Source organism: Oreochromis aureus, linkage group 13 (genome assembly GCF_013358895.1).
Source record: "Oreochromis aureus strain Israel breed Guangdong linkage group 13, ZZ_aureus, whole genome shotgun sequence".
Taxonomy (NCBI): domain Eukaryota; kingdom Metazoa; phylum Chordata; class Actinopteri; order Cichliformes; family Cichlidae; genus Oreochromis; species Oreochromis aureus.
In genome coordinates this window covers 1,795,548-1,858,961 of record NC_052954.1, presented here as the reverse complement: position 1 = coordinate 1,858,961, position 63,414 = coordinate 1,795,548, and the positions used below count along the sequence as shown (strand labels likewise).

The following is a 63,414-nucleotide window of genomic DNA, read 5'->3' as shown; positions in this document are numbered from 1 at the left end:
CGATACAAATTTGCCATTTCACTCTATTTTTGGATTTCTAACACCGACCTTACTTTTACACCTATGCATGCGTCTTCGTTGTGCCAGTCTTGTAGTGAGGTGATGACAATAGCGTCTCCTGAGCACCTATTTTTCTGTAGTTCTAAAATTAAACTAAGCACGTTCCCAACAATGTTGTAAACAAGTGTTTTTTATGGGTAATAAAAAAGGAATAACCAAATCCAAGCCTTTTTTTTTTCAGTGAATATGCACACTGGGAACTTTTTCTTTTTTAGCTTTTTACTTTTTTATTTCCTGGTGTTCTGATATAATATTGTTTATATGTGTTACTGACTGTATTACAGCTTTCGTGCAATTCTCACAGCATTACTCTTAATGCAGTTCTCAAATCACACTTCTATTGTTTTTACACATAGTTTTACTTTACACTTCTCACTTGAATCTGACAACTCATCAGACCAGTTTGCACTTTTGTGAGTCATAACTCTGGGTCACTGAGGTTCCTGAATACTTTACAGCATTGCATTCACGTTTTCAATCATTACTTCAAACTTTTTTCAAATATGTCTGAAAGACCAAACACAGTAACACATTTTCAGCGGTTTATTGCAACAAATAGAAATACATACATTTTTTCATTTTTGTGTCAAAGCTGTTCATCCAAATTTCCCTTTCTTTAAGTACATCTTAAGAATGCTGTACTGCACTGAGCTCTGGAAGCCACTGGAGTGTTTTTCAGATTTTTGTTGTCTACTTTTGGTGAGTCTGTGCAAAATGTAGCCTCAGTTTCATGTTCTTAGCTGACAGGTGTGGCCCCCACTGTGGTCTTGTGCTGCTGTAACTCACAAGCAACACAAGACAACAGGGGTGCTCTTCTGCATAGCTTGTTTGTAATGAGTGTTCATATCAGATCAAAGTAGCCTGATCATTCTGTTTTCACTCAGAGAACTGCTGATCACTGGATAGTTTCCCATTTCAGACCAATCCCTGTAAACCCTGTGATGGTTGTGTGAGAAACTCCCAGAACATCAGCAACGTCTGAAATGCTCGAACCAGCCCGTCTGACATCAACAACCACGCTCAGTCATCTTCCTTATTCCAATGCTCGGTCTGGCTGTCACGACTATGTCCACATGCGTAAATGCAATGATGTGAAAGGCTGATTACATATTTTGATTACTGCGATGAGCAGTGGATCAGTCGTACTTAATGACGATCGTGGCTCAAGAGTTGGGAGTTCGCCTTGTAATCGGAAGGTTGCCGGTTCGAGCCCCGGCTTGGACAGTCTCGGTCGTTGTGTCCTTGGGCAAGACACTTCACCCGTTGCCTACTGGTAGTGGTCAGAGGGCCCGGTGGCGCCAGTGTCCGGCAGCCTCGCCTCTGTCAGTGCGCCCCAGGGTGGCTGTGGCTACAATGTAGCTGCCATCACCAGTGTGTGAATGTGTGTGTGAATGGGTGGATGACTGGGTGTGTAAAGCGCTTTGGGGTCCTTAGGGACCGCTATATAAATACAGGCCAGTTACCATTTAAGTGATTACATGTATGTAGCGCGACTCTACTGTCCTCAGACTGTTTTTTTCTTTGTCTGTTTTATGAAGGATTAGTTTGCTTTTCTACATTCCACCAGTTTTGTGAAGTTTCAGAAACATCCTTCACATTTCATTTTTTTCTGAAAAACTTTACATTAATCCCACATTTATGCAGAACTCTTTCCAAAGTAGGGGTCTGAGAAAAGAAATAAACATTTTGATGACTTAGTCTTTAAAGGGTGCTGAAAGCTTTTTATTCACTCATCACAGAGTTGAAGTGACTGACTATTCATGTTCTGACGTATGTGAACAAGCTTTGGATTGTTGGAGCGCCTTTTATAAAAAACGTCTGTGGGAAATAAAAGCCTAAATGGCAATATATGAAGTATCATTAACTCCAATAAAGTGTTATGTTTCAGTAGTATCATACCAAATGAAGTACTAATCTTACTAAGAAGTGTTTTGCTCGTCTTTTCTGCGGTGAGAATTGAGCCATTGAGCAAAACTGTAATTCAGCCTACAAACTTTACAGATGTCAATACAGTCAAATATGTGGGGGATGACCAATCTACTAAGATTGCAAACCACAGCCAATAGGATCCAAAGGATTCAATGTCAACATCTCTGTTTCAGGCACCAGAGGACATGTGTCCATGATTGATCATGTGACTGCAGCGAATGCCAGCCTTCACAGAACAATTGGTAGGAGTGGCTCAGGAAGCAGAGATGGTCATCTACTATTTGGAAGGCTGGTGGTTTGATCCCTGGCTGCTTTGGTCTGCTGAACTGTGAACGTTAGCTAAAGAGGGCTTCGATGAATGTGTCCATTTACACCCTGGTCCAATTAAAAAGTGATTAGACTCCCATATTAAAATTAGTGTTTACAGCCTACTACAAAAATAATTAGGGCCTCTGCAATTTTTAAAAATAATTCATCCATTATAATAAAGTTGTCCATAGAGTTAAGAACACTTAGTCACTGATTGGACCTCTCAACCTTTTGGAATGATTTTCATGGAACTATGTGACCAAAAATATCACTTCCTGTGTGGTACAGACCATCCAGGCACTTTGTGCTTCTGGTGAGTGAAACTCGTATTTTATCAGTGCTAAAAACAGACGTTTGTCCGTGCATTGCAGCAGCACAGTTCATGATTAACCAATCATCACGATAGGAGTCAAGGGCTCATGTTTTAATTTGTCCTGTTTTATGTTCCTGCCCTGGAGTAATTGAAGCATTATCTTTTGGAGTAAAAAGCTTCTGTGTTCATTGTGGGCCATGATATATGTGCTGCACAGTATCTGTCTCCATTTGCCTCACAATGTTTTATCTAGTCGCTGAACTAATTTAGTGTTTGATTTGGTAGGTTTGGTGTCTGGCAGTCAGATTACAGAGATCCTTTTTAAAAATAAATGGTTAACAGACTTTTAATTTGACTTCTGTGATAAAAACATGTCTTTGAAAACACAAATGTGATATTAAGTATAGGTAGAAAAAGTAGTGCAATATTAAGACTAACAAAAGAACATTTTTTTGCAAAATGTTTTGGTAGCTCTGTGCTGGTCCTGAAGGCTTATGTGAAAAAGGAACTGGTGGTTTCTGTGAATAGTAAATGAGAGCCTTGTATCAAAAGCAGAGTTCTTAGACAGAAACAACACCAAATATTTATATTTGTGATGCAGACGTGCCATGAGGTCTGCTCAACTGTCGTTGAGGTCTGTTAAGTTGACTCCTGGACCACTAAGGAACGCTCCTTTGTGCTCTGTTGGACAGGACTGGCCTGATTGCTATAGACAGCCTGGGTCAGCCCAGACAGGATGGAGGAGAAGAAGTGTTCATTGTGGGCCTGCAGCATTTCTGACTGACTCTCAATCAGGAGCAAGGTGTCTCTTAAAACTGTAAAAGAGCAGAGAGGAAGAACGGTCAGACTCAGTGAGAAAACAAGCATCTAGTTTCCGTATTTCTTAGTGACGATGCTGTAATAGACTGACATGGAGAGGTGCTGTTGATGCAGCTGAGGAGTAGCTGTCCTGTATGCAGAACGCAGGAGGCCAGCGGCTGATGGCTGCTAAGTTCTCTCTGAAAGCTCTGACAACAAAAGAGCCGAGTGAGTGGAACAGAAGATGCATGAAGTGAGGAATGATGCAGTTTTTACAGTTCAAAGTTCACATTAGACTTAACTTTAGATATAAACTATGACTTACAGATACCTGGATGGTCCTGACAGGATTTATTTATTCAACTAAATCTAAGCGTGAACTACCTCATTTCTTATCCAACAGATTTCTCTGTTTTAAAATGGATCCATCAAGCTGGCGTGAGCGCCCACAGCTGGACCTCGAACAAGCATTCTGTGGAAAATTATAAATCTCTCATCTGCCTTCCATAAGCTCCATTATTAATCATCATAACTGCTTTAAAAGCCCTAACATAAACATCTTTCTGACAGACTGGTGGGAATTTAAAAAAACAAAAACAAAATCTTCACCTGTCGAGTGTAAACTAACATCCATTTGGAACAGTTCAGATATCTGAGAAAAGAGCAGCTGAATTTTGAGCTAACTGCAGTTTATGGAGAGATTTATGAGGCAGACCATGGAGAAGAATTACAGTAATCTAAATGAGATTTGACAAGAGCATTGGCAAGTATGGCAGTGCTGTTTGGAGTAAGTGAAGGATGAAGGCGGTTAGTATTATGAAAATGAAAATAAGAAGACTGAGTGATGTTATTTATATGTGCTGTGAAGGATGACACCCAGACTCTTAACCTGAGGGGAGGGTGTGGGGACAGAGTTATCAATGGATGGTGAAAAACTGTCAGAACTTTAGTAACTTTAAATTTGGTGCCTTTTAGAATAAATTCTTTTTTATTACCATTACATATAAGAGAGGTATGAGTAAACCAAACCGTGATTTCACTTAATCAGAAATGGATGTGGTTGGAGAGCAGCAGTGGGTTTGGAAGAGAAGTAGAGCTGGGCATCATCTGTGCAGCAGTGAAACTGGATGTTATATTTCTTGAAAATATTACCTAGAGGTAAGAGAAATAATAAAAAGCAAAGGCCCCAGGAGAGAGCCTTGGGGTACACCAGAGTTAACTGGTGTAGATAGTGATCTGTGAGTAACTGGGTGATGAGTCCAGAATCAACTGAAAGCAAAAGATCATTTGAGGTGTTTCTGTACTATGAAATGAATGAAGCCAGATTCAAACTGTTCATACAAATTATTTCCAGAGGGGTGTCTATGAACCTGTGTAGCCACTACTTTTTTTTTTTTTTTTTTTTAACCTAAAACCTTCGATTACTTCAGAAAGCTCTCAATGACCATACTCAGGTCATCAGGTGCAGATCTTTTAAGTCTTCCCATAATGATCCAAGTATGCTGCAGGTGCTTTCAGTTACTGTTCTTTGAGATGAGGTGTGCATTTCAACAACAGACACAAACCTTTGTGTTCTCACAGTAGCTGTCTGTATGTGTGCACATATGTAAACGTACACTTTTTTTTTTTGTCTTCATTGTAAACATATACAGGTTTTTATATTTGCTGTTAGGAACGTGGATTTTGAATGTGATGAAATGTGCTATTTAAATAAAATTGCTATTGCCATTGAACTGCTTAATTCATCAAACAATTGATTTCTCTGTGTTAAAAATGAATTAACAATTAACATGCGTAGTAGTCCTGCTCTTGGCCTATGTGAAACAGACACAGTAAAGTTTTTCAGGGCAGGACTGTGTGTTTGCTGCCAGTGTAACGACTCAAGAGGCTCAGCCCTCACCTGGTACTCAGCCAGAGATGACTTCCCACGATCCACGTCCGCAGTGGGTGCAGTCAGCAGCTCCATCTTTTCTGACACGACATTCAGCTGCTGGATGAGCAGCTCCAGGTGAGAACAGAAGACCTGGAACATACAGTACATATTATTCATGGTGTTTTTATCATATAATGGTTGAAATGTTGGAATACACAGATACATGAGAAATTCAAACAAAGTCACACAGTACAGAACAAGCCTGGCACAGGAAGGAAGTGAAAGATTGAAAAGATTCTGGAAAGAAAACCAGTGAGAGATGTCCAAAGGCCCAGAACAGCTGCAAAGAGAAGTGAAGGACTTAAAGAGTGGAGGAGAGCTAGGAGAAATAACTTACACATAAAAACAGACTGAATTACTAGAACTTTAAGTCAAAGTTATAAAAAACTTGAAACAAAACAGCAAACGTTATAACTTAATACTGTTGAGTACTAAGGATATCAGCAGTTCAGCTGATATTTGGTCACTTATGTTCACCTATTATAAAGCTAAGTTATAATAACTGCCTGACGATGTATACAAGAGACACAGGAGAACAAACCAGCTGCTCTCCACTGAACGATTCATGATGTACTCTGAGTAAAATATGTCGCAAATGTAAGAAAAAAATCTGAACTTGTATTTTAAAATTTTCAGTTGTATTTTTTGTGTGTGTTTTAAACACAGTGGGTGTGACGGCTTCAGCCTTGTTATTGTTTGGTGGCCCTGGTGCTTTTGTTCAGGTCCTCATTACCTGCTCCTCCCATCAGTTAGGATGGATGTATACAGGGCTTGTGTTGAGTATGTCTCATGATGGCATGCAGGTCACTTAGTGGTGAAGAAAACACATGACAGACTTTGCCGCCATTCTTTTGGCTTCATTTGAAGAAATATGTTGCAAAGTATCGTCAAACTTGCATATAACCTGCTCAGCACACTGTACTGTTCTGTGGTGGGGAGGCCATTTGAACATCTGATACTACAGGGAGTGCAGAATTATTAGGCAAGTTGTATTTTTGAGGAATAATTTCATTATTGAACAACAACCATGTTCTCAATGAACCCAAAAAACTCATTAATATCAAAGCTGAATGTTTTTGGAAGTAGTTTTTAGTTTGTTTTAGTTTTAGCTATTTTAGGGGATATCTGTGTGTGCAGGTGACTATTACTGTGCATAATTATTAGGCAACTTAACAAAAACAAATATATACCCATTTCAATGATTTATTTTACCAGTGAAACCAATATAACCTCTCCACATTCACAAATATACATTTCTGACATTCAAAAACAAAACAAAAACAAATCAGCGACCAATATAGCCACCTTTCTTTGCAAGGACACTCAAAAGCCTGCCATCCATGGATCCTGTCAGTGTTTTGATCTGTTCACCATCAACATTGCGTGCAGCAGCAACCACAGCCTCCCAGACACTGTTCAGAGAGGTGTACTGTTTTCCTCCTTGTAAATCTCACATTTGATGATGGACCACAGGTTCTCAATGGGGTTCAGATCAGGTGAACAAGGAGGCCATGTCATTAGTTTTTCTTCTTTTATACCCTTTCTTGCCAGCCACGCTGTGGAGTACTTGGACGCGTGTGATGGAGCATTGTCCTGCATGAAAATCATGTTTTTCTTGAAGGATGCAGACTTCTTCCTGTACCACTGCTTGAAGAAGGTGTCTTCCAGAAACTGGCAGTAGGACTGGGAGTTGAGCTTGACTCCATCCTCAACCCGAAAAGGCCCCACAAGCTCATCTTTGATGATACCAGCCCAAACCAGTACTCCACCTCCACCTTGCTGGCGTCTGAGTGGGACTGGAGCTCTCTGCCCTTTACCAATCCAGCCACGGGCCCATCCATCTGGCCCATCAAGACTCACTCTCATTTCATCAGTCCATAAAACCTTAGAAAAATCAGTCTTGAGATATTTCTTGGCCCAGTCTTGACGTTTCAGCTTGTGTGTCTTGTTCAGTGGTGGTCGTCTTTCAGCCTTTCTTACCTTGGCCATGTCTCTGAGTATTGCACACCTTGTGCTTTTGGGCACTCCAGTGATGTTGCAGCTCTGAAATATGGCCAAACTGGTGGCAAGTGGCATCTTGGCAGCTGCACGCTTGACTTTTCTCAGTTCATGGGCAGTTATTTTGCGCCTTGGTTTTTCCACACACTTCTTGCGACCCTGTTGACTATTTTGAATGAAGCGCTTGATTGTTCGATGATCACGCTTCAGAAGCTTTGCAATTTTAAGACTGCTGCATCCCTCTGCAAGATATCTCACTATTTTTGACTTTTCTGAGCCTGTCAAGTCCTTCTTTTGACCCATTTTGCCAAAGGAAAGGAAGTTGCCTAATAATTATGCACACCTGATATAGGGTGTTGATGTCATTAGACCACACCCCTTCTCATTACAGAGATGCACATCACCTAATATGCTTAATTAGTAGTAGGCTTTCGAGCCTATACAGCTTGGAGTAAGACAACATGCATGAAGAGGATGATGTGGACAAAATACTCATTTGCCTAATAATTCTGCACTCCCTGTAGACTGTGTGGGTCCATTGATAAGGAGCAAAGCATGGAATGACTACATGCTGACTGTAATGTTTAAAAGTACTCGCTATCCTGCAGCGTTTCTCTTGGCCTTTCCCCTAAAAGCTCTCACGACCTCCATATCAACGTTCGGTGTTCCAAAGGTCATACAAACTGACTGAGGAAGTCATTTCATGTCTCACTTTTGCAAAGGTAGTGGCTGCTTGGGGCTAAATATCAGGTGTCAAGTGCGTGCCATCCTGAGTCTCGAGGAGCCCTGGAGCGTTTCCATTAGACACTGAAGTCTATGTTGTTCTCTTGCTGCACTGAGCTTTCTCAGTATTGGGAAGACAGCCTGCCCTGGTTGTTGCTTGCAATAAGAGAAGCACAGGCTTCAGTCCTAATGAGTTGGTGTTTGGGCACACAGTACGGGAACCCTGAGCTTGTTGGGTGATGAGTTAAAGAGCGTCGAGCCACTATAATGTGTTGAAGCATATGGATGACTTTGGCTTTGCTTGTGCTACAGCTAAAGTGAAGCTTAGAGGAGCTCAGGACAAAATGACACAGCTTTTTATTAAGAAGGCTGAAGACCAGACTGTTGACCCTGGGGGTTAGGGTTTTGGCACTGCTGCTCTTGATAGGTTCACCTTTCCAGTCAAGGTTTAGTGGACCTTTCACTATTAAAAGCTCTTTATTAGACAGGGACTACTTGATGCATACACCAGAGAGGAGGAATATTCAGTGGTGTCATGTAAATTTATTAAAGCGCCATAATACTGCTACTTCTCTTTCTGAACTAAGCAGTGACAGCCACTCCACACAAAATCCACACTGGATTCATGAGTGACATCTGTCACAGCAGGAGTTTAATCCTCTGATGACTTTTCAGTCTGAATCAGTTCTGCAGGCAAACTGAAAAATTATTTTTTGCTGGCTGCGAGTCTTGTATCACAGATCCAACTGCGTCCTTACCTTGATGTGTTGCATCAGAGAGTCACTCTGCTCCTGGCCCTCCAAGCTCTCCTTTGGATTATCAATCAGGCTGAGCCCACACAGTCGGTCCACCAAAGTCTCAGCCTTCTTGAGACTAGGGCGACCCAGGCCACCCCCAGCATGCCCTACGTGAATCGCTGCTGATGGAGAGAGAATGGTTTTTGTTTGTATTTTTCTTAAGGTCAGAAATCTCAAATTCACACACCTCTAAAACTTGACAATTAATCCAAACTCTTTTGGATAAAGAGATGGAAATATATCCATTGCAGTGAAGATGATTTGATTCTTTAACTGTGTACAGGGCTACAATCTAAACATCCTTACAAATATTTATTATAAATACCTGTCTGAGGAGTACTTTTGTGCTCTGTGCTCCACTTTTTAAAGTCTTTTTTGTCTTGTTTGTCCTCCTGGAGCTCCTTGACTTTAGTCCTTTCCTCCTCAACCCTGGGCCCCTGTTTTCCTGGCAAGGTAACAGAAGAGGGGACGGAGGTGGTGCATGGTTCCAAGGAGTCCCAGTTAGCTGTGACAGGGCAGCTCAGCTGGGCTGTCATCTCCCTCACCTGCACACAGGGACCACAGTGATGATGTGATGATTTTTGCTACTTTAGCAAGAATTAATAAAGGAATGCACAGTAAAAATATAAGTTTTTAAAATGATTAGCAATGATGTATGGATAATTGGCAAATGGTTCTGCTTGCACAATCACCAGAGTGGTAAAGTCAGTGTACATATACTACTGACCTGTCTGGACAGGAGCTGCAGCTCCTCCACCTGGTCTGGAAGAGGTCGGAATTCCTCATCCAGGTCCCCATACACACACCTGGACTGTCGAAGTACACTTTCAGAGCGTATGAAAGCAGAAAAGGTAGATGTGGATCGCATATGGTGCTGATAATTGAGACCATCACTAATGATAGGATTTATTTCCCCTCCATCCTCACTGCAGTCCAGACAGTCCGAGGACAAAGAAAGCAGGGAGAGTGGTTCACCTGAAGATCTAGTGATGAACTGCCGGTCAGGTGACATTACATTCGAGCTAAGAATGACTCTTTCACTGCTCTGTCCTCTTGCACTTGTTGAAATGTCCAACCCTGGCAGGCTGGTGGAACTACATGGGTGGCCCATTGCAATTCCTGAGTCCTCCAGGTTGAGGTCTGTCTGAAGGCTGTCATCCTGAAGGCTCTTGGAGCTGTCCCATTTACGGTCTACCTGTCTTGGTCTTAGTGGGTAGGTGTAATCCAGCAGTTCCTGGTACTCCTTGTTTGGATCCCATACTCTAGAGTGCCTGTCTGGAGATGGGGGCAAAGTTTCAGGGATGGCACAGGCCCAGTAGTCTGCCTGATAGGGAGACTTGGGAATCTCTTTATAGTTGAAAGAACACAGTTTTCTCTCCCTCCAGCTCTCTATCATACGCTGAGCTTGGGCTCGTTTGTTTGAACAGGGGGTGTACGTAGGATACAGGACTGTGGAGGTCAGTCTGGGCTTCAGAGGAAGGTCAAGTCCACAGACTTTAAAGTTAGAGCTTGCGAGGCTCTGCTGAGCCAATCTGTTGACAGGGAAAGATGTTCCAAATGTAGTGGAGTCCTCATGGTGCAGCTCTGAAACACCCAAGGGTGAGCCGAGGTCTTCTTCAGAGGTAGAGGGAAGTGATATTTCAATGGGAGACAGGCTAAGTCTCTGTGGGATGAGCTCCACTCTTGGTTTGGTCAACAATGTAATATTATGATGTTCACTTCTGTCCTGCTGTTTCTCCTACAAGAAAAAAATATACTGTAGCATTATAAACTTTATTGTTGCATCAGAGTAAAAGCTTCTGGCATTTAGTCATTTACATTTATCAGCTTAGACATTTAAGCTACAAAGTGATGAAGAGAATAATAGAAAGAGACAATGATAGCATACATGAGTGAGCAGTCATTTATGGATAAATGGGGAGGTTAAAGCTCTGAAATATTTTAAAGGTCCCATATTTGACAGTTTTACCATGGATAAGATAAGATAACCTTTATTAGTCCCACACGTGGGAAATTTGTTTTGTCACAGCAGGAAGTGGACAGTGCAAAAGTTATGAAGCAAAAATTAGAATAAAATAAAATAAGAATAAATACAGTACACAACTGTACAGAATAGAATAAAATAAAATACTATATACAGTAGAATAAAATAGAATAAAATATACAATGAGATAAAAATAGAATACAAATGCTATATACAACTGAGTAAAAATACAACGATGCCAGAAAAGATTATTGCACATGTGTGGATGTGTGTGTTTGATCAGTTGAAGTCTTTGTTGTGGAGTCTGACAGCAGTGGGGAGGAAAGACCTGCGAAATCTCTCCGTCCCACACCGTGGGTGCCGCAGCCAGCCACTGAAGGAGCTGCTCAGTGCTGTCAGTCTCATGCATGGGGTGGGAGATGTTGTCCAACAGGGATGACAGCTTAGCCACCATTCTCCTGTCACTCACCACCTCCACTGGGTCCAGAGGGCATCCTAGAACAGAGCTGGCCCTGCGGATCAGCCTGTTCAGTCTCTTCCTGTCCCCGGCGGAGATGTTGCCGCCCCAGCAGACCACACCATAAAAGATGGCAGAGGCCACCACAGAGTCATAGAAGGTCTTCAGGAGTGGGCCCTCCACTCCAAACGACCTGAGTCTCCGCAGCAGGTACAGCCTGCTCTGCCCTTTCCTGTAGAGGGCGTCTGAGTTATGAGTCCAGTCCAGTTTGCTGTTCAGATGAACACCAAGGTACCTGTAGCTGTCCACAGCCTTGATGTCCATACCTTGGATGTTCAGTGGTTGCAGTGGAGGATGTTTGTGCCTGCGGAAGTCTACCACCAGCTCCTTGGTTTTACTGGCATTGATCTGGAGGTAGTTCAGCTGGCACCAGTCCACAAAGTCCTGAGTCAGTCCTCTGTACTCCTTGTCGTCCCCATCAGTGATGAGGCCAACTATTGCAGAGTCATCAGAGAACTTCTGCAGGAAGCACTGGGTGGAGTTGTGGGAGAAGTCTGCAGTGTAGATGGTGAAGAGGAACGGAGCCAGAACCGTTCCCTGTGGGGCCCCGTGACTGCAGGCGACCCTGTCCGACACACAGCCCTGAGTCCTCACATACTGTGGTCGGTCGGTGAGGTAGTCCAGTATCCATGCTGTGAGGTGATGGTCCACTCCCGAGTTCTCCAGCTTGTCCTTCAGAACCGAGGGAAGAATGGTGTTGAAGGCACTGGAGAAATCAAAGAACATGATTCTCACAGTGCTCCCAGCGGTCTCCAGGTGAGCGAGGGAACGATGTAGGAGGTGAATGACGGCATCATCCGCTCCAATGCCAGGCTGGTAGGCAAACTGAAGTGGGTCCAGTGATGAGCTCACAAGGCGCCGAAGCTGAGCCAGGACCAACCGCTCCAGGGTCTTCATCAGGTGGGATGTCAGAGCTACCGGCCTGTAGCTGTTGAGGTCCTTGGGGCGTGAAGTCTTTGGCACTGGAACAACACAGGAGGTTTTCCAGAGCTGTGGGACTCTTCCCAGCCTCAGGCTCAGGTTGAAGAGGTGCTCCATCACACCACACAGTTGGTCCGCGCAGGACCTGACGACCCTCGAGCTGATGCCATCTGGACCCGCTGCCTTCTTGGCGTTAATCCTCCTCAGTTCCCTCCTAACCTGGGTGGTTGAGAGAGACAGGCTGGAGCCTTGTGTTGAGTGTGTATTGGATGCTGTTGTTGGGGGTGGGGAGGGGTGAGCAGGGTGAATAGAGGAGGTGTGAAGTGTCTGAGGTGGAACAGCAGCAGTGGGGGTGGGTGAGTCTGCAGCCGATGTTGGAGACTGCCTCATGGCTGAATCAAATCTGTTGAAGAAATGATTCAGTTCATTTGCCCACCTCACATCCCTCCCAGGCAGAGAGTTCTGATGTTTGTGGCCTGAGATGGTTCTGAGGCCTCTCCAGACTTCACCAACGTTGTTTTGCTGAAGCTGGTTCTCCATCTTCTGCCTGTAGCTATCCTTCCCATTCCTTATCAGTCCCCTCAACTCTCTCTGCACCCTTTTCAACTCCTCTTTGTCTTTGGATTTGAAGGCCCTCCTCTTCTGCTTGAGGACGGCTTTAATTTCTGGGGTAATCCAAGGTTTGTTGTTGGAGAAACACCGTACAGTCCTGGTAGGTACGGTGTTATCCACACAGAAATTAATATAGTCAGTAATGCATGTAGTAAGGCTGTCGATGTCCTCTCCGTGGTCGTCACAGATCACCTCCCACACAGTCGACTCAAAACAATCCTTAAGAGCCTCCTCGCTCTCCTCCGACCATCTCTGCACGTGGAATCCCGGTAGTGTCACGCTCGTGTCCGGAGTTAGCGGTGTTAGCCACGACTCCGTTAGCATCATGATGCTACATTGCCGGTACTCCCTCTGTGACCAGGTTAGCGACGTGAGCTCATCCATCTTATTGGGCAAAGATCTTACATTTCCAATAATTACAGAAGGAAGAGATGGTCGATAACGTCTCCTTCTCGGGCGACGGCGCTCCTTCCCAGCACGACACCCCCGTCTTTTCCTCCTCAGCTTGCTGGGAATGTCGGGTCTGTCCGCCGGCAGTACAGCTGCGGGACGCAGCGCTAACAGCTGATCCTTACCGTAAACAAAGGATCCCTGCTCTGGGTCCCCAGACACGGGTGAAAAAAGTAGAAAAAAAACTAAGAAAAACGACCAGAACTAGCACAAAACGGTAGAACATGGTTGCAGAGTCTAATTACTAATATGTTAGTTATAAAAAATTACGAGAAGAAAAAGATAAGAAAGAAAGAAACTCAGAATGAGCAGAGCTGCTGTAACAGGCTGCCGCACACGGGGGGCGCCGGAAGTATATATTTTCAAGTTAAACAACAAAATACCACAAAGATCATGTTTGTACTATACATTTATACAACTGCCTGGAGCTTAATTTCTAACCCAATGATTTACTGTCTATAGCTTTAAAGGAAACTGGAATAGCTGCTGGCGTTGCCACTTTAAAGGTGAAGTCTGTGCATGACAGAAGCAGCCAAAAGGAGCAGAGGAGCTCATCCACTCGTTTTGCTGCAGTTACAAATTCCATATATGAGTGGTGAAAAAAGCGGCTTGAGTATGTTTGGGGTTTGTTTTCCTGCCAACAGGAACAGAAAATATGTCCTTGAAAACAGATGTATTAGTAATCCAACAGTATTAAAATACAGAGAGTAGCACAGAAGCAAACAGTCCTAAATGACTAACAGAAAGTAAGATTAGTTTAACTGCACCGAACAGCATAAAATGACATGATCACAGACACCCAGGATCAGCTTCTCTACTGGTTATAAATCTCTTCTTGAAGTTTCCACACATCATGCTTGTCCCCAGAGCTCTGCCCTGTGGGTATATAGAGCTAACATTAACTCAAAGCTGACTAGCTAATTAGCCCTGCTAGGGAACTACAGAGTTCAGAGAGTAATTCACTGGGCTTGCAGTTCTGTAAGGGTGGGAGACAATTATACTGTAAGTACACCTAAGTTATACTTTTGTTGTGCTGGACCTATGTAGAGCCTATGGCCTAGCCTTCATGCTTTGGGATTTTGCCACCAAAACACGAGCTGACGGTTGGTCTCTTTGAGATAAGACATTCCAGCTGATTTGAAAAAAAAAAAAAAAGGCAGCTGTATAATAGGAAGCGACGATACTGAACAAACCAATCGCAGTCATTGCAGGTTGCACTGATGCAATATGCAGAGTCATTTTTTTCAGCAGAGCATGTTGGGTATACCAAGTATAGGTGCTTCGGTTCTTTGCCACTGTGTGGCAGCAGCTTCAGCTTAGCTATTTATTTCACAGAAAGGCTGGGAACATTTTTTACTGACTTCTAAGTGTGGGAGGCGGAGTCGTTACAAGGTCTAGAAGCAAGTGACTTCTGATTTTCACACCGCATATTTTACACCTCACAGTTTAGAAAATTCTTATAACACTATAACAATGCGTTTTCATGATAATGGGACCTTTAGCAAAAGCCAAGTCATTCTGTGTCTGCTGTATCGTTTCATCTATAAGGACAAAGAGATTTTACTTGGAGTTCTTCCTTCTCCATGTTCCTTACCTTTTCCATGAGCCTCTGTGGACGTGTCTTCTTTAAGATAGACACATGCTCTTCTACAGAAAACAGAGGCTTCCTAGTGAGATATTGCCTGCCTGTCAGATACTTGGAGGTTGCTGCCATGGTAACACCTTTGTATGGCTCTTCTTTGTCCCCCTTTTTTATCTTGACTCTTTCAGTGACTTCTGTAGTTGAGCATCTCTTGCTCTGTAGCTCTCTGTGATTTAATTTCCAGCGCTGGCGGCATACCTGTGCTTCCATTGCAGAAAAGGAGACTTGTCAACTAAAAGAATAGAATACTCTTTAGTACATGAGAAACAGAGTAATTTACATTATAATACTGTTAAGATTATTTCAATTTGCACCTTGAAAGATTGAGGAAGCGTTTTCTGTACAGGGTTTTCTTAGCAGCAAACATCATGCTGCTCAGTTGTGGCACACAGGAGCCCTGCAATGACACAAGAAAGAAGCAAAGTACATGAGAAAATATAGAAAGGATTATCCAACTTCTGGTAAAACTGGAATTATTGCCTCATGGTCCTTTCTTATCCAACAGATGTGTTGGCTAAGAAGAGTTTTCTCTTCTAGGATACAGGATGTCGTTTGTTCTACAGATTATGAAGCAAATAATTTGTTGCTGAAAATTTGCAGAACATAGAGATATAAAAAAAAACAAAAGTTCCAATAGTGCAAGGGTCAACTTTTCTTCTGAAATCACGTACAAAAAGTCCTTTGATAACTTTAGTCCAAACAATTGATATTTTGTTAATATGTCTTGCTGTTGTCCATTTTTGAATGTACAACATGAAGTCACCATAGACAGCCTATCCCAGCCTCCATGGGGCGAGAGGCAGGGTACACCCTGGACAGGTCACCAACCTGACACAAACAGACAGACAACCATTCACACTCACATTCTCCAGTTAACCTAACCCCACTGACTGCAGGTCTTGGGACTTGTGTGAGGAAGCCGGAGCACAAACACAGGGAGTTCAATCCCCTCAGTTCTGACTACCTTCCCTCTCTTTGTTACCATCCGACTACACTTCTCCAGTCCGAACGACATTCCAATGTCATTGCTGTATAATCCTGGTAGTGTGGATCAGTGAATCGATGTCTCGTTCACTCTTGGCATACAGCTTGATGTCATCCATGTACAGGAGGTGGCTGACAACCGCTCCGTTTCGTAGTCGGTATCCGTAGCCAGTCTTGTTAATGATCTCACTGAGGGGGTTCAGGCCTATGCAGAACAGCAGTGGGGACAGAGCATCTCCTTGGTAGATCCCGCACTTGATGGTGACTTGTGCTATGGGCTTGGAGTTGGCCTCTAGTGTTGTGCGCCACATCCCCATTGAGTTCCTGATGAAGGCTCTTAGGGTCCTGTTGATCTTGTACAATTCTAGGCATTCCAGTATCCAGCTGTGGGGCATTGAGTCATAGGCCTTCTTGTAATCAATCCAGGCAGTGCACAGGTTGGTCAGTCTGGTCTTGCAGTCTCGGCTGACTGTTCTGTCTACCAGTAGCTGGTGTTTTGCGCCTCTGGTATTCTTGCCAATCCCTTTCTGTGCCCCGCTCATGTATTGACCCATGCGCCTGTTCATCTTAGCCGATATGATGCCTGACAGGAGCTTCCATGTAGTACTGAGGCAGGTGATTGGTCGGTAGTTGGATGGGGTCCTTGGGGATCAGGACCGTCCGACCTTCGGTTAGCCATTCCGGGTGTCTCTCGTTAACTAGCAGCTGGTTCATTTGTGCTGCCAGACGCTCGTTGAGTGCAGTCAGCTTCTTCAGCCAGTAGGCGTGAACCATGTCGGGCCCTGGTGCTGTCCAACTCTTCATACTGGAGACCCTTTCTTGGATATCTGCCACTGTGATGGTTACTGGACCCTGTTCAGGGAGGTCGCTATGGTTTGCCCTCAGATCCACTAGCCACTGAGCATTGCCGTTATGGGTTGCGTCCTTCTCCCATATGCTCTTCCAGTATTGCTCCGTCTCCAGCCTTGGTGGTGCTGTTCTCTTATTGTTCCCTTGCCACTGAGAGTACACCCTTGCTGGTTCTGTGGAGAACAGCTGGTTTATTCTCCTGCCTTCTATCTCTCTGGTGTACCTCCTCAAGCGGCTGGCCAAGGCTGTGAGTCTTTGCTTGGCAGTATTTATATATTGCTGTATTTCTATTTCACCTTCTTTGTCGCGCCTTTAGTTGGCTAACCTCCCTCGGTGCCACTTTGATCTTGCCCTCTAGCCTCCTTCTCCATGGAGGGTACTGCCTTGTGGCTGTTCAACTTGTAGCCAAGCATCTCACTGATCACTGCTGCCGTAGTGTAGATCAGCTTGTTAGTGTCAGTAATCGTGGTTGTAGGTATATATATATACATATACACACACATACACACTAGGGCTGGGCGATATGGCCTAAAATTCATATCGCGATATAATTTGAAGCATGTGCGATAACGATATATATCACGATATATTCTTTTCTTCTGTATAACGTATTTTCCAAACTATAAGGCACACTTAAAATCCTTTAATTTTCTCAAAAATCGAGAGTGTGCCTTATGTATGAATTCTGGTTGTGCTCACTGACCTTGAACCGATTTTGGCGTGTAGAAATCTGTTAAAAAATGTTTTAGTACAACTTTGGTAAGCCTGCTGATGGACTGCTTGATGGATTGTCAGCGCATTACGGCTGCCATAGTGAGGAGCTTCGCGGAGTAATCTGGGTCCAAAACTTCGTCCCCTTCGGGTCCCAAAGTCAAACGAACACTGAGAGTTAAAAACGGTCTAAATTCTTTCATCTTTAATTAAATCATCAGCGTTGCTGCTTTATCGGGTGTAACAATTAAGTTTAACATCCAGGCATCCATGAAAACAGAATTTATTAAATTTAACGGAGTTAGAAGTTAACAGGAAGTTAGCTCGCTAGTTTACACCTAAACATTTCATACCATGTTCTGACAGAGATTTTTGAAACAAATTCAAACGTACAGCTCTGCTACCACTTCCAACATAAGTGAAGACAGAAACACTAAACAGCAGTGGCGTTTGCAGGGTTACCGAAGTTGGACTACCTGGTATATAATGTTGTGCTACGTGATTGCTAGCGACACAGCTATGTTAGCATAACACTAGCACAGTGAAGCTGGAGGATGAACGTCAACTTTTTTTCCACTCGATAAAAGTTAACGTGAGGGATTCTGGTGGTCAGGGACAAATGCAATTGCATAGCAGGATGCTATACACGGGCCAAACTTCAGTCAGGAGAACATAATTTACTGATGATAATGGTTGTAGCCGCTGTGATACTTTCTACCAAAACAGGCGCAGCTTGATGACATCATCAACATGCGCTATCGCGATATCGCGATATAGTCAAAATCTCTATCGTTGGCCAAATCTATATCGTTTCTATCGCCCACCCCTAATACACACACATATCTTGATGCATTCTCAATCATCCAGGAAAGTAAATCTCCAAAAGTTGAATCTGTTCATCTGGACGTAGCGTTTTGTGGGAGAAACGTTTCGTCACTCATCCAAGTGACTTCTTCAGTCTCAGCTGACTGCAGGTTTCCCCAAACCTTATAAACAGTACATTTGCATAATGACTGAAACCAGCCCAATGAGGGAACAATGGGCTGTGAGGTCAGTTCCTTAATCATAATTATGCAAATTCCCATGACCATTGATCAACAATCACTGACCAAAAACCTGAGTGACGAAACGTTTCTCCCACAAAACGCTACGTCCAGATGAACAGATTCAACTTTTGGAGACACACACACATACACACACACATACATAGATACATCTTTCAACTATTATGAGATTTGTTCTCTCAAACAAATCTCAGTATGTCATCATACAACTCTGCGCTAAAAAGGTTCAAACTAAAGGCAGCGGGTGTTTTGAATTCTTTTTTAAAAAATTTTAAAATTGAACTTTTTATTGCAGAGCAGTAAAACAGCAGTCATGAACATATACATACACATGACAGAGATGTACTTAGATGTATGGAGGTCAACGGAGTAAAAAAAAACCAAAACCAAAACAACAGCAACAATAATAAACAATGAAAAAGACTAGCAATCATCCCTTTGCTGCCAGGCCAAATCCCATAAACCCAATTCAACCTCTGAGCGGAAGGAGTGTCCAAATAGGCCAAAAAGGGGTCCCATGTGTGGTAAAAAAGGAAAGGTTTGTCCTTAACCACTGTAGAGAAGGCTTCCATTGGCACAATACTTATCACAGTCTATAGCCACTGGTTGATAGATGGAGCCTTGTCAGAAATCCACAGTACAATGATGCACTTTCGAGCGTAGTGCAACAATATGTGAAGAAGATCTTTGCTGTGGAAGTCGGCAGATAGCTCATCATTTAGCCCTAACAAGTAGGGCTGGGTATCGTCACTGATTTCTAGAATCGATTCGTTTCCGATTCACAAGGTCCCGAATCGATTCAATCTACGATTCAATTCAATTCGATTCAATTCAGTTAAATTCGATTTGAATCTGGGAAATTTTGACAGTCAGAAATATTATAATTCAGATCAGTACATTGACATATTTTTGTATCTATAAAAAGGAAGCTGACACACCCAAGACTTTATCAAAGGTGTGAGCGTCACAGCAGATGCCTTTGTGTCAAAGTAGCTGAAGATAAAACACAGAAAAACATGAAGGTGGTTTTCCTGGCCTGGGATTTTATAAAAATATTCTGCAGTACATCAAAAACGAAAGAAAACCATTAATCAACATATGAACGTTACCTCTGACGTTACAGCGATTTTATTAGAGACATGGCTAAGCATTTTACATTTTGCATAATTTTAAAAAGTTTACATTTGTTCAGTATTGAACGGCAGAAATTAGGTTTTCTTTTCGGAAGTATTTAAAACAAACAAACAAAAAAAAACAGCGGCCGACAGCGCTGTAAACCAGCGGTCTCCAACCCCCGGGCCTCGGACCGGTACCGGTCCGTGAGTCGTTTGGTACCGGGCCGCGAGAGTTGAGGCTCAGGTGTGAAATGTATGGTTTTCAGGGTTTTTATCGGTTTTCAGCGTTATTTTGTTATCGTTTTTATCGTTAACTCGGTTTTCCTGGGTCTTTTCACGTGTGTTATGAATAAATCTTCTTTTTTTCGGTACCGGCACTAGTTTTATTTTGTTGTATTTATCCGCGACACCTTATTGCCGGTCCGTGAAAATATTGTCGGGCATAAACCGGTCCGTGGCGCAAAAAAGGTTGGGGACCTCTGCTGTAAACAACAGTAGAGTTGTGCGCAACAAGCAAGCGAATAATGCAGAAAACAGTACAGAGAGGGAGAGAGAGAGAGAGAGAGAGCTGTGCATGAAGTGTGATTTTATCGTGGGTGAAGCAAAACAGTAAAAGTCAGAGGGAATTCATGACGATGTTTATGTGAAGCGTAGTTTGGATCGTCTTTTGCTGCTGGTTCGGTCAATATTGTTTGGAGAGAGATAAAACTAACAGCTTTAGAATCAGCACAAAAAGGGCGTGAACACTAGTGATGTTCGATTCGTGAACGAATCGTTCAATACTCGAGAATCACTTTACTGACTCGTGAATCATGATTCACAAGCGCAACTGACTCACTGACTCATCCCTGTTGCTGTTAGCAAGCTAATTCCATTAGTAGAAATATATCTAGTTTATAATTAAAATTGTGGGGAAAAAAACAACAGCCAGTTTCTTAACAAAAACATTTCTGCTCTGAACTGGAAGAAAAAACCCTGAGTAGAAGCTCACATCAAGACAATAGCTCCTCGGTTCACAGTAGCATCGCTCAGCTAGCATGCTAACAGCACATTTGAGTTACTCACCCCCTCCCTTGCTGTGCTGAATCATAGCATAAGCGAATCACTCAGGACTCACTCACCCCCTCCCTTCCTGTTACGAATCACTCACTCACTCACTCACTCACTCACCCCCTCCCTCCTGGCTCACAGCTTCTTCTTCTTCTTGGTTGGCAACCAATGTTAAGGCGCTTTACCGCCCCCTGGCTCACAACTCAGTGGACATTTAGATGAGAAAATATATATTTGACACATTTAAGGAAAATACCAATAAAATAAAATAAAAATAAATAAATGTTCCCTTTAGAATTTTTTTTGCTCTTTTTTGCTCTAAAAAATAGTTGTTTTCTTTTACAATCATTCATCTTGGCAGTAGGATTTACATTAAAAGAGAAACAAATTAAGTTTGAGTGAAAATATACATTTTTGCACTCTCTGGTCAACTGACTCAGTGACTCAAATGACTCAAGAAACCCGTTTCACTTTGGTGAGTGACTCATTAAAACTCGATTCAGTAAAAAGAATCGAATTTACTATCACTAGTGAACACAAAGCGCAGACCCGCCGAAACATCAGAATCAGCGAGCTGTCGGGTTTCAGCCCCGACCGTGTCCGTGCAGTTGCTGTGCCAGAAAGTGATTGCCGTCCGCGGGAGCGCGTGCAGCCGCTTAAAGCTGCAGCGCCCGTTGGGTGAGAAAGGCGACATCTCACTGATTCTGATCCGCGGGTCCGCGCTGTGTGTTTACGTCCTTGTGCAGAATCCTTGTACCTGCTCTCATTTACTGTCTTAGCTGTTTGGTGGTTGTTGAAATTTTGTGAGGTTTCACCTGAGATTCTGGCGTTTCGGGCAAAATAAATTTATATTAAAAAAATCGATTCAGGATTTTAATGAATCGATTTCACGTTATCCAAGCCAGAATCGATTTTAATCGATAAATCGATTATTATAACCCACCCCTACTAACAAGCAAACCCTTGGACCCAGATGCAGTCGGCAACTAAATATGATGCAGAGCTTGTCTATGAGTGATGGGTGTTTTGGATTCTTAAATTATATCATTGCTTAATGTTGTTTCTGATCCAAAGTTGTTTATGCCGTTATTTTTATATGTCAATTTAATTTTGCTGCTGTAAACTGCTGAAGTAAATGACACAGTTTCGAGTTTACGCCACTGCACCACATTCTGTAAACAGATCAGTAAATGTAATGCAACACAGCAATAAAACGATTTCCTTTTTAACTCCAGCAGCGACAGGATATCCGCATGTTCGCGATGCATAGAACAAATGGGTTCTCTGGGTACGGACTAGATACAGTCAGAGACAGCGTGGACGTGGAGGAAACGACGACAACAACAAGCACAGAGCAAAGGACTGGAGTAATGTTCTGTCCCCTCATGACCTCTGTCATGGTTCATCTTAACCAGTCTGTAGTGCTGAGCATCACAGTCCACGAACGACAGGCTGGATAAAAACAACAACCCAAACAAAACCCACAAGTAACAAAATACGTGATGACTCTTAGCTTACTGACGAGCCTTATTCTGTAATGGAAGTCCAGTTACACGGTAAACTCAAACATTCTCAGCCTCATAAAGTTTCCTGTTTAAACTGTATGACACTTCCCATTATTCAGCAGTGTATGTGTAAGTCAGACCAACAGCCAGTTATAGATAATATATTAAAACAATCTATCTGGTTTAGGAAAAGAAAAGAAACGACAGATATTTACCGCATTTCTCAGCGTAGCTCAGCTCGAAGCGTCCATCCGCTGTAGCTTTGTCCTCAGCCTCCCTCCTTGTAGGCTGCAGTCGTTATATCCGTAATTTAGTACAAGCCTGTTCAAAAAAGTGTTATTAGCACCCAGGTTGTGCCTTATAAAGTAAATGTCGATTTATATATTATAAATCGATATATTTGGTATAAGACACATTTCAACGATACAAAAGTAAGTAGTAATTACAGAAACACATAAAATTAAGGTTAAAAAAAATGCGAATCGATCTTTCTTGCGGTACGTGACTGTAACTGAACTCTTCTTCTCCCGATTTTTGTGGTCGTTGGCAAACTAACTTACAGGTGCATTACTGCCACCTACTGGAATTTGGACGAGAGTGTAACAGGAGAAAACAAAAGAAAATAACGAGATTCATCTTCATTGGCCAGTTATGTGTACACACACAAGGAACTGAGCCCCGGATTTGATCTCAATGTACCTACAGAATAGACGAGTAGGCAAACAGACAGTGTAGACAACATCAACATGACACAGAAAATAACAACATGGACAGCATATTTTTATGGTGCAGTTGTGTAGAGTTCAAAGATGCACAAAGTGCCCGTCTCTGTGTGGATATAATAGATTTGGTTGTTCTTACCACAGTGTTGGCATTGGTTGCCCCTCTGGTGTTACTTGATATAATTTCTAACTGTGGAATCCCATAGCTGATGATGACTTCTGCTCACTACTAGAACTAGAGGACGTAACAATGCTGGACACTCCTGTGCGCTTTCTTTTACACTCTGCCAAGTGCTGATTTGTATCTCTCCCTCTTTCTTCCTGTCTGGACGTACAATCTCCCAGTGTCAATTAGATTTAATTACATTTATCATTAGCTCGTTTCTCTTCAAAACCCTGTGCCAATCACAATATACTCAATACAATTAATTTTATTAAATCATACATTTTAAAAGTCATTCATTCTTTTACATTAGTGGTTTCTTAGTGTCAGAGTCACTCCCCCTCCCATCATTCTCACATACACACACATGCAGCAGCCTCCAAGGCCTATGAGACCTGTCATTAGAATCATTATATTTTCTTATTCATTCTATTGGTTTAAAGACTCCTATGAGTGCAACATTGAGGGAACAGTTCACCCTGACCAACGTAGGGTTAAAGGGGGCCCCGCCCTGGAGCCAGGCCTGCAGAGGGTGCCCGAGGGTGAGCACCTGGTGAGCGCCTTAGCTCATGGGGCCTGGCCTGAAGAAGGGACATGGCACCACCCTCCTGTAACCTCACCACCTGCAGGAGGAACTCTAGGGGTGGGGTGCAGTGTGTGCTGGGTGGTAGCCAAGGCCAGAGACCCTGGCGGTCTGATCCTCGGCTACTGAGGCTGGCAACGGGGACATTGACCCTCTCTGGAGGAGAAGGAACCTGAGGTAGTGCTTGAGGTTGAGAGATACCGACTAGATAAAGTTGGGCTCACCTCAATGCACAGCCAGGGCTCTGGAACCAGTCTCCTGGAGAGGGGCTGGACTCTGTCCCAGTCTGGAATTGCCCTTGGTGAGAGGCAACGTGCTGGGGTGGGCACCCTAGTATCCCTTGGCTTGCTGCCTGTATGTTGGGGTTTTTCCTGGTGGATGAGAAGGCTTGTTCCCTTTGCCTTCGGGTCGGGGAACGGGTCCTGACTGTCGTCTGCGCTTAAACTCTGAATGACAGTTCAGAGTAATGAGTCTTCTCAGAGTCCCTGAGTGGGGTGCTTCAGGGTGCTCCACCTGTTGATTCTGTCATCTTACTGGGAGACTAACACTCATGTGGACAACAACAATAAGGCCTGGAGGGGCATGATTGGGGGGAATGGCCCAGCGGTGTTCTGTTACTGGACTTTGTGCAAACCACAGTTTGTCCCTGAAAAAGGCTGAAGGAGTCTTATCGGGCTTGATTAGCCTGTGAGACTTCAGAGGCAGCCAATGGTTACCGGCAGGCTAAGTGGACCGTGGCTCAGGCAGAGGTTGAAGCAGACGCTTTGGTGTGGGAGGAGTTCAGTAAGGTTATGGAAAAAGACTTTCGTACTGTCAAAGTGATTCTGGCAAACCTCAGGTGACTCCTGAGGATGTACAATGCGGGTGGAGTGCTGCTGACTTCAACTGAGGCTGTTGTCGGGTGACTGAAGGAATACTTTGAGGACCTCCTTAATCCCACTGACACGTCTTTCATAAAGGAAGCAGAGTCTGGGGACGAGGAGGATGGCTCATGCATCACCGTGGTGAGGTCACTATCTGGTGTACAATTGTAAAATCACTTTTATATTTATCAATCTGAACATATATATCTGGAGACAGAACCGACAGTCAGGTGTAGCAGACCACCATCAATGTGCAAACTCAAACTCTTAAAATATTTAAGTGATTTTGACTTTTTTGAGCATTAACCCATTAAGTATGAGATGAACTAGGTCTGTGGCAGAAGACTATTGTGGCTCTATGCAGTTGAAGTCTGTGTTTAAATGTTTCAACTGATATTTGATTACTTTTTCTTGTGTAATTGTTCTTAAAACAAAATGCAAGAAAGGCCTGAGTGTTCAGTTAGCTCTGTGTATATGATGGTAATAGGATCCAGACACAACAAACACAATGTAAGCGTGCACATTCCATCTGCAGTGAACCCAGGCACCTGATCATATTCCTGGACCTGCTTTGATATAACATGAAAATGGTAGACAAAAGAAAAACAGCATGGGGCAATTCTTCTGCCAGTTTGCCCATGGATTACCCAGAACAGAAGTGTCTCTGTAGTTATACCTCTGCTGACCTCAATGAAAACACAAAGTGTATCTTTGTTGTTTTATTACTTTAATTTGGAAACTTGCAGCAACTTGCTCGTTACTCCTCCATCATGATTAAACAAAAGACAGAAAACCACTAATGGCTGCATACATATCCAAACTGCATCAGTATGTCATTTTACAGTACATCTCCATACTCATAAGGTACACATTAATTTACAGATAATGAGCTAGAAGTCTACACACCGGCCCTTTCTCTCCCAATCTCCATAGCGAGTTGGCTCTGGACCCCGTGGGCCCCCCTTCTCCTTCGTCACAGGGTTCACATCATCAGGGAACTCTGAAAAATAAGAGTCATTGAGATCTTCAGTGACAGTTTTTCTTTTTTCAGTTTACAATTAGGTCACTTTCAGACCTTTTAAAACCTCTAAACCAGGGGTGTCAAACTCCAGGCCTCGAGGGCCAGCATCCTGCTTGTTTTGAGATATCCCTGCCCTACCTGCTGTTGATTACCTGGATCAGGTGTGCTTTGCCATTAAGAAGCTACAAGGACAGGTTAGTTGGAAAACAAGCAGGACAGCGGCCCTCGAGGCCTGGAGTTCGACACCTGTGCTCTAGACCAATTTGGAATGAAAATGCATATTAAATATAAAAATATACCTTTCATAAATAAACTCGCTGTCAGTTCAAATGAAAATGTTGTGTTAGGAGGACTAAGCACATAGTCTAAAAATGTGTTTTAATATGAAAGTTTGAGAATCCATTTCAACGACTTTGGCAGTTTCTGATTTAACTTCATGGTCATTTTGGAGGTACAGTTTGTGCTTGTGAGCCCTTTCTTAACTTAATCCCTATAAACACCTCCCAAAAACCAACATCCCGGATGTCGGACAGAATGTGGACATGACTCCTGAGTTTGTGTTTTCCAGTAGTAACGTTGGAAAAGTGAAAAAAAAAAAAACATAGCATGCTCATAAAAACATAGAACCATTCATGTATAACTACCAATGTAGCATACTAGCTTTCTGTAGTACGATAGAGTCGGCTCAGTGTGCTGCTTATGGCTCACTTATTTAATCCACAACAGTGCCAGTACAGATGAAAATTTTACAATCACACTGCTGTTTAAATTCACTACCACCATCATCTTGAACTGTTCCCTCAGGGTTGGTGGGGTGGCTCTGACTTAGTTCCAGATTAAAACAGACTGGGAGCTCTGATTTGATTTGGAGCAGCACACGATTCCAGGTGCCACAGGTCGAAAGGGGAGGTACACCTTGGACAGGTCATCAGCCTGTTGCAGAGCTAACAGAGAGACTGACAACCATTCACACTCACAGTTACACCTATGGGCAATTTAGAATGACCAGTTAACCCAACTCCACTAACTGTATGTCTTTAGACTGTTGGAGGAGAACCTAGTACAGTGCTAACCACTGTTCCACACACACATGGCAAATTAAGCCACACGGTCATAAACAGTTTCATCTTAATCTCTGTTCTTGTTTCAAAAAACAAAAAATGTAATAAAGAAACAGCACATCTACTTTCATTCTTCATTATCCCTGATTATTAACAGTATTATTTACAGTTTGTTCGCTGATCACTTTGGTTGTCAACTTGCTGAGTGCAGTTTGTATGTTAACTAGATGCAGAAAATGCTTTGTCTCTTTCTCACTTTCTAGTACGTCTTTGCTCGTCTCTTCGAGGTTGTCAAATCGTCCTTTTGGGGTTTTGGCCTTCTTCAATGGCTCCTTGTCATTCACCGCTCTGCTGGCTGCCCGCAAACACCCTGAAGGAAGAGACACACTCAAGTATTAGGTTCCAGTTTGTTCAAAGGCATCTTGTCTACTTTTGTTCTGCTGAAGCTCTGTATCCAGCCATCACAGCCCCACGTGACTATGATGCATGAACATGGAAAGATGCCATACTTCACTTAACCTCCTAAGACCCGAACTCTTCCACGGCATGCATTTTTAATTTCTCTTTGATATTTGGGCTGATTGGGGCCTGATGAATGTAAAAACAAAGAATTACCAGATTTTTTTTTTTTTTTACCTTATTTTTGTTTTTAAGACAAATACGAGCCACATATGAGGATATCCTTTTAAAACTTTGATAGAACAGTAGCAGTATAATCTCCTCCTAAGTGGATATCAGGCCCATGTAGAGCAAAATCAAGTATTTTGGTCTAAATAACCCAAAATGTGATGTCCACATATGTGGACGGCAGGTCCTAGGAGGTTAAGATTGAGGATTCTCCACCATGGTACCATTTTGACCTTGGGACCTGTACACTATGCCAGCCACTTGGTCATGGCGTTCCATGCATGCCCTGCCTGCTAGCATCTTGCGCCCTGCTGTTATGTGCCCTCTTTCAGTCCAGCTTTGTGGAACCACTGATGGGATTTCTCAATATTGGCCACTTCTTCTATGGAAGGGGCCTGACCTTCCATCATGGTTCCTGTTCTTGTTCTTCTTCTTTCTCAGGTTTCTGCCTAAGATATTCACTATGCATATTATCAGTTGTACCCATCTTCCTGTATATTGGCGTTAACGCTCACCTTCCTTCCACTTAGCATACAGACTTAGGGTGCTGGATTTGGGGTGAAATCCTCCATGCATGGTAAGGAAGTTCCTTGTCTTGATGCTTCTGTTTCCTCCTTTGGCCAGCTTATTATCCCAGCAGGGTGTAGATGTTGATTGTCTGGATCTTGTTCTTCCCATTCAGCTGACTTCTCAGGACTTGCCTTACTCTCTGCAGATATTTGGTGGTTGTGGCTTTCCTAGCGGCGTCTTCATGGTTCCCCTTTGCCTGGGGGATTTCCAGGTACATATTGCTATCCTCAGTAATGTTGCCTTCTGCGTTCAATCCCTACCTTTGCTCTCTTTGTTACCACTCGATTACATTTCTCCAGTCCAAATGACATTGTGATGTCACCGCTGCAGATCTTAGTGGCATGGATCAGTGAGTCGATGTTTCATTCACTCCTGCCCTGTAGTGTTGTTCGCCGCTGCTCTTAGGGTACTGTTTATCTTGTACAGTTCCAGGCATTCTAGAAACCATGTCTGAGGCATACACCTTCTTGTGGTCAATCCAGGCGGTGCACAGGTTGGTCAGTCTGGTCTTACAGTCTCGTGTCACTGCTCCATCTAACATTAGGTTATGTTTTGCTCCTCTAGTGTGCTTGACAATTCCCTTCAGTGCCCTGATCATGTATTGAAACATGTACCTGTTCATCTTAGCACTTATGATGCCTGACAGGTGCTTCCCTATTGTATTGAGGCAGGTTACTGGTGGTAGTTGGACAGGACCGGTCCGTTCTGGGCATCCTTGGGAATCAGTTAGCCATTCCAGGTCAATCTTGTCCATTAGCAGCTGGTTCATTTGTACTGCCATGTGCTCGTGGAGTGCAGTTAGCTTTGTTGTTAGCCTGGTGCTGTCCAGTTCTTAATACTGGAGACTCTTTCCTGGATATCTGCCACTCTGATGGTTACTGGATCCTGTTCAGGGAGGTTGCTATGGTTTGCTCTTAGTCACTGAACATTGCTGTTGTGTGTTGCATCCTTCTCCCATATTAACACACATCTATAATCTTTCTCAGCTGCTTCTGGACCCACTTAAATGTCAAGAAGTGTGAGTTTTCCCCCTTACAGAATGCAACATGTCCCGTCTGCAACTTTCCAATCAAGAAGAATCATTTATCTCTTATTTAGAATACGGACTCTTCTGTTAATTAATTATGTTACAAGAACTCCTCCTGGCTCTGTTCTCTTGTTCTGACGGCAGATGTATTAAATAAAGCATTTAAAGAACAACAACAACAACTTGCAAATATTGTCAATTTTCGAGGTTCCGTTTTCTCTCACTGAAGCGAACTGACCTGTGAAAAGCGGCTCCACAGCTGGACTCTTACAGAACAGCTGTCTGCCGCCGGAGGAACACAAGCGCAGGAGAGACATCTCTAACAAGCAGAAACACTAAACCAGCAGTTGTTTTCAATGTACTCCGCCTGCACTTATACAATGACGTTACTGTTTGTCGACTAACATTTACGCAATTTTCATCATCACCTAGCGACGAAAAATGATCGGCGAGCCAGTGCAGTGCTGCATGCAGCCAGCAGGGGGGGATCAAAGGCTAAATATCCGTTTTGATGATGACTCGTCAGTTTCAACGTTGATCATTTAATTAAAATACAGCTGCCTTCACATGTAGACAATAGGGTTGTGCAATTCATCGAATTTTAATCTAGTTCGCAGTTTTAATTTCCAGTTAAATTAATGTGATCAAGCAATACAAAAATGCTAACCCTTTGCTAACAGAATGCAAAGGAAAGCAGATCAGCTGCTCCCTGAATCAGCGCTCAGCGGCCTGCGTGTGCAAATCACAGCTCACTGATCTGGATGGAAAACACGGGTCACTACGCACACAGCTGCATCCCATCTAAGTCGAACAGTTTTTCCACATTTGTCCGATAAACCCACCGAGGATGGAAGGCTTCGGGAAAATGTTCACAGTACTAGACAAGATACACGATCTCCTGCAACACCTGAACTGTACACACATGCAGGGGACATGGAGCGTGATCTCACAGCTGTGGAGGACTTTTCTATATGTTTTATTCACATCATGCAGGTACAATGAATGGAGTGTTATGTTTACGTGCAACAGAAGTATTTCTCCCATTAAACTTAAGAAATAATCATGACAAATAGTCCCGATCTAAACAGTGATAAAAGAAAAGTGTGTTGCTTTCGTTTTGTGTTGGGTTTTAGTGGAATTTTTCATTTCAATTGATTTTTATGTTATTCTAAAATATGCCCTGGATTTAGGTTAATTTAAAATGTAACACCACATTGATGTGAGAGTAGCGTTAATTTTAAGTGTAACAAAAATATTTTTGTCAGCAAAATGAGCAAATAACTGTAATCTTAATACTGATCAAAAGCCTTAGTAGGAACTAAATATTAAAAACAGCAAAACAAAACAAGAGCAATAATAATAATGACAATGACAATAATAATAAACATATGCATGCCATGTTTTTTCTTTTTATCATGTGCACCCTCCCCATTCACCCGTGAGTTAAATTGATGAGTAATTTCACGTTATTCTACTTTATACTTCCATTGCATCAAATTTTAGAGGGAATAACCTTTGCTGTCAAATTCATGTGACAGCAAAAGTTATTAGAATAAAAACTTTACACTGTGAATCATAAACAACCAGCCAATAAGATAATGCCACCTAAAAGGTTAAGTGAATGGCAGTCATCATCTCATCAAAATTAACATTTTCATGTAATATCACACACACACTTTGGCCCTAGTATTGGTATATTGTGAAAATATTAAATTTCAACAATGAATTGCAATTAAAATACTTGAGCTTTATTTCAAGCAGTAGCTGTAAAACAATTCTTTGATATTAAAGCATGCAGAATGATAATGTAATGATATAAGATTATTATTAACAGTCACTTAAAATGCATTTTCGTTTTGGAACTTAGCCGTCTAAATGTTGTACAGCACTGTGTGCTTGGAGTGTTCAGCTGCCCAGATGAAGATCTAGAAACCGCTCGTGTACTGCCAGTTGACAAGTGGAGTCAGCTGTTTTCACAGGAGAAAAAAGTGTTGGGCACCTGAATCAAGTGAGAGAAAGGAAATCACACACCCAGTACATACAGTCCAGTCTCATATGATTATAAAGACACAGGCCACAGCATCAGCTTAAACAGGACAGCTGATATTGGGACCTTATAAACAACCGATTATGTAACGGCCCTCCTACCCTCTCCTTCTAGAGCTTTTTCAAATTGCTCATCTCCACAGGATTCAACTGTCAACAAAGAATCATTTCAGAGTGTATGATGCAGAGGGCCGTGCAACGTCATTTTTTTAAATTTTTGAGTAGGTATGTCAATGACATCACTGGAAGCAAACAGCTCACACACACACACACACACACACACACACACACACACACACACACACACAATTAATTGCTCGTTAACTGACGGTGGCAGAAAGCCGTAGCCCAACTTTAACCCCTGATAATGACTTTTGTTCAGAAATACTAATATTGGTCTTTACACCAAATTCACCCCACAGCCAGGAGCTAATCTTGATTTATATGCAGATTACTCTAAAGCCACATTTCCACTGTCTGGTACTTTGATCTAGGCACATTTCTCTGTGTAGTTTTCCATTTAAGATAGAGCTCACTCAGTGCAAGTAGGACTCTAGGGCGTGCTCGGAGGCACACATGAAACTCACATCATCATTATCTTACTCAGGGCATTTATTCTGGCCTGACCAGCAGGACTTTTTGCTGTGATCCTGAGTGTGCAGCGGATTCTTCAGCTGCCTTGTTGTCTTTCTTGAACATAAGATTGGGAGGTGTTTATTAATGATTTACTATAAGTATCACAGTCCCCAACATTATGATTTAATCTGATTTCAGGCTGTTGCAGGGATGTGTGTGTGTGTGTGTGTGTGTGTGTGTGTGTGTGTGTGTGTGTGTGTGTGTGTGTGTGTGTGTTGGGGGAAAGGAATTCCAGGAGGCACCAGTGTGGATCAGCTTCAGTGGCTCAGCACTGATATTTCTGAGTGGATGATGAAATTCTCCTTCAGCCTTTCAGAAACCAGTCCTGGCAAATGTCACATCACACATGTATACACGCACAAACATGCTTCTGCAGTCTGTTGGCATCAGTGAAAAAAAGCAGAAAAATATCCACATTTATGTTTTTGTTTATACACTAATGTATGAAAAGAACTAAATCTGTCTGACAAAACAAATAAGCAAAACAGAATTCAAACCCCTGATTTGTATCTGGAAGTGCTGTGAGAACTGACTGATAAACAGTGAGATACTTTAACGATAGCCCACGAAGAGAATTCGATCTACATAAATTACAGAACATAACACGATCATAGTATTTAAAGAAATTCATTATTTTTTCACTTCAGCCATTAGAGTGTCACACAGGGAAAAACTACGGCATAAAGTGGGGAGGTTTTCTATCTCCTTCATTCTAAATTAGTTTTTAATGAACATAGTTGTTATTAATTATTTCTCCAATCAGCTGTTTCAATCATCATTCTCATGATGAGGCTCAAGAGACATTCACGCTAAATGCTACGTTACACAGAAAGAAAATGTGTGTCAGTGTTCAAAATATGTAACTGCCTCCTGTGTATGAAGACAGCTTTTTGCTGTTTTGAAGCATATCACACACACACACACACAGACACACACAGACACATACACACACACACACACATACACACACAGTGGACAAAAAATGAACACACGACAGCTTTTTGTAATTGTTTTTTGGTGTCAGGTCTAAGATCCTTTGCTTTACAGAGGTGACAGTTAGGAAAATACCGTCTGTAAAACCCTTTTACAAAAATAAGAGAAAAGAAAATGTGATATGAGCTAAACTGTGATGAAAAGTATGTTTTTTGTTAAACGTACTTATAAAGTGCCATGGTATTTGTTCCCCCATTAATCAGATGATTTTTGACCATATATAGCCTAGCTACAGTAAGACGGGGTGAAACACACAGGTTTACTCTTTTCACTCTCGCTGTTATTCATCTCAGGTGATAAAATAAGTGCTCTTTTATGCTGCAGTGAGCCAAAATTCATTTCGTGTGCATGACAAATGTAGGATAATTTGGAACACAAAGAGGTGAAAATTTGTGTCCAGCAACACAAGTCAACAGATTAAAAGTCGCAGTCACATCACAAACTGCTGTGAGGGGTTGGATAGACACTGATTGCAGAAGCATATTCTTTTTGTAAGAGACTCCATATGAAAATACGTTATTTAGCCATGAATCATTTAGTCTCTTAGGAAATTACAGTAGCTACAACAACTCTTCGATGCCAGTCTGTCACACTGTCCATCAGTACTCCTCCGAATTATTCCCAAAGATTAAACCTTGGTGTCTGCAGGGCTGGATTCACTCCAGACCACTGAAGAATCCACCTCAGACTGTGATCCCCATTAGGAGCGAGTAGTGCTGGGGGACTCTGTCTGATGGTGCTTCAAAGTCTATCTGACAGTAGATGGGTGACAACAAGAACAGGGACATGACCTTGCATGTAAGCTTTAGCCAGTTTCTCTGCTATTAAGCAGTCTCTCAGACACCCTGCTAGATGGTTTGTGCTGATTCTACTCGCAGGCAGTTACGCTGCCTATCTTTGCGGTATTCTCGTTCCATGGCTGCAGGCTCTGCAGGGCAAATAGAGAGCTGTTCTGTAGGCACAGCGGGTCCGGGGTCACGGGTTGGTTGATCGTCTTCTGGAAGGCCTCCTGCTGCAGCTGCATGAGGATCCGATTGGCCTGCTGCCGCTCAGCCTCTCGCTCTTCCGCCGTTTGCCGTCTGTATCAACAACAGAGTGACATGAAATCGAGCACAGATTCAGCACAATGTACAAGCACGAGCTGTGACACTCCGGGGTATCAGAATTAGGCTACATCAGTTTGTTTTGGGAGACACACAGAGAATTTGGAGAGTTAGGCTATATGTTTTCAACTGTCTAACTAAAATAGGCTAATGCAAACAGTTTCTTTCAAATATCAGTGATGTTTGATCTTTAATAGTTATTATTATGAAAATATTTCTTGTTGCTGAATTTGCTCTTAAAAATGTAGAAATGGGAAAGTGGTATTAAAAGCCTTTCCCGAGCTTTTCTGTGACACAGAAAATGATTATTTCTAGGAAAATAAAAGATTTCTACAGACTGATAGAGAAATGTTCTACAAGATTACCATATTTTAATAGTCACAGAGCCAGAGATTTTCACAGAACGCCTGTTTCACTGTCTCCAAGCTGAGCTATATACATGCCAGTAGCTGGCTAATTTCATTTTAATTAATTTGTCCAATGGCCTTGTTAAATTGGGAGGAAGCTTTCTGTCGGCACTTCACCACAATCCTGCAATAAATGGTACCTGAGACGGGTTTCTTTTTTTTGCATACCATATTTTTATCAGCAAAATTAAGCTACACAGCATCTGTGGCCTATGAGGATTTACGGTAAATATGCAAATAAGAACACACAACAAGATAACGTCACAGAAGGGAAACTCATGGTGGAATATTTGGGTCCAATGAGACCTTTAAAAACACAGATGGTTTTCCTGACATCCCCTAGGAATCAAATAGGCAGTCTTTGATAAAGAATGCCTGTTCGGCGCATGTTCGGTAGATTTTGTACAAACGCGTATATAGTACTGGTAACTTCACCTCCACTTGGTGCGTCTGTTTTGGAACCAGGTTTTGACTTGTGCGTCGGTCATCTTCAGTGCTTTGGCCAGCGCAGCACGTTCAGCCGACGCCAGGTACTTCTGCCGGTGAAAGCGTTTCTCCAGCTCACAGATCTGCAGGCGGGTGAAGGACGTCCGGGGCTTTTTCTTCTTCGGCGGTGTCCGGTTCTGATAAGGGTGACCTACACGACGTGTTACAGTGAGGGGTGAGAGGGACACTAAACAGGAGAGAAGGGCAGAAGGACGAGAAAGGAAAGGACAGGGTGAGACAGGACAGGGAAGCAGGATGTGCAGGGCAAAAGACACCGAGAGCGCACCAGCAGCGCAGCAGGAGAAAAAGCAGCTCCGTAAAAATGATTAAAACTATTGCCTATATTACATAGTAATATAGGCAATAGTTTTTTAATATAATGCAGAAGTCATTTTTTTTTAAATTATGCATATATATTTTAATTCAGGAACTGAATTGGTTAAAAACCATGATCAAACCACTTATCATATTCACATTGCCTTACAGTAAATCCGCCACATATTTAGTTATAAACAAAATTATATTTTCAAAATTTTAAACCAAAGTTTTATATAAGAAACACGGTGCAGTTAATAAACAGAAGTCTAAAATTCCGGGGCGGCGGAGCGGCTACACAAACACAGACAGGCAGCCACAGGTTTTCAACAGTCACCCGGATTTCTCTAACGTGTATTCTGCCTGTGTACAAATTACTGCTGAGAATAACTGATTCTTCTCTTTCTTCCCTTAAAAAAAAAGAAAAGTAAAGTACCGCGAGTTTAAACTAACGTTTAGTATTGCTATTTTATCCACTCTCTCTCTCTCTCTTCCACACACACACACACACACACATACACGCACACACACACACAGATATTATTCTTTTTTTATTTTAAACAATGAATAATCGGACTACAAAATGAAGAGAGATGAGAAACCACAAAGCAGTCTGCCGGGTACATTTACATTTTCATTATAGGAAGGTCCAATAAATACTACTTCTAATAATAATACTAATAATAGGTGGGATACCTGTGAATCTGTCTTTAGTGTAGCGTCGATTGCTCTCCATCCATGGGAACGTGAGCGCTGTCAGGTTGTTGATGGTCCCGCTCATCGCAGGCATGGAAGAGTTCCCGGCGCTCAGAGGCCGGTGAGCGGGGACACGGATGACCCCGGCGGGGTTGACGTTAGCACCGTTCATATTCACGCCCATGCTCATCTGATAAGCACTGCCGAGGGAAGACATCCCGCACGCGCTGCCGGTGCCGTTATATCCGCTGTTGTTGCACGTGAAACCACCGTTCACGCCGCCGCTCGCGCCGCTGTTGTAGGCCGGGTGTCCGTAGTCCGGCTCGTGCATCCTCGTGCCCAACATGCAGCTTTGCTCCACGTTGCTGAGGATCTGATCGATGCCGAAACTAATGGACTCCACTTGCGCGTGCTGCTGCAGGTGCGCCCCCAGTATCCCTATGTGATCCATGGCCTCCGCGAGCCCCCGCTCCTGCGCGAGGAATTTAGGCTGCTTCACGCGCCACTTCCTGAACTCTACTGTTTGTGCTCACGCGAGCTCCGGTAGTTCTAGTGCATGCGTCTTTCTGTGTGCGTTTGCAGGAGAACCCCAACACCCCCACATCCCACACTCCCCTCCCAGCGCACGAGGACACCAGTCAAACTGCCAAAGATTAGACAGAGATTAAGATCCAGTTTCAGGCCTGCGAGCTCAACTGGTTAAATAGGCTACTGCTCTCTAAAACACAAATTAACAGCCGCACTCGATCAGTTGGAAACAACTGAAGATGTTTCTGCTTTTTGCACTTTTTTTTTTTTTTTTTTTTGCACATTTACTGTGCGGGCCTTAAGGCCTTTAGCTTCACAACCTGAAACAATCCATTCTCTGACGTTAAATTCAGTGCTGGCAAATGTTTTCACTTGTTCTAGTGCCGGTGTGAATTACCGCAGTGAAAAGATTACACATTCACAGTTTGGGTGATTTTCTCCCAGCTGCGCGGCGCTGAGCTAAGAGGAGCTGTAGAAATATGAATGAAGAAAGCAAAAACCGAATATTTATTTTTGGCTAAGGAAATTTGATCAAGTAGCATTTACACATTCTTCGTTTCTTTTAACATTTCGTACATTTATCTCAGCAACAGTGTTTCTAGACCCCGCTGCCAGTGTGCTGTGGATGAGGTAGAGAAAAAAATGGATGAAAAAAACTGTTACAGTTAAATTCCGTGATCGGCCGACGGTCTGAGGGCTGAAGTGGGTCCGTGAACTGAACTCACTGTAAAAGGCAACCAAAGAAATGGCAAATAAATGGCACCAGTTGAAAGAACACAACGCAGTCAATTTTTAATTTATGCTGCAAAAATTGGGAACCTTAATAGTTTGGTCTAATGGGCTCAAAATATATAATATGAATCACTGAAACATATTAATGGTACGCTGCTCCTTTGTTGTTGCATCGACATCATTAATTCATGTTTAGAGGGATGATGGGACACAAACACCGTCGTGCTTAACCGAAACAGAACTGCGCACTGTTTTCCCCGCAGACATTGAAACTAACATAAATTTCAAAATTCAAGTTAATACAAACAAATAGCGTGTTGTTATTCGACAGTTATTTTAAATATTAACGATTATGGAAATGATCAATGACTACGCGCGGATTTAAATTAGGACGATATTTATCGCAGTTTACCAGAACAAACAGCTCTAAATTTATTCAGTCGTGGATCGTAGATCATAGCAATATTAAAATTGATATAGTAACTTTTATATTTTGCTTTTTTCAAGACACAACTATTCAAACTCCTCGTCAAGTGAATGAAAAATTAAACCGCACAGCTTATTGATTTTCTCTCCTTCTAAAAGCTACTGGGACTTAATTACTTAACGTGGGATTACAATGTGATACCTTTAAAGAGTTTTCACTGGCCAGTGGGTCGACATCAAATTTTAATGCCTAGCAGCGTTTCTGCACACTAAAGTGCAGGTCTTCGTTTAAAACGGGACCAATAACGAACATTAGGGGAAAGGCTGCAAGGATCAAATGCAGTAACTCACTAATACAACGCAAGACTGAACTTAACTCCAAGCGTAGTTTTCAGAAAATCAGTTTGGGAAGTTTTATCTCTTCATGCAAAGCAGCTTTAAAACGGAATACTGCACTAAAACACAGCTGCCGTCTTTTGGAAATACATTTCCTTGAACTAAAGTGATTTTCAGAAATGATTTTATTTATTACAAAATGTGAGTTTATGGCTCTAAACATGAATGAGCATTTTAGCTCTAAACTCTGAACTTTCTACTGGAAAAACCAGTATATAGAAAACCGAGTGTGTGATTAAAGTGCTAATATGTCACTGAGAGGCTCCAACAGGCCTCATATCTTAGACAATAACACCACTGATAACTTTATGGTAAACTAAATTATCAAGCGGCCGTTTTAATTCCAGCCCAATGGGCCTCATGGAGTCTGGAAAAAAAAACTTGACTAAAATGGAAAGAGGTTTTGATTTCTTGGCTCTTTAAGGAACATAAGCAGAATAATCAATAATCCCCGTTAACTGAAGTTAAAAACTGTAACTGTTTTCATCTGCTTCTATTGCCTGTAGAATAGGCTAGCCCAGAACATTGTAGAGCCAAACTATTTTTACACATTTGTATGATCACTGCCCTGAATACTTAACTTGTGTCATGTCTTCTGATATGATTTTTTTAATAAGGTTTCTCAGTTAAAAAATAAAACATAAAACCTTAGATGACACCTGAATCCCTATTTTCTAGATTCCTATACTCTTTTTATGCTTCTTTTGTGTGTGTGTTTGTCTTAATTTTTCTAGTTTACTGTTTATGACGTTTACAGTCATAATAAATAAATAAATATTTAGAAAGCACAGTTTCATGGCCCCCACAGACTGGTGTTTAATGTTTTTTTTCCCCCTCCTCGTGTGGATTGGTGGAGCCATCAAAGCAGGCATGTCGGTACCTTCTTTAATAAAGTGTGAATGCCTGTGTTATTTTTTTTTTTTTTTTTAAAAATCAACCTCATTTAATTATGAAGGGAGAAATTACCAATAGAGCCAAAAAAAATAAAACACAGGAATCTTTTGGGACTGTCTCTCCTCTGAAGACAGCCATAAGTCACCATTAGAAAATTGCAGCTTTTGGGAATTCCACAATAGCTTTATTATTCAGCCCCTTGGAAATGGGTATGATAAGGAGGAAGTGGAGGAGGCTTGGATTATTATTAGCTTCAAAGTTACACAGACCCTTATCTTGGGTTGCAACCCTAACTAAGTAATGCCCATGCAAAAAACCAAAATTAAAATAACCTGATCAGAAATCACATGTTCACATGTGTCATATTAAAAAAATGATCCAGCAAACAACTGATATCAAAGACCTGTACGGTTTAACAAATTGCCCAAAGCTTCCCAGTCGTGAATGCTAAAGCAAATTCACCCCAAGGTCAGTGCAAAGTTCTGCTCAGAGAAATGGCAAAACTACATTTGCTAAATCTTAGACTCTACAGACCCCAGTTAGCAGGTTGAATTCGGTTCAGTTTCACTCATATAACACCAAATCATAACAACATTTGCCTCAAGAGGGTTTATATCAAGCTCAAGAGGCACCCTCGCTGCAGGAAGGAGCGCTTTACAGAGCATTCATCCCAACAGCAGTTAGACTCTATAACTCCTCAATCACGATGTCATAAGTCACTGGACATAGTGGACATCCACAGTCACCACTTCATGCATAATGGACCTTCTATGTGTATGGACATGTGCAGGTATATATGTATGTATATGTATAGTTAGTGTGTACATGTGTGTCTGCGTGTACATGTCTATACATAGGAATAGTAGTGGTAAAATAGTTATGTTAAGCTATATAGTTTATGTCTTGCATATTTCCAACCATATCCATAATCACATACTGTGTATGCTACCATTGTATATAGTGTATTATCTTACTTATTTTTTATTTGTTTGTATTTTATTTGTACTTTTTGTATTTTCCTTCTGATATCTGTACCTGAGCTGAGGTAAAGCAAAAATTTCCCCATCGTGGGGAAGTCTTATCTTATCTTATCTTATCTTATCTTATCTTATCTTATCTTATCTTATCTCTTATATTATAAAGTAAAGACCCTACAATAATACTAGAGAAAACCCCTACAATTAGAGGGGCCCTCTTTGAGCAAGCACTTGTCAACAGTGGGAAGGAAAAACTCCCCTCTAACAGGAAGAAACAGCCAAGCTCAGAAAGGGGCAGCTGCTGCAACCTTTTAGGAGTGAGGGGAGGAAGACAGGACAAAAGACATATATGTTAAATGTTAAAGTCTAAACAAAAAATCCCCTGCCCATGGGTCTTTGGAAGGGCTGCTGAAGGGCACACACACACACACACACACACACACACACACACACACACACACACACACACACACACACACACACACACACACACACACACACAAACCCATACCCAAACCACATAGTTCATATTAAAATAGAATAAAATGGAAACAAAATATGATAAATGAATAGCAATAAACACAGTATCTCAGCAACAGTGTTTATAGACATGGAGAATGCCACAACAAACAGGGAAAGAGTTGAGTTCATTTTTATTTCAAACATGTACATTCACAATCATTACAAAATATCATTCCATCTTTTTGTTTGAAAAGGAGTAGTCAGACGTATACACTTATTTGGCCCTACCCCCTCAAGTTTTACCTCTCATTCATTTAATTTTCTTTTAGTCTTAAATTAAACAAACAACATATGAAGCAAAAGTAAAGCAAAATAAAACAAACAAACAAAAACAAAAAATAAACAAGAAATAAACAAGCCCCACCACAGTATAGTTTCTTTCATATAAATAAAGTGAGGAAATAAAGTGATATAAATTAAGTGAGGACTTAAATACACAGGTAAGGTAATGAGAGGATGGGGAACAGGTGGGAACACAGCTGGGGCAAATCTGACATTACGAGACAAAGGGGAAGCAAAACTAAATACACTGAACACAGGACAAAGACTATCAAAATAAAACAAAAAACCAGAGACCCACTGAGACATGGACCCAACACTGGGACCGGGGAAGAACAGCCATGAGAAAATAACTAACTCGACATGGAGACACAGTAACAAAACCTAAGAACTAGAAAGCACAAAATATAATCTGAAAAGAACTAAGGAAGCTAGAAATACAAATTACTAAACCATGACAAACATTAAAACAAAGAATACCCGTAAATCAGAAGACACATAAACACAGGGTCCCCAGACCCAGGATCATGACAGTTGTGTTTTCCAAAGACACACCCCAGAGGCAACATATACAATGAAAAAAGAAGTGGGCCCAGAATGTGCCCTTGAGGCACTCCACAAGTGAGAGGTGCTGTTATAGAAGAACGGTCTCCCACATGTAAAGAGAAACTTCTATTTGTCGATATGATTTAAACCAAGTCAGAACTGTGCCTTTGAGTCTGTCTTCATGTTCTAGATGGGATAGAAGGATCTTATGGTCCACAGTGTCAAAAGCAGCAGGTCTAGAAGCACCAAAACTCCACGGCTTTTGATATATCATTTGGACATATGAGAGCAAATTGGCCACGTTTGATTATGCAGAGAGGCCACATGGCCAAAATTGTAACAGGACAACGAGCAAGCACAGCAGCAAATCTACCACAGAACAGCTGAAAACGAAAGCATCAAGGTATTGAAATGCCTCTGTCACTCCCTGGCTGACTTAATCAGTTTTCTCTCTGTTTGTTGTTGTTGGTGTCTGTGGGCAGGACCCATTCTGGGTTTATTTCAACAAGCTAGTTGTATCCCCATACTAGCTTGTGTAATTTTTAAAATATTCATATCACCACTTACTATGTATGGACTTATATTTTTTACTGGTATGGTCATGTCATGTCATATATATTTATATATATGATTTGTTAGATTCAGTCATGTTGATATAAGGTGGTACAATGTAACCAGACTGTGGTCATGTGTCTAATGGGGAGATGCTCTTGTAATATCATGAAGTCACATGAAATCTCATACCATCGCCTTTCCTGGGAAAATCTGTGCAGTTATCTCAGAAAGATGGCAGAAGAGTGCCTTGCGGTCATTTTGAAAAGGTAAGATAACATCTATCTTCTTCTCTTTAAATGTAAATTATGTGTACAAAGTCATCTTTGGTTTGTTTATTTTCAGTGATATCTGTTCACATGTGTTTTTTGTTTTATAATCAGACTGTTTATGCAATGTTAATGAGCTAACACATGTAAGTAGAAAAATAACATCATTAACTAAATTAATCATGATGGCCTACATAATAAGGACAAGTACTTTCTTCAGTTATAGGTCTTGTGATTAATCTAACACATGCACATAGCCACACTTTGTGCTAGACATAAAAAAAATTAAAATTAACCTTATATATCCAGCTGCTCAAGCAGTATCCTCCATAGAGAAGGAGACTAGAGGCCAAGATCAAGGTAGCACTCAGGGAAGTTAGGCATCTATCCGAGTTGCAGGTGCAATGAAGTACAGCAAGCTGTCCATACTGGAGGCCTTGGAAACTGCCAAGCAAGGACTTACAGTCTTGGAAAGCCGCTTGAAGAGGTATACCAAAGAAATAGGAGGCAGGAAAATAAAGCAGCTGTTCTCCACCGAACCATCCAAGATGCACTCTCAGTGGCAGGGGAACAATATGAGAACAGCACCACAAGGCTGGAGACGGAACAATACTGGAAGAGCATACATGAGGAGGACGCAACCCATAACAGTAATGCTCAGTGGCACAGCAACCTCCCTGAACAGGGTCAGTTACCATCACAGTGGCAGACATCCAAGAAAGGGTCTCCGATATGAAGAGTTGGACAGCACCAGGCCCAAACACAGGCTGAAGAAGCTGACTGCACTTCATGAGGGTATGGCAATACAGATGAACCAGCTGCTAGTCGATGAGAGACACCCAGAATGCCTAACTGAAGGCTGGACAGCCCTGATCCCCTTCCAGCAGATCCCGGGAACAACATCGGAGATCTCTGTCCAGAAGAGCGCAGTCCTAGGAACAGCTAAGACACTGCGCAGGACCCTCAAGCTCCCAGGCCTCCGGTAGAGGGCCTGAACTTGAAGGATAGATCGTCCGCAGAGGCAAGAGGGGAATTTTCTTTTTTACACACACGCACACACACACACACACACACACACACACACACACACACACACACACACACACATATATATATATATATATATATATATATATATATATATGTACATATGTTACACTTGGTGTTGTCAGGTTTACAAGTGTGCATTTAGCGTCCTCACAGCCCAAAATGAGTTGTTTCATAATCAACTGCCTGTGCGCATGTGTTCTGTAAGGATGTGGAGTTATATAGTTATATCGGAAACTTTATTATTGGTATTAGTATTATTATTTAGAATTATACAAGCTACCTTTACAGGCTGGTTGCAGTATTCTACAACCAGCCTGTATCAAACTGCTAAAAGCATAACCTATTAATCAAATTCAACTTCAGGGGAATTCTCTAGTCTCTCATTGGCACACAGCCATTCAGATACAGCATCTGATGCTATTTATAAAATATCGTTATTACAGTTTCAATTTATTTATTCTCTTCTAAGAACAAATGTAGTTATTTGATGTATTTTTTCATTTAGAAAAATACTTTCACCTGTGTAACTCACTTTCTTCAGTTGTTGTTTTGTTTGCCTTTGTGTGAGAAAACCCTTCTGTTGTAGTAGTGACAGTATTTTGCTGAACCATCTAAGACAGAGGGCTGCTATTTCCCTTTCCACTCAGTGATTGAGGTCTTCCTATCAGTGCACTTATCATATGAATGTCAAGGACTTGGAAAAAATCCCATTTTCAGGTGACTGATGGAAGCCAGTCAGCAAACAGACCGAGAGTTAAAGAGAAGGAGCGGGGCAAAAAAGAGCTGACAAACCTCAATATCACATCAATGAAGCCAAACAGACCACAGATTGATTTGGTAAAAAAATATCTTAACTGAAGATTTTTTTTCTGGTAAACCGACTGGTCACTGCATTCATTCTTTCAGATTATATCAGATTGTTGATATGGTCACTCCTAAATATTTTGCTATCTTTCTAATCTATTCATTTATTTTTTCAAGGATGATTTTTAATGATGGCCTGCCTCATTTGTACTTACATTTAAAATTACAATCAATGGTTATTTTAAAGTCAGATGTTATGTCTGCTTCATACAGAAGCTCACCTAACTGTGAAACTGCTTACCAGTCAGTCAGTATAACTGAGCACTCAAAGCACTTTACAGAACTTGCCTCATTCAGCAGTTCACACAAACACCTTTTCTTTCTATGTAAGTGCTTTTTTCTAACATTAACAGACGTTACGATGGATTATCAGAGAGCATCTTGGGGTTAGTATCTTGCCCTTACGATTAGTAGGTGACCGGTGCTACTACCTGAGCTACAGCCACCCCCAACGTTGCTCTGTAGTTGAGTGTCTTCCAGATTCTTCCTCCGACATGGTGATTTTAAATAGGCAATGTGTTTCTCTGTATTCATCTGAATTCTAAAAAATGTACTGAAATATAAAACAAGACTTATACAGAAAGCTATCTCTGCTACAAGCACCACTTGCCTGTAATGAAATACTGAACATTTCTTGTATGGATTACTTTTAGATAATAGCTTGTATAATTCTATATACTAATACTAATACCAATAATGAAGTTTCCAATATAACTATTGGTACTTTTAGATAATATTTAACATTTGTACATTTTAATGGTGAACAGAATTTACTGCTGTGTTGTGCAATTAACATGTACATGTTAATTGCACAACACAGCAGTTAAATGAATGTTAAATGAATTTGTAACTTTATCAGCTCTCGAGCCCTTTTGGAGCATTTTACCTTTATTAGACGTCACAAGAAATGATTTGTGAGATAAAGTCTTTGGCAGGCTAAGTCTGATGTGCCATAAATCAGGAGCTAAACCAAGACTAACAGGCCTACTGACCCACAGCGTTTCATAGTTCTCCCATATAAGGGCTCTGGTTAGTCAGATCCCAGCTTGTTGACCTATTGACTTGTTGACCTATTGAGGAGAATAAATGGAGTAGCTGATGGGAAGAATTGTTGGCTCTGTGTGGAGGAACCGAAAGGAAAAGCGAATGCTTGGCCTGACCTCTTACAGCAGAAGATTAAACTTTTGAAGTTTTAATAAAGAAAACTCTTCCCACTGAGATTTGATTGCTGTTTTTGTTTTTCCACAGAGGAAGATCCATTTTGTCGTACATCAGTCAAACTGACTGAGTGCTGAAAGTGCTCTATTATGCTCTCACGAGGTTGCCAGAGTTCTTAAAAAGTAGCAGTAATGGTTTTCTGAAATGGATCATTTTAAAGATTATATTCATAAAAAATGTAACTTTTGAAGAGTTTCATTACCACAGCTGTAGTGGAAACCAGGGCTATATTTTTGCACACTTGTTCTTATTCCACAGTGTTTCATTGCTGCTGTTGTGTTAACTGTGTTTAACTGTGGTTAGCAATATGCTAGTAAATAACATCACTGTGGGAAATGTGTTTTATTTAGTGAGAATGTGTTTGGAAGTTTGTAATATAAGTAAATGAAATCATCAACTTCAACTTCTCTCTAGTTTTCTTCACATTCCCCAAATTGCTCATTTAACTTCCCACTGTGTTAATGTGAAAAACCTACAGGAAAGTTTGCTAGTTTCATGGTCATAAGCTTAGCATTCCTGAGTGGAAATAACAAACCACGAATGGCTTATAAAACACAAACGTGTCTTATAAATCCCAATCACAATAGGTCTTAAAGTAAGACAATGGTAACCTGCAGTTTAATACTAGAGAGTGACAGGACAGAGAGATACACTGTGATTAGGATTGGCATCAATACAGAAAAAAATCTGGAGACATAATGTAATTCAGCCATGTGAGCTGATCTTCCATCCCCAAACTCATAATTATTTCACTTTGGTTTGGTCTCAGTGTTAGACATGCAAAAGCTATTCAGATAACAGATATTCAACAATTGGCTGCTTCAGTGATGCTTTATTATTATTTGCACAATCTTTCAGCCGTCTTAGTTCTGTGGTAATGAATGAGAGCAACGTGTGTCATTAGAGCCTGAGGTTATAGACACAACAGAGCTGCTGGTGTGAAGGTCCATCGCTGCAGCCAGTGTGAAATGAATCCGTTTAGACAAAACACAATCTATCACACAGCCCATCAGTAAACACATCAGTATAATGTGGCCGTATGCAAATGCCACCATGACAACCTCCATGCTGAAATAATACAAAGCCAACATGGCTACCACAGATTTTAATATGCACACAAATGTTTTTTGTACTATAAGTATAATCTTTGTTCATCTTTTACACATTTCTTTAGTTTTTCAACCACTATTAAAACCAAATGAGGAAAAAAGTCAAAGAAATTCTGCATTTTCAAAACTCTTTCTCCTGATTGCACAGTACTGTACGTTAGTCATATTTTTAAGTGCACTGTCTGCAGGTTGGGAGCTCTCTGATCAATACAGAATCTCTATCCAACAGAATAATGAAGAACTATCACATGTAGCACAAGAAGGAAAAGCTGTCTTGTCTTATAATGGTCTGTTGATGGATGTAGCACAGAACTAGTTTTTGTTGGCCTCTTCCTTTCCTGGACAGCCAAACATGTAGTGAGGGTGTGTTGGGAGCATTTGGTATGCCCACTTTACACAGTAGGGATGGCATGCTGTGGAACAACTCAGCTGGTTGGTGGACAGATTACTTCAAGGATCTCCTCAATCCCACTGGCACGCTGTCTTTAGCGGAAGCAGAGCCTAGGGATGAGGAGGACAACTCACCCATGACTGTGGGTCACTGTAGTGGTTAAAATACTCTCCAGTGGGAAGATGAGGTTCACTCTGAGATCTTGAAGGCTCTGTTTGGAGAAGCGTGTCAGCTGGGTGATGCTCCTACAGTATGTGGTGACTGGTCCATTGCTATGGGCCATTTACTCCCATAGTAAGAGCTTAGTTTGCATTGCTGGCAGTAATGTTGTTCTTGTTGAGAGTTGCTTCTGTTCTGTTCATATCCAAACTGTTATGGATAGAATTTCTAGGCACAACCAGGTTTCCACTTTGGTGGCTTTAGGATCACGTGACTGTTCTGTGCAGGGGATGTGATTCTTTTGGTGACTTCTCATGACCTTCACCTTGCATTAGAGGCAATTTGCACCTGATTGTGAAGCAACTGGAATGAGAATCACACCTCCAAGTCTGACACTATGGTCCTCAGCTGGAAAGGGTGGAGTGCTTACTGGATCTGGATCAGACCAAAAGCTCCTGGTATTGACCACAAGAATAAAATCAGGGAGTGATGTGGGAAAAATGAACTTTTTCTTAAGGGTGGCTGGATCTCCCTGAAGATTAAGAAGCTTGGTCAGTGAGGAGGGGCTCCTGGACACCTCCCAGCTAAGGTATTTTTTGGCCTTGGTCCATACCAAGGACACACTGGAGAGATGGTGTCTTTCAGCTGGTTTGGGAATGCCTCATGTTCCTCTGAATGAGCTGGCTAGGGAGAGTGAGACCTGGGCAACTTTGCTTCAGCTGCTGCCGCTGCAAACCAAACTCAGTGACAGAAAAATGGAAACATGATTCCTGTAGTATAAAAAACATTCCTTTCCATTTTTCTTATTCTGTTCACCTCTACCATTCTCTGTCATATCATCTTCCTGACTATCTGCTGCACAGACAAGAATGAAGTACAGAACTGAAATTAGCCTCTTAACCTTAACAGCCTGATGCTGTTTTCAGTGCTTTTGGTGCTAAGGCACATCAGATGACAAACCATCAAGACCCACCATGCTGGTGGTAAAAAAATGAAAGTACACATCCTGGTTTAATCCCCCAAATAGCATTATGTTAACATGAGATTTCAAATCTCTCTCTCTCCAATTTTTTTTAAGAAAAGAAATGTCATTGTAGTACAATCATTCTTAGCCTATCAGTGCTCTGCTCACCTTTCTTTTCAAAGAAAATTTAGTTTTGGCAGAAGATGCTCACGGACAGTTTCCCAGCTAGAATAAATACACTGTGCTCTAAAACTGAGTCTGATTGATATGCATCTGTTTTACTTAACCACCTACCCTTTAAATCTATTTGAAGTATCTGCATTGATTATTTTTTTTTGTAGTTGTTCATTGCACCACACATTTAAATTTCTCAGAAGCCAAGTCAAATTGGTTTCACTCTTGTAAAGCAGATAACCTTTAATAAGGCAAAAAAGTAAAGAAAAATAGGTGTACCCTTCAGACACATGTATAACAAGACAACAGATGGGCTGTGTCTGGTGGAACAGCTGACCCTGTCAGCATCCTGAAACCCCAACACCCCCACCCAGTCCTCCCAGTGCCTCTATCCTGTTCTGAGTCTCAAAGGGTTGAGTGTGCACTTCCTGCTGCCTCTGTACAATTGGGTGGGAGAATGGTAATTATTCTGCTTTCCAGTTCTCATCCATCCATGCAGTGATGGCAGCTGGGAGATGTTGGTGCTCACAAATAGATGGAATCATCCTGCTGAAGCCCCTCTATATGTGGCCATACTTAGCTTCGGTTCTAGAGTCATCTTTTGGGTTTGTTTTGTATCATCTGCAGGGATATCATGAAAAATTGTCAATTATAATGCCCAGGATGACAAATACAGCCCCCCACCTGCCAGTGCCCCTGGTATTTCAGACACATATGATGTCTTTTGGTAAAAGAACAGGGTTTTTTGAATAATTACTTTGGTCACATGCAGATGATTGTTAAAAGCCCCGTTTTTGTTCTCATATTTAAATTGTTGTCATTCGCTGTTGTGAAGGATATATTTATCCTACTTACCACCTCCATCCCTCCAACATCCAAACATGAATTTTATCCCTCTTTAAAAGAAAAGCATTGATCTGTTGTTATCCAGAGCTAATGTGGTCTAAATCTGCACACCAACAACACGTATTGGCCATGAAACACATTTGACTATGAGAACCTCCTTTGACAAAACAAAGTATTTTTATGCTTTTGAATGATAATGCATTGGAAGGAATAGAAAAGAAATTCTTCTTTTTTTGTATTTCTACCTCTAGATTTTTATCCACATCTGAATCCTCTATATGACAGTTGTATATTGATGAAAGATTAGTAACTGACCTGATGATTGTATAAAAAACTGTACAGATTAGTGTTCATTAGAGGCAGCCAGGAAAAAAGGCTGCGCTTAAGTTATTCCAGAAACGCTGCTTCCACGCACAAATACACAGCATCACGCAGTATGAAGATGTATTAGGCATACTGATTTCACTTGTGTGAAGCTTGTGCATGGACACACACACACACACACACACACACACACACACACACACACACACACACACACACACACACACACACACACACACACACACAAACACTTCAAAAACAGACTGGCTGGTGCCTGTGCAGCCCCAGGGGTGTGTGCTGCTGCCCTAATGACATGCTCTGATCCAAGTGGAGCCGTTGCATCTCCTCAGCCTCACTTGGGGATGAGGACAGAGCTGCAACAACAGATACTGGACCTCCTCTTTTGCTCACTCTGTTTTTCTCCCTCTCTTATCTTTGTGGAATTAATGTTGTATTGTCTTTAAGCTTTTCTTCTTTTCTGCTTTGTTTCCATTGCTTTTATGCTCTTGTTTCTGTCTCTCCCAAACTTTCCAAACCATTTTAACAGATCCTGAATCCAGCCAAGACCTACTCTCTCACTTCATGAAGTTACAGTCACACAAAAAATCCAAAGTGCAGTTACTGCTCATTTTCCATTGTCTCGTGTGTGGAAGGCTCTGGTTTCTATGGTTTTCATTTAAACAGTTCTTCCATTGGTGTTGCATCTCTGAGCTGCATTGCTCAATGACAGCAAACATAGAGCAAGAATGAAATTTTTACAAAAGATTTAACCTGCAGTGCGCCACACTTTTTGTTTTCTGCATGAGTATATTTATCTGTGTGTGTCTTTATTTACTACTACTATTATTATTATGATTTAAAAAGCAGTGATTCCAAGAACAACATTAGGACTCACAACAAGTGAAATGTTGTCTGCAAGGCAAAACAGAAGGTGAAATGAAAGAGTACACATACGTATGATGGGTGTGTTTTCCTCTTTTTCACTCTCAAATTTTCCAGAGGTTAAATGTCACACTCTAATTGTCTTAATGGACTGTCTTGACCTAAAACAAACAGATTTCAGGTCAGCTTGAATGAGGACATGGGAGCGGCAACAAAACAGTAAACAGAAATGTGTTAGACATAACACACTTCTGATGCAGGGCTAGTGCAGACACAGCGGGGTCACTGGTGTTTCTAGTTAGTGTTCCAGGAGGATTTCTCAAGTGTGCAAATCTATACTTTTTGGTCAGATGTTGACAAATGCTACAAAAGTGATCAGGTGGCACTTCACAGTGCAACCCAGAAGCAACCCAAGAATTTCACAATTTTTCAGCAGTTAAGTCAGTCACCTGATCTCAATAAATTCACTCTACACATATATACCGACACATGCAATGGCGTTACTGCAGCGCGGTGTGATCAAACAGAGGGTGAAAGGGCGGCCTACGAGGTAATAGGGAAGTGAGTCAACCCCCTACAAGATTGCCAGGCACTCATTGCTGTACCAGGCTTCCTGCTCTGACAGCTTCTGGCTGACATACACCACAGGTTCATCAACCTCCCTTACCTGCTAAGACAAAACAGCCTCCAGTCCTGTTTTCGAAGCATACGTCTGCAGAATAAAAAGGAGGGGAAACTTAGGAGTGTGGAGCATGGGTTCCCCCCTTCTTCCCCTGCATGAATGCTGCCCGGGTCTTTCCACTGGAGCAGATGTGGGGCTCCATTTCAGGTGAGGTCAGTTCAGGGGCTGGTCAGCTCTGCAAGGTTTGAGGCAAACCTACCATAATAACTGCCTCGCCTCTTTTTTGGTCTTCAGATGTGGGCAGGAAGTCATAGTTGTTGTTTTCTCCATTCGTGGGCGCACCTGCCCACCTCCCAAGTGGTAATCCATATACCGTACCTCAATCCATCCAACCCGGCCCTTCTTTGGGGACTCCGACCAACCGCTGCATTTGCTCTGCCCGGGTATCACTATGGATGAAATACGTTATCCAGATAGGCGGTGGCATATGCAGCCTACGGATGCAGAACCTGGTCCATGTGGCTAAGGCTACAAACGGAAGTGTGACAAATTAGTACAAACCACACTGAGTGGAGAAGGCTGTTTTTTTTCCTTGGACTCTGGAGACAAGGGAATCTGCCAGTAGCCATTGGTCAACTCCTGTGGTATGAAAAAACAAGCAGTGCCTAACTGGTCTAGGAGATTGTCCTGTCCAAATAGAACAAAATACTTTCCTGATGATATTCTAATTAAGACTCAGAAAATCATCTTGTTAAATATGTGCACAATTTTCATTGTGAAGACCTCCTTACTGTTCTGAGACTGTGTCCCCTGGAACATTCTGACAATCAAGGTAAAAATTAAAAAGAAGATATTCTCAATTATAACTGGAATATATTTATAAGACGGCTTGAAGATGTTTTCTTCCATATTTTATTAGTTAGTACTCAGACATATAATCATTTTGATGATAAGAAGGACCAATGAAAACTTCAGGCTTTTAACTTTTAATTTTAGATATTCATCTTCAAACACTGGCTCAGATTTCAATGTGAAAAAAGGGACCTGAAAGTCTGTTTGATGAGTCTTTAAAAAAGAAAAGAAAAATGATTTAATATCGAAAGTTAACATTTAGCAGTAATCATGATATATGCCCAAATTTTGGATCATAAAAGTTTTGAGCACATCTGAGATGGTTTAACAGAAAATGTTCTAAAATTCTGATGATTTGAAATGGACCATTTATGTGGTGCACATGGACGGCGCTAACGTGTTAACGGGCAAACCGCGCGAACGCACAGGGCGATCTGCGATAACTCGCTAACAGGATTTGCCACGTTAATGCAGTTGTGGCGTTAATGTGATTTAAACAAGATTAACGCTGACAGCACTATTTATTATCCAATATTTTGAGATTCAATAATATATTATTCAGAAATTGTACCTGTCTTTTGCAATTTCATTAATTTGTTTTTGTGATGTGTGTGTGAACGTGAGTGTGTGTGTCTCTCTGTGTTAGCCCAGGGCCACACTGTTGATGTGTCCAGGGTGGACAGTTTGTCAGTCCCATATCAGGCAAATGGATTTTTCATTTTCATTAACGAGCAGATACTCAGACATTGATGTATCTGTCCCAAATTACAGGTCCTGAATTATTTTGATAAGACGAGTGAAAATTCAAGGTTTTATCTGTATTAATTTTTGAGATATGAGGTATTCCACTTCATATAATATATTAAGCTTAAATTTTACAGCACCCATTTATCTGTTTGAACTTTGGACCAAAAACATTTCATGCAAACAGCAGACCAAGACTATTTTTGATCTTGTGTGTCCTGACAGCTTTTGCTGAATTATATCTGAACACACTCTTGCGTCAAACTCATTTGCACAGTGAGAAACAATGTGATTGTATTGTTTGCTGTGTATCTGGACATTGCCTGTAAAGTACAAATTGCCTACATGCCACCCCTAGGATTCTCGGACCATATCATGGTTCACTATATCCCTGCATATAGGCAGAAACTAAAACTTTCTAAACCTGTATTGAAGACATCTAAGTACTGGATTAATGAATCTGCAGGCACTGATGGGGAGGTTTTCAGGACTGCTACCAACAATTTGGACACGTATACAGACTGTGATGTCCTACTTCAGTGTCTGTGAGGACAGCTGCATCATGCATCACCATCACACACCAGGGTGAGTTATAATTAGTGAGTTATGAGGATAGCAGCATTATATTAATGCTGCTATCCTGTATATATCGTACTTACCATTGTTTGAGTACTTACGATTGTTTTATTGTACTTTTTATATTTTACATTTATATTTATTATTGCATTTTGCACCAAGGGAGTGCCACTCCAATTTCGTTGTACCCTGTACAATGACAATAAAGGCTATTCTATTCTATTCTATTCTATTCTAATGTTGACAAGCCACGGTTCACAGCTAAGCTAACGAGGCTAGTGCTGGAAAAGGAGAGAGCGTTTCAGAGTGGGGACAGAAGCAGCCCACAAAACAATACCTAATGACATAAGAATAGTTTCTTTCCCCAGGCTGTCGGGCTACTCAACATCTTCCACTCAGCTCATTTCACGTGTTTCAATAAGACACCTACTTACCCAGGCAATAGAAATTTACTGGATTGAGGAAAAACACTTTACACTACACACAGTGAGTCGCAGCAAGAGGACATCCTGTAAGTTTCTCTGACGGCTTTGTTTAGTATTTCACATCCTTGGTGTGAGAAAGATCTTGCTGGCCAGGGCAAAAGAAACTGAAACCCACGTGTGTCCAAGTGGAATTTCAGAAAAATGTGCAAATCTAAAAAGAATTTCTAGCTAGGGGTTTAAGTTAATGCCTTGTGGTTATCTCAGTAAAACAGAGATGACGTATCCTTCGTATCCTGATGATTATTGTAGCTGATTTTCATTTCACTGTCAAGTGTTCTTTAAAAATATGGTATTCAGGGAAGAAGAAGAAGAACAACAACAAAAATACAGAAAATGTCCTCAGAAAACCAGTTTCTTTATAAACGCTTGGTGGAACTGAAAGCTTGTTGAAGCTGTAACATATAAATGATGGCTGTAGCTTCTGGGTCTTAAAGTAAATCCAGCACATACAGTGGCTTACAAAAGTATTCGCCCCCCTTGAACTTTTCCACATTTTGTCACATTACAGCCACAAACATGAATCAATGTTATTGGAATTCCAGGTGAAAGACCAACACAAAGTGGTGTACACGTGAGAAGTGGAACGAAAATCATACATGATTCCAAACATTTTTTACAAATAAATAACTGAAAAGTGGGGTGTGTGTAATTATTCAGCCCCCTTTGGTCTGAGTGCAGTCAGTTGCCCATAGACATTGCCTGATGAGTGCTAATGACTAAATAGAGTGCACCTGTGTGTAATCTAATGTCAGTACAAATACAGCTGCTCTGTGACGGCCTCAGAGGTTGTCTAAGAGAATATTGGGAGCAACAACACCATGAAGTCCAAAGAACACAGCAGACAGGTCAGGGATAAAGTTATTGAGAAATTTAAAGCAGGCTTAGGCTACAAAAAGATTTCCCAAGCCTTGAACATCCCACGGAGCACTGTTCAAGCCATCATTCAGAAATGGAAGGAGTATGGCACAACTGTAAACCTACCAAGACAAGGCCGTCCACCTAAACTCACAGGCCGAACAAGGAGAGCGCTGATCAGAAATGCAGCCAAGAGGCCCATGGTGACTCTGGACGAGCTGCAGAGATCTACAGCTCAGGTGGGGAATCTGTCCATAGGACAACTATTAGTCGTGCACTGCACAAAGTTGGCCTTTATGGAAGAGTGGCAAGAAGAAAGCCATTGTTAACAGAAAACCATAAGAAGTCCCGTTTGCAGTTTGCCACAAGCCATGTGGGGACACAGCAAACATGTGGAAGAAGGTGCTCTGGTCAGATGAGACCAAAATGCAAAACGCTATGTGTGGCGGAAAACTAACACTGCACATCACTCTGAACACACCATCCCCACTGTCACATATGGTGGTGGCAGCATCATGCTCTGGGGGTGCTTCTCTTCAGCAGGGACAGGGAAGCTGGTCAGAGTTGATGGGAAGATGGATGGAGCCAAATACAGGGCAATCTTGGAAGAAAACCTCTTGGAGTCTGCAAAAGACTTGAGACTGGGGCGGAGGTTCACCTTCCAGCAGGACAACGACCCTAAACATAAAGCCAGGGCAACAATGGAACGGTTTCAAACAAAACATATCCATGTGTTAGAATGGCCCAGTCAAAGTCCAGATCTGAATCCAATCAAGAATCTGTGGCAAGATCTGAAAACTGCTGTTCATAAACGCTGTCCATCTAATCTGACTGAGCTGGAGCTGTTTTGCAAAGAAGAATGGGCAAGGATTTCAGTCTGTAGATGTGCAAAGCTGGTAGAGACATACCCTAAAAGACTGGCAGCTGTAACTGCAGCAAAAGGTGGTTCTACAAAGTATTGACTCAGGGGGCTGAATAATTATGCACACCCCACTTTGCAGTTATTTATTTGTAAAAAATGTTTGGAATCATGTATGATTTTCATTCCACTTCTCACGTGTACACCACTTTGTGTTGGTCTTTCACCTGGAATTCCAATAACATTGATTCATGTTTGTGGCTGTAATGTGACAAAATGTGGAAAAGTTCAAGCGGGCCAAATACTTTTGTAAGCCACTGTATGTGCTGGATTTACTTTAAGACCCAGAAGCTACAGCCATCTACACTGTATGTACCTTAAACCTGCATTTTTTGATGGCCACCAGGACATGGTATATGGACTGGTTCTTATATAGCGCTTTTCTACCACAAGGGCTCAACTTGTGATAGTATTGATTGAAATGCACTTTGTGAAATTTGGTTATCTAGAGGTATGCTCACTGGCCTATAACTTATGATTGATAAGTTGCTGCCTCATGTGTGTGCTTTGACAGTGACATTAACTCCTTGTTGTTACAGAGGCTTTCAAACCAATGGGTGATGTTATAGTTGCAAAATCCACTTTTTTTTTTTGTCTTTTTTGGTTGCAGCCAAAGCCAGAAGACTTTGATTAATCACACTGTGTGGTTATTATTATCACACTGTGATAACAAAAGTAAAAACATAATGCACTATTACTGTTAAATACTGATTATAGACAGAGTGATGAATAGAATCAGTGGATTATGTAGAAATGTGGGTCTTTGAGAGTTTCTTTAATGAAGAATACTGGGTCGAACTAGAAATAGTTTGAGGCGACCAGTCATTCATTAAACACTGCTTTTTATTTTAGTCTTTTGATTTAAAATGATTTAGCCCAGATCAATGCTGCAATTTGTGCCCTGGGGACAGTCAGGAGCTACTCATGGCCTTGGTTGCAGTGACGCTTGTCTCCACAGTCATGGACAAGCATCAGCTAACAGAATATGTGAACTCTGGGCTTTCCGGCTCATTAATATCTCAGGGTGTGACAGGACTGAGAGGCATGCAGTGAAGGGCTTCCGACCAGCTCCAGGAAGATGGAGAAACAAGCAGGAGTTATTGTGGCTTATAACCATTGATCTTGACCTAAGGTTCTACATTTCAAAAACATGGACACTTTCTGTCTACTGTGATATAAATCCACCACAGTGATAATCACGAAATATACTTTGGAACCCCCCCCCCACACACACACACACTTTCCCCCTACACCTTGAGCATGGGACACATCAACAGGATGCAAGAACAGTCAGAACAAAGGTCAAATCTCAGCCAGTGCATGTCTTCCAGGTTCTTTTCTTACTTGTAAAGGAAGAATGGCATTCTTAAGATAAAAAGCCTATCCTAGGTCCATCACTACTTGGTGTACTCTTTCCTTTTTATCCAACATGCTGTAAGTTGTGACATTACAGTTTCTGCCCGTTGCTTGAACACATTTTGCAAAACTAAGCTCATTGTGCCAAAACTCTAAACACAAGTAAACATGACACAACACTGGGAAATATACCATTCACATCTGTGCCAAATTGAAACTCTACTCTCAAAACTTAAACTCTGCTATCAAAACCCAACATTCCTTTGTCAAAATGTAACTCTGTTGACAAAATGACACATACTTGCATCATATGCAAACACTTACTTTCATATCAGGGGGAACACACTAGTCTACTTTATATAAAACACTGCAGTCTTTGATTGTCATTGTTTATTCAGAAGGCATATTTGCAGGAGACACATTTTCAAACAACCAAAAAAGCAAATAGGCCTACTCAATATTGTACATTGCAGTACCATGAAGTCAGATAAAGCAAAAAACAAAAACAAAACACAATACAGTAATAGAAAAAACTGTCATGATTTGGCTGTGTGGCAGGCAGGAAGTGGACCCAAACGCAAGCTCGCGGAGGCAGGAATAAACTCAAAACACAGCTTTATTGCTGGACAGGAAAACGGCGAAGCAAACTGACATGAAACTAAACTGGGAAACAATACACAGGTACACGGAGAAACACACGGCCATGAATGAGGGAGAACGCAACACTGACACAGGGAAACGTAGGGCTAAAATACACTGGGAAGTAACGAGGGGAATGAGACACAGAAGGGGAGCACAGCTGGGAGAAATCAGAACTGACGAGACGAGGGAGCAAAGTAGAATACACTCACAAGAGACATGGACCTTCAAAGTAAAACAGGAAGTAGCACAGACGCAAACTAGACTAGGGGAGACGGAGCAACTAAGAAACAGAGGGCAGCTATTAAATACTCAGAACTAAAGAGAATACAAGAAGGCCAAACTAAGACACTAGACTAAAGAATAAACTGGGGGAACAAAGGGAACTAAGACCACAATACAAAACTCAGAGACACAAGAAACTCAAAACACTGGGTCACTGACCCAGGACCATGACAAAAACACTATACTGTAAACACAAAAAATCATGACAATTGTGCATACGTGGGCTCATGGATCCCGCCGTCTGTTGGGGTCTGGCCACAGGACCTCATCGACATCGCAAGCAATGTCTTCTCCCGCTAGGCACCGGGGAAAATATCCCCTTGCATGTCGAAACCATCCATGGATTGCTGTCACCTGAATGTCACCGCAGGCCTGTTCCACTGCCTGCAGAAGAGGCATGCGGGCATGTGGTTGGCGGTCATATACACGCCATCTACAAGCCGAAAAAAATTCCTCTATAGGGTTTAAAAATGGTGAGTAAGGGGGCAAGTATACCACTTCAAGTTGATTGTGGTTGGAGAACCAGGCCTGGACCAGAGCAGCCCGATGGAAACTGACATTATCCCATATCACCACAAACCTGGGCTGATCTGGGCTGTTCTGTACAACTATATTATGGAGAGCATCTAGAAATGTGAGTATATGTTGGCTATTGTATGGACCTAGTTTTGCATGATGATGCAGAAGCCCTCGAATGTAATATTTCCCCCGCGCTGCCCTGGGACGTGCACAATTGCCCTTTGGCCAATTACATTACGACCCCGTCGTCTTGTTTTGCACAGGTCGAATCCAGCTTCATCAATGAAAATGAATTCATGAGGCTGTGCAGCTCCATCCATGGCCAAGATTCTCTGTTAAAAAAAAAAAAAGGACATATTACTGTACTACAGTGCTACACATACAGAACCCTCACCCCATCACACAGGTACCTGTGCAGCTCTCAGAATGGATCCATGTGGTGCTGATATGGTACATATTCAGCTGCTACTGGATTTCACCAATACTGTATTGTAAATGTAAAGGACAGTTACACTTACCCGTACATATTCAGCTCGACGTCCTTTGACCCTGTCACTGTTCCTCTCAAATGGGACTCTGTAGAGCTGCTTCATGGTGATGCTGTGTTTTCCCAAGATGCGTCTGATGGTGGTGATGCTCACATGGTTTATGTTGTTGAACACTTGCCTGTCTGCAAGTATTGTCTTTCGTAGCTGGTGGAGACGGATGGCATTGTCTGCCCTCACTAGGTCCACAACGGCAAGTTCCTGCTGTTGTGTGAACAGGCGTTGGCGTCCTCCCCCAGAAGGTCTTCGAGTCATTCTAGAGACGTACAACCACATATTGTCATCGGTTTGCTTATTTCTCTTACAGTACTTTACTGTATATACTGTATCATCCACTGTACAACACTGTACTTCAATATAAGTAATCATGGTATGTTTCACAAAAACTACCACTTTGGCTGCAAAAGGAGCATTAGCACCCTGCAATATCCTGTACACTTGATGTGGTCATGTGATATACTGTAGAACAGTGCTATAAGAACCATCTGAGTAGAAGGTAGAGAGGTGACGACAATTTCTCCTGTTTTGGCTTCCCTTCATTGGCTTCCTGTTAAATCCAGAATTGAATTCAAAATCCTGCTCCTCACATACAAGGTCTTAAATAATCAGGCCCCATCTTATCTTAATGATCTTGTAGTACCATATCACCCTATTAGAGCACTTCGCTCTCACACTGCAGGCCTACTTGTTGTTCCTAGAGTATTTAAAAGTAGAATGGGAGGCAGAGCCTTCAGTTTTCAGGCCCCTCTTCTGTGGAACCAGCTTCCAGTTTGGATTCAGGAGACAGACACTATCTCTACTTTCAAGATTAGGCTTCAAACTTTCCTTTTTGCTAAAGCATATAGTTAGGGCTGGACCAGGTGACCCTGAATCCTCCCTTAGTTATGCTGCAATAGACGTAGGCTGCCGGGGATTCCCATGATGCATTGAGTTTTTCCTTTCCAGTCACCTTTCTCACTCACTATGTGTTAATAGACCTCTCTGCATCGAATCATATCTGTTATTAATCTCTGTCTCTCGTCCACAGCATGTCTTTATCCTGTCTTCCTTCTCTCACCCCAACCGGTCGCAGCAGATGGCCCCGCCCCTCCCTGAGCCTGGTTCTGCTGGAGGTTTCTTCCTGTTAAAAGGGAGTTTTTCCTTCCCACTGTCGCCAAAGTGCTTGCTCATAGGGGGTCATATGATTGTTGGGTTTTTCTCTGTATTTATTATTGTGCGATCTACTGTACAATATAAAGCGCCTTGAGGCGACTTTTGTTGTGATTTGGCGCTATATAAATAAAATTGAATTGAATTGAATTGACATACCTGTTTTCTAGTTGGAATGTTCTTACAGTTTTTTCTGATGGCTTGAGCACATTTTTTGTAACTATTGGCTATTTTTGCAAAACTCTACACACAAATAAGAAAACTCTTCACCCAATCAGCAAAACATTGTAGTTTTCTTGTCAAAGCGAATAACCTTTGCTTAACTCACCACACCTTTGTAAAAATGGTATTTTCGTATCCAACAGTTAACACAAGCCATCAAATTAATAAGCACACAATGCACCAACTACACACTGATGGTATGAATGAAAAACACATCTGGCTTTTGCTTTCTCTGTGCACAAGGTAGACTATGTCAGATTGAGGTCATACTTTTGTCATAGATCCGTAAGCATAGAGGGATCCAAACTTCAAGTACTGGTGTTTATTCACACACATCAAAACAAACACAAGTGTTTATTTCAAGTCAAAACGAAATAGTAATTTCACTGAGGAAAAAAAGAAATCAGTCTACATTGTGTCATCTCTGTGGATCTGGCCACAAAATTTCGTCTACATCACATGAAATGTCCTCTAGTCCAGCGGTCCCCAACCTTTTTTGTGCCACGGACCGGTTTATGCCAGACAATATTTTCACGGACCGGCCTTTAAGGTGTCGCGGATAAACACAACAAAATAAAACTAGTACCGGTACCAAAAAAAAGAAGATTTATTCATAACACACGTGAAAAGACCCAGGAAAAGCAAGTTAACGATAAAAGCGATAACAAAATAACGCTGAAAACCGATAAAACCCTGAAAACCATACATTTCACACCTGAGCCTCAACTCTCGCGGCCCGGTACCAAACAACTCACGGACGGTACCGGTCCGAGGCCTGGAGTTGGGGAGCGCTGCTCTAGTCCAAGGCACAGGGGATAATATCTTCTGGAATTTTACATCTATGGTATTGTTGTGTTTCTCATTAGCATGGCAGTGCTACAAGTCTTAGTGCAAAGTGACTGTACTAACCGACTCTCATTTCAAAATGTCCTTATGATGCTTGCTACAGTGTAGCGGCTCGAGTTAGGCTGAACCCGTTGGCCAGCTTCCCTCAGGGTCACTCCATGGTTGATTACATGGTCCACTATTGTAGCTCTGATGTCATCAGCAATTCTATTTCTTACTCTTCTTACCCTTCCTCTCCCTCCTTGTCCCCTCGCCCCCTCCTCGTCCTCCTCTTGCTCCTCCTTGTCCTTGTTGTCCTCTTCGTCCTACTTCTTCACCTCCACGTCCTCTTCCTCGGCCTCCTCTACTTCTCACTCTTCCTGCTCCCTCCACTGTACTCCACACACACAGCTTACCTGTATTATAGTGCTTAGGCTGATTGCAAAGTGAACTAATTATCTAAAAAAGTTTTTCACATGTGACAGTGTGCCAGACAGTTGGCAAAATAGTGTAAATAATGGCCATAAATGTGTATAGTTTTGCTAGGAGTGTGTTGATCCTTTGCAAATTGAGTGTAAAGCCGTGAGTTGTGTTTACAGTTCTGCAAAAAGAGTGCTGTGCAGTGGATTGTAGCTACAGGTTTGCAAAGTGTGTGTTACAAAATGGCAAACTGAGTGCAAAGCAGTGTTTGTGCTTTTAGTTTTGCAAACTCAGTGAGTGGTTTTGTTATAAGTATTAATAGTTTTAGAAATTGTGCTATAAGAATCACAGTTAGGGTTTAAGCATTCAGAAAAAACTGTATTACAGATGCCACTGTGAAGCAGCTAAGATGTGGGTGGACTCTCTGCCCAGCTTCCCTCATGGTCAGGCCATGGTTGATGACATGGTCCACCAAAGTTGCTCTTATGTCATCAGAAATATGGGTCCGTGCATGGCCTCTTCGACCTCCTCCTCCTCCTCCTCCTCCTCCTCCTCCTCCTCCTGCTCGCTCTCCCTCCATCCATGCTTGCAAAGTTCTTGAAATGGCTAAACTGAGGGCTTTTTATAGTTGGCTGATTGGTGTTCAGTTTTGCAAGTAAGTGCCTTCAGGTGTGTATTTGAGTGGTTGCAATTACCCGATGTGTTTTGTATTTTGGATACATGTGTTTTCCAAATGGCACCCTGAAATTTCATTTTTGAATGAAGCGTCTTATGTATGAAATAGAGTGTAGTATGCAGGACCATGTGTGTTGCATGAAGGAGTAAGTGTGTTACATAATTGCAACTAGAGTGCAAAGCAGCGCTTTTGTTTAAGGTATGGGTACATGTGTTTGGGGTATGGTAACAAAAGCTTCAAGTTGTGTTACTTTGGTCTAAGCATGGGTTTATAGTGTTCAAGCAACGGGCAAAAACTGTAAAGGAACTGTCCACAAAGTACATCTCTTCCCCCAAGACAGACCACTGTTGCCTTTCCTCTGCAGAGAGATGTGAAGAGTAGATGAGTAACATCTCAAAGTGGCGAGTATTGCCATTTGGGACAACTTGCAACCCATATTTCGCTATCTACACCCTCCAAGGAGGGTTAACACAGCTGAGGAGTCATTTTATGTAGACAACCATCTCCACAGTATGTCCATACCAGAAGAGACGAGGCGCTTGGTGGACAGCCTGTGCCAGCTGTTGGCAGAAGGATGATTTGAGATCAGACAATGGGCTTGTAATATTCTTGCTGCTATTGTCCCACATGCAGCCAGGTACATGGCTAGTGAGCTTTGGCTGTGAAGGAGCAGTACTGACCTTCAAGAGCTAACCATACTCTGCTACCAGACAACTCCAGGCCTGTGATGGGCTGATAAAAATAACAAAAATCGAGGGGGAAAGCAGGCAGCCCTGTCTGATACCCCTCTGCAAGTTGAAGCTTTGTGTAGTAAGGTCATTTCTCCCAACACAAGCATGTGGGGAGCTGTACAGTGTTTTTATCCAGTCTATGAAAAATGTTTCCACTTCCCTTGTTACCCTTCTGTCCTCTGTCTTCCTTTGTTCATTGTCAGGTCGTCTGTTCGTCTTCCCCCGTATTTCTGGTCCATAGTTTTTCCACAGTTCCTGTGCTTTGCTCTTAGTTTTTCCCCCCAGTTTAGATTAGCTATTGGTTTTGATTTCTCTTATTTTGTACCTTCATGTTTCACCTTAATAAATTGCTTGGCTTCTGTTATTAAGTTCATGTCATCTTCTTTTGGGTCCATTTAACAAACACAAGGTCTGCTGCTGCAACCCCTTGACACTCTCTCCCACGTCTGTGGGAGCAGAGTTCAGCTGCAACTGTTAAATGTTCAGTTTAATGGGATGCATAATGTCAGAACAAGATCTAGACTGTGATTAAAGTGGTGGATGGGTTCTTTTATATTTTAAAAGAAGAATATTGAGTCTAATAATAGATTGAATGCTGTGTTGAAGCTGTGATTTTTAGCATCTAGGTAGATGTTAAAATCATTCAATACAATTATTTTAAGCAGTAAATCAGATAAAAAAGTCTGAGAAGTCAGACAGAAACTCTGAGTCAAGCCCAGGTGGATAACAGATAACAACAAATATAACAGGTTTTGGAGCTTTCTAGCTAAGCTAAGCATCAGACTTTCAAGTGAATTAAAACTCTGTCTGGGTCTTTGGTTCATTACAGTTTTTTCTGATGGCTTGAGCACATTTTTTGTAACTATTGGCTATTTTTGCAAAACTCTACACACAAATAAGAAAACTCTTCACCCAATCAGCAAAACATTGTAGTTTTCTTGTCAAAGCGAATAACCTTTGCTTAACTCACCACACCTTTGTAAAAATGGTATTTTCGTATCCAACAGTTAACACAAGCCATCAAATTAATAAGCACACAATGCACCAACTACACACTGATGGTATGAATAAAAAACACATCTGGCTTTTGCTTTCTCTGTGCACAAGGTAGGCTATGTCAGATTGAGGTCATACTTTTGTCATAGATCCGTAAGCATAGAGGGATCCAAACTTCAAGTACTGGTGTTTATTCACACACATCAAAACAAACACGAGTGTTTATTTCCAAGTATAGGATTATTTGCAATCACCATATTGACTGTATGGGTTTCTTGGTCTGCAGTGAACATTCTTCCTCTGCTCCCAGCAT

The 63,414-nt window shown here is 41.8% G+C and overlaps 3 protein-coding genes across 7 annotated transcripts; all 3 read right to left on the bottom strand.

Annotated features, from left to right (window-relative positions):
- Positions 1-2,929: 2,929 nt before the first annotated feature.
- On the bottom strand, positions 2,930-22,783 carry cep68 (centrosomal protein 68). 5 transcript variants are annotated; one of them, XM_039621994.1, is made up of 10 exons: positions 22,480-22,783; positions 15,301-15,383; positions 14,939-15,218; positions 9,588-10,598; positions 9,186-9,405; positions 8,822-8,982; positions 5,310-5,432; positions 3,522-3,618; positions 3,219-3,426; positions 2,930-3,129 (listed from the first exon to the last, which is right to left on the bottom strand). In XM_039621994.1, the coding sequence occupies exons 3-9, from the start codon at positions 15,194-15,196 to the stop codon at positions 3,251-3,253; spliced, it is 2,046 nt and encodes a 681-aa protein (XP_039477928.1). In that variant the 5' UTR covers positions 15,197-15,218; positions 15,301-15,383; positions 22,480-22,783; the 3' UTR covers positions 2,930-3,129; positions 3,219-3,250. The 5 variants fall into 5 exon arrangements, with proteins under 5 accessions (XP_039477928.1, XP_039477927.1, XP_031595854.1 ...); XM_039621993.1 differs by having other exon boundaries at positions 2,930-3,426; positions 22,480-22,585; positions 22,711-22,779; XM_031739994.2 differs by having other exon boundaries at positions 2,930-3,426.
- A 2,518-nt stretch (positions 22,784-25,301) lies between these two features.
- sdhaf4 (succinate dehydrogenase complex assembly factor 4) lies at positions 25,302-29,321 on the bottom strand. Its single transcript, XM_031739889.2, has 3 exons — positions 29,140-29,321; positions 26,934-27,047; positions 25,302-25,595 (listed from the first exon to the last, which is right to left on the bottom strand). Exons 1-3 carry the CDS (start codon positions 29,216-29,218, stop codon positions 25,486-25,488), a joined length of 303 nt encoding a protein of 100 aa, XP_031595749.1. The 5' UTR covers positions 29,219-29,321; the 3' UTR covers positions 25,302-25,485.
- A 2,413-nt stretch (positions 29,322-31,734) lies between these two features.
- tlx1 (T cell leukemia homeobox 1) lies at positions 31,735-36,105 on the bottom strand. Its single transcript, XM_031739899.2, has 3 exons — positions 35,584-36,105; positions 34,522-34,759; positions 31,735-33,655 (listed from the first exon to the last, which is right to left on the bottom strand). The coding sequence occupies exons 1-3, from the start codon at positions 36,032-36,034 to the stop codon at positions 33,445-33,447; spliced, it is 900 nt and encodes a 299-aa protein (XP_031595759.1). The 5' UTR covers positions 36,035-36,105; the 3' UTR covers positions 31,735-33,444.
- Between the last annotated feature and the right edge of the window lie 27,309 nt (positions 36,106-63,414).

Bases quoted from the DNA above. Each gene is read 5' to 3' on its own strand.
- tlx1 (XM_031739899.2), bottom strand. From the start codon at position 36,034: ATGGATCACATAGGGATACTGGGGGCGCACCTGCAGCAGCACGCGCAA. The intron at 34,760-35,583 runs GTATCCCACCTA...TCTCCTGTTTAG, and splicing joins CACTAAAGACAGATTCACAG to TGTCCCTCTCACCCCTCACT. The intron at 33,656-34,521 runs GTGAAGTTACCA...TTGTTGATACAG, and splicing joins AACAGACGCACCAAGTGGAG to ACGGCAAACGGCGGAAGAGC.
- sdhaf4 (XM_031739889.2), bottom strand. From the start codon at position 29,218: ATGTCTCTCCTGCGCTTGTGTTCCTCCGGCGGCAGACAGCTGTTCTGT. The intron at 27,048-29,139 runs GTCAGTTCGCTT...CTCTTCCTTCAG, and splicing joins TGTGGAGCCGCTTTTCACAG to GGTGTTTGCGGGCAGCCAGC. The intron at 25,596-26,933 runs GTGAGAAAGAGA...CTTATTTTTCAG, and splicing joins GAGCAAAGACGTACTAGAAA to AGTTCCCTGATGATGTGAAC.
- cep68 (XM_031739994.2), bottom strand. From the start codon at position 15,196: ATGGAAGCACAGGTATGCCGCCAGCGCTGGAAATTAAATCACAGAGAG. The intron at 10,599-14,938 runs GTAAGGAACATG...TTTTTCTTGTAG, and splicing joins CACAGAGGCTCATGGAAAAG to GAGAAACAGCAGGACAGAAG. The intron at 8,983-9,185 runs GTATTTATAATA...TCTCTCCATCAG, and splicing joins CAAAAGTACTCCTCAGACAG to CAGCGATTCACGTAGGGCAT.